At 36.1% G+C, this 72089-nt stretch overlaps 2 protein-coding genes and 2 long non-coding RNA genes across 5 annotated transcripts; all 4 read left to right on the forward strand.

The window, feature by feature from the left end:
• Positions 1-677: 677 nt before the first annotated feature.
• Positions 678-3634, forward strand: LOC123887196 (p21-activated protein kinase-interacting protein 1-like). Its single transcript, XM_045936478.1, has 3 exons — positions 678-1372; positions 2445-2739; positions 3288-3634. Exons 1-3 carry the CDS (start codon positions 719-721, stop codon positions 3359-3361), a joined length of 1023 nt encoding a protein of 340 aa, XP_045792434.1. The 5' UTR covers positions 678-718; the 3' UTR covers positions 3362-3634.
• A 13438-nt stretch (positions 3635-17072) lies between these two features.
• On the forward strand, positions 17073-31472 carry LOC123886473. The gene is made up of 3 exons (XM_045935789.1): positions 17073-17260; positions 25824-26925; positions 31119-31472. The coding sequence occupies exons 1-3, from the start codon at positions 17130-17132 to the stop codon at positions 31470-31472; spliced, it is 1587 nt and encodes a 528-aa protein (XP_045791745.1). The 5' UTR covers positions 17073-17129.
• Positions 31473-32688: 1216 nt separating this feature from the next.
• LOC123884924 lies at positions 32689-36271 on the forward strand. 2 transcript variants are annotated; one of them, XR_006801026.1, is made up of 3 exons: positions 32689-34828; positions 34997-35067; positions 36037-36271. It is a non-coding gene; the product is annotated as an uncharacterized LOC123884924 (long non-coding RNA). The 2 variants fall into 2 exon arrangements; XR_006801025.1 differs by having other exon boundaries at positions 32761-35067.
• Positions 36272-40095: 3824 nt separating this feature from the next.
• On the forward strand, positions 40096-41809 carry LOC123884926. The gene is made up of 3 exons (XR_006801027.1): positions 40096-40406; positions 40537-40606; positions 41575-41809. It is a non-coding gene; the product is annotated as an uncharacterized LOC123884926 (long non-coding RNA).
• The last annotated feature ends 30280 nt before the right edge of the window (positions 41810-72089 follow it).

A 72089-nucleotide genomic window follows, 5' to 3' on the forward strand; every position in this document is an offset into this window, starting at 1 on the left:
ATTGCAAGTTTCATAATTATTTGGGTCATAAAACATCTCCATGTGTACTTTTAAGGGATCTGGTGCAGAAAGCTCTTAATGAAGGTCGTTTGAAGTTTGATGATAAGAGAAAACCTCAAATGAAAGTTGATTCTGATCCTTTGCAAGTGGCTGGGACATCATTTGTTGAGCTATGGAAGCAACTACTATGCAGGCTGTGAGCGAGGAACAGGTGTAGGTTAAGTAACAAAGAGGTCATGCTATGCCCCAGGTGCAGTGTTGTGTGCGATAAAGAGGCTACTGCAGGCCTTACTAATTATGTTCCTTATGCCAAGGACAAGGGAAACTGGCCTAGGCAGAGTTTGAACAAAAGAAAAGAAATTGTTCAGGCTCCTACAATCCAACAAAGATTGGGGCCAAAGACCTTCGTTCCTGCCAATCGTATCCCTGTGAATCAATGGGAAAATGGTAGATATGCTGCTTTTAACAAAAAAATCCTTGAAAAAGGTGCTTCGAGTCAAGGGACTCAGCAAAATGCTGCGGAAGCTAATAAATGCATATAAGTTTTGTCAAAAAAAAAAAAATGCATATTTTCTTTCCTATAATTTCTTTCCACTCATTTGTTTCTTTCCTTCCGATTTCTTTCTCAAAACAAACACAACATTAGACTTTACAAAGGGTTTAGGGTTTTATGATACAAAAGGTAACACGACAGAACAGAAAAACACAAGTGAAAACAATGAGCGAAAAGAGGCGAATAAATCTTGTTGCAGGTTCATACGAAAGATTCATATGGGGTTTCAATCTCAATCCCAATAAACAAACCCTAACCCCTTTTTTCTCTTACCCTTCTCATCTCTCTCTAATCAAATCCGTCGCCGTTTCCGGCTCCGTCGTTGCTTCCGGCGGCTCCGACGACACAATCCATCTCTACAACCTCTCTGCCGCTTCTTCCCTTGGTTCCCTCAACCACCACTCCTCAACCGTCACCTCTCTCTCTTTCTACTCACCACCTCACCTCTCTTTCCCTCGTAATCTCGTCTCCGCTGACTCCGATGGCTCCGTCGCCATTTTCGATGCTGACGGATTTGTTCATCTCCAGACACTTTCTGTTCACCGGAAAGCTATTAATGACCTTGCTCTTCATCCTTCTGGTAAACTTGCGCTTACTGTTTCGCGTGATAATTGCTTTGCTATGATTAATCTTGTTCGTGGCCGCCGAAGCTTCTGTTGTAGACTCGATAAGGAAGCTTCCTTAGTTCGATTTGATGCTTCCGGTGACTCGTTCTTTATGGCTGTTGATGAGACTGTTTGCGTTCATCAGGCTGAGGATGCTCGTTTGTTGTTTGAATTACAATGCCCCAAACGTGTTCTTTGCGCCGCACCTGCTAGGGTTTGTGCTTTTAACTAATATGCTTGATTATTTTTATGTTATTCAAAGCAAAATTATGTTAATATTGTCATTGTTTAATTCCATTTTAGGGGTTTTCGAGTGATTTATAATTTAGGTTATAGTATGTAAAAAAATGTAATATTAAAATAAAACAGTAGATTTTTCATTTGCCAATCAAAGGACTGATTGCCCGACTATTGGCAAGAGTTGACTGACTAGTGAAACAAGCATGTTTTAGATTTGAAAAATGAAAATAAATTAGGATGTCAATTTGATGAGGTTGTTATAACTATGGTTTAAAATCAAAGCTGCATCACCTCACGACTTTGTAGGAATGTGGTCAAATTTAATCGACCGATGACACTCAATTGGGGTTGCATAACTATCAATAACCTTGGTGTCATGATCCATATTTTAGTGCAAAGCATTTCTATAAAACCCTGATTCTAATAGAAAAAGATGCCTTAGCAAGTTATACTGCTGCATACATGTGATGCAATTATTAAGCATATCTAAACCAGAAGTGGGAGATGGTGTTCTTGCTTTTTATAGGATCCGGGATCAGATAACTAGGCTGTTTTTCTTATTAGTATTAGTATCAGAACAGAATTCAAATATGTAACTTTCGTTAATGTGAAAAAAGTTTCTCCCCTGCTCATCATGTCTGTTTAATATTTTGTTTGATTGATTGCCACTGAACATGTTGTGTTGTTGTTTTATTTGCCCTTACACGACTATACACATGAAGGTAATTGATTGAAATCTGAATCTTGTTTTTCTAAATTATTTGTGGTGAAATATCTGATGTTCGATAATGGGGCTGATATGAGCATGTTTATCTACAGCTATATATACGACTATATGCATAGCACAATTTTACTAGTCTTTAGCCAGTGTAATTGTTGAAATAAACCTTGTGTTGCATCGATTGTTATCATGTGCAATCTTGTATAATTACAATGTTTAGTTGTTTACTGCAATTTGTATATTTAATAATAACAATGGGGTTTTGAGTTGAGGATGTAAACTTATCTGAATTATGTTTTTGACACCTATTTATTCTATGCTGCAGAATGGACTTCTCTATACAGGCGGTGAGGACCGAAATATCACAGCATGGGACATAAAGAGTGGAAAAGCTGCATATTGTATAGAAGAGGCCCATGCTGCCCGTGTAAAAGGTATTGTTGTGCTCAGTGATGAGGCTACAGGGGATGATGAACCATACCTGGTGGCATCTGCATCATCTGATGGGACAATACGTGCATGGGATGTTCGAATGGCTGCCACAGAGAAGCCAAATCCACTAGCTGAGTGTAAGACACAGTCAAGGCTGACATGCCTTGCTGGATCATGTCTGAAATATTGTAAGTTGAAAATTTTGAATCCATGAATGAATATAATGTTTATAACCTTAGCTCATATTGCTTGAACTGTCTTTTCTGCCTGCATGTTAGTTTTAAAATTCAGAACTTGAGTAGCTATGTTCATTAGTTTTTCGCTGTTCTATATAACCTTAATGAGTGCCTTAGAATGTTGTTGGGAGACTTAAGGGAAGTGAGTCTTAAGTTTTTGAAGAGTATCACCAGTACATAATTGTAAGGGGAAATCTTATTAAAGGAAATGTAAGCAAGGAGACACTCTTGAGAATGGTTCAAACCCTTGAAATATTTCAGAAACCTTCTATCTGCGAACTAGAATTAGAAGTTAAATATAAACAGGCATTCAGGCAAAAAATGTTTGATTTCACAAGAAACAAAGCTTTGGTCTGTGTTGGAGTTTAGGTCTTAGGAACTTTACTTTTTGATTAGTTTTTAGTTTCTATAACATTCTTCATAAGTAGTTCTGTGCTTGTATGCATGTTGGTTGGTTCTTTACTGTGATATTAATTTTGCTTTAATTTTCCTTTGTACAGCAGCCAAACAACCCCAAGGTGGAAAGAATAATGCAAAAGTTGAAGATGAAAATCAAATGGTGACTGATCAATAGGTTTTCTTGCTGGCATGCTTGAGAAAATTGTTTTGCTGTTCGACTAACGCGGCTTTGACCTTCGAAGGGTTCAATTAGCATCATGTTGATTATATTTATCAGTTGCGGCGCGTGCATACACAAAAGCACACAGCTGCTATATGTTGGCTTGTGTTATGTTTAATATCTAATTCTGTATAACTCTCCTAGAAAGTTGAAACAGATGAAGGTTCACATACTATTATTTTTCATCTTAGAATATTTTAGTTTTCATTTAATATATATTATTATATATGAAAATTTCCCATTCAATGTGGAAATCAGATGGATTTTTGGGGTTCTTTCAGTGTGCATTTTATTAAGAATCATATACCAAGTCAGTGTGCATCTTACTCTTTTCAACAATAGTGATTCATCATGACCTTTTCTCTGCCCTTGGTTTAATTAAATGATTGGAGGTGAAAATAAGTTGATATGTGTATTTTGTTTCATACGGTAAAGGGATGCAATATATGATATTGGGTTTTATTTATTCAACTTTGATCCGATTGATCGTGGTTGGATACTGCTTGGTTTTCTTGCAGTGAAAGAATGGCATTAATGGTGGTGCAGTTATTTCATTCTAATAGTGACTTTATAGTTACATTTTAATTTTATATATATATATATATATATATATATATATATATATATATATATATATATATATATATATATATATGGGATTTGCTAATGCACACCCACTGTTTTTTATGAAGGTGTGCATTAGCAACATACACCTTAAGGTGTATTTAACTACTTTTTAGTTATCATTTGCTAACACACACCTTCTAAAAATTAAGTAGGTGTATTATAGCAAATGCCTATAGGAGTTGCTAACGTATACCCACTTATTTTTTAGGTGTGCATTAGCAACATGCACCTTAAGGTGTACTCCCTCCGTCCCAAATTATAAGAGAAAATAAAAAAATCACACTTATTAAGAAAAAGTAAAACATGAGAATTTGAAGTATGTTTTTGTGGGTTTTCCTTGGAATAAGTTGTATAGGAAGATGTAAAAACAATTTTTATTGGTTGTTGTTTATTGAGAAAATGAGAGAGAAGAAATTAAATGCAATTTGCATTTAATTTTATGAAAATAAGGAAAAAAACATTCTTGAAAATGATTTTTCTCTTATAATTTGGGACAAAAAAAATGGGCTTTTTTTCCTTATAATTTGGGACGGAGGGAGTATTTAACTACTTTTTAGTTATAACTTGCTAACACACACCTTAAAAATAAGCGGGTGTACGTTAGCAAAACCCTGTATATATATATATATATATATATATATATAGGGTTTGCTAATTTAAACCCACCTAAAAACATGAAGGTCTAAATTAGCAAGGTGCCTTCTCACTTTGGACAAAAAAACTCTTGACATTTAGTTATTTTACACTAGAAAATTCAGGGTTAGTTAGGTAAATTTTATTAAATATTGTGCACATTTTTGCTAATTTACACTCACTTAATCTATCTATTATTTATATGTTTAAGAGTTTCTCTCTCTTGATCACTTTCATATGTGGCATTCTCTCATTTATCATAATCCATGTGGCAACTTTTGAGAGCATGTTTTCTTATGTGGCAACCTTTGAGAACTTCAATAGAAATTATGTAATGTATGTACTCATATAAGAAATTTTTTTTTGGTGTCCTTCTCAATCAAAATTTAATGCTAATTCAAAAATAATCATTCAAAAGGAAACAATCGAATACATTTCAATTTTTTTAATAACAATGTCAGTTTTTACTTTTTTTTGGTGTCATTCTCAATCAAAATTTAATGCTAATTCAAAAATAATTATTCAAAAGGAAACAATTGAATACATTTCAATTTTTTTAATGCAATGTCAATTTTTACTTCTAATTTGATTATTTGATATTTTATTCATTATTATTATTATTACATTATTATTATATTATATTTTATAAACAAAGTCATTTTGTCCCATAATTTGTCAATTAGATAATTGCTATTAAATGACATTTATAATTTCGATCTTCATTCTATTAATATAAATAGCTGTGATTTGCAACCGATTTCACACACTATTGCAATTCAAAATTATACTTTTTGCAATCTTTTATCTCTATTCTTTTTTTGGGTGATTTCACTCTCATTTCCTTCAACTTTTTCGTTGTTCTATTTTCTTCTTTCAATGTTTTTTTCTTTCAAGTTTAATATTATATAGTATATTTTTGTATTTTGATGCTATCATTTTTTGTGCCTACAAGGAGATAATCTTCTTTTCTTATTTTACAGCAGGTGCCCGTCTTTTTTGTGCTTACAAGGAGATAATCTTCAACTTTTTCGTTGTTCTATTTTCTTATTTTCGAAGATGTTATATGCATTTTTTTTATATATATAAGCTTTGTATTTAAATGATGTTTATGATTAATCATAATTATACTAATTTTGAGCTATAATTTTTTATTAGCAGGTCCATACGGAAGAACATATTGTTCGTTATTCAAATTAGGATTAAGTATTATCAACTGATGTTAGAGTTTTAAGTATTTATTTATATTTTTTTTATATTTTATTGTCATTTTTTTTAATCATGTTTAGTTATTAAAAAACACTTTTTGTTCATATTATTTTTTATTGGTGTAAATCATGCTTATAAATGTTTTTTTTTACTATTATTAATAAATGTTGTACTCTTTTTTTTACTCATTATTTTTTTGTTTGTCTAATTTTTCATGTGATATTTAACAAATATACTGATAAACTAATAGAAACTCCTCGAAGGACTATACTATAGAACAAATTGCTTATCAAAAAAAATTATATAGAATTAATTGGCCAAATGTGGAACTGAGAAATTGAAGGCTTAATATGTTTCAAAACAAAATTGAAGGCTTAAGAATCTCTGAACAAAAATACTCACCTTAAAAGGAATATAAAAAAAAATAAAAATAGTAATTTAATTGTTCACAAAAAAATTTATTCTTAAACTTCATACTTATCGAACAGAGAAAATGGTGTGATTGTCTGAAATATAAAAGGAATGAAGTAATTGACTTCATAGATTATTTTTCTATTTTATTTTATTATTTTATTAATTTTATTAATAAAAAAAAAGTTACATAGTGATTTATACCAAACATAATATTACAAAAGGGGGTATTGATAAAAAAATAATCTACATCGAGGTATTAAGCAAAAAATAACTTACACGGGGTGGGACATACATTTGTAGATTTTATTATATAAAAAATACGATAAATATCAATTGAAAGTAAGGAAAGTAACAATGATTTTATATATAAAAAAAGAAAGAATTAAAAGTAATAATATCATGTATTACTTTGTTTTTATTTTCCAAACATCACTGTAAGATAAACAAATAGATAAATTTTTTAAAATTTGCAGCATTAACAAATGAGATATGCATAAAAAAAATTATATAATTTTTTTTGTGTCAAGCAAATGACAAATAATTCTACTGTTCATTACACAAATGTGAAATTTTTTCACACGGGGACATGAGCTAAAATACTCCAGAAGAAAACAAATGTCTAAAGGAGAGAGATGACGATTAAGAACTAATATATATTAACCGTTAGATTAGTTTTTGCTTAATGACCTTTTTTATGAAAATAAAAGAACAAATATACGAACATGTGGGTTGGGAACGGGGAGTGGAGTATCACTCTCCGTTCTACCATTTCTCCTTAAAATCTCCAAAATTTGGATCATTTATCATATTTAAATAAATTATTACATTAAATATAAAATTAATTTTACAAATAATTAAAAAAACCACAAAATATTAAAAATTTAATAATCCATATTTTTCATGTGTCAAAAAAATATCTATATTTTTCATTGAACATTAACCCGTGCATTTGCACGGGTAAGTTATACTAGTTATTTATATGTTTGAGAGTTTCTCTCTCATAGTACTTTTCTTATGTGTCATTCTCTATTTGATCACTTGATTAGGTGTCACTCTACTATTTACTAATCTCCTATGTGGCGACTTATTAGAACATTTCTCTAATTTTATTTATTTGACCTTTGGTTAATTTAAAAAGGCAACCATTACTATATTAATCAGGTTTAAATCACAAAAATCAAAATCAGAAAGACAATTATTGATATATTAATTGGGTTTAATCACAAAAATCAAATTTAAAAATTATAACTATATATAGAAATTTCTTATTCTTATAAATTAATTTGAACAACATTAGATGAGTTTTTTTTTTCGTTTGAAAAATATCAACAATATTTTCAATTCTTATTTTTTAAGTGTATTATTATTTTATTTATAAAAAAAAAACTGTATTATTATTTGAGTGCATTTGTCAATTACCTTTAACATAAATAAGTAGTTTTACAACAAATTATTTTTATATTATATACATGCACAAAAATTATGAAAATAAATGAGTAGTCAATTTATATTCTATATTTGGAAACAATTCAAAACATTATTTATTTTGGTAAGAATTCAATACATTATTATTAGGAGATTAGGAGGCAATCAAACAACTTATAGTACTAATATTCTAAAATGGTAAGACCCCAATTTTTTTAACATACGAAAACAAATTCTTATTATGTGATAAAAAGAATTATGCTAAAAAACTAATATATTTTTATTAAAATATAAGCATTAGTTTGATAAAAAAAATTATTCACATTCAATTTATTAATAAAAATTAAAATTCGAAATTTATTTTAAAATATAATTCTTCATTTTTGTTTAACAAGCCAATTCTTCATATTTTATTATCTTAAAAAAAAATGGAATATTTGAGTTATATTCATGTGCATCAATTTATAATATAATGGAATGGAATATGCCTTATTTACAAATATATTTACTAATACGTTTTTTAAATTGAAAATGGAATCAATATATTTGACTTTAATGAATTTAATTTCACATTAAAGACAAAATTACTCATATGTAGTGAAGGGCAAAATAGACCAAAGAAAAAGTCAACCCAAACTCCCCTATCCCCTTTATATATTGTTATAGATTTCATCTCTCTCAATACTCACAATTTTTTTTGTCTATTGTCACTTTTTAAAAATTTCTTTATTATTTTTTTTTTGTTCGGTTTTTCTTATACTGTTTTTTTTTTTACAATTTAGATTATTTTCTTTTGGTCTTTATATTTTTATTTTTATTTATTAATCCAATTTATTATTTGTGACACAGAAATAATTGAAAGACAATAAGAAATATTCTGATAAAATGGATTGAATTGAGATCAAACTTGGAGTCTTTTTTTTTCTTATCTTGCTTTATCAATAATTATGAGTTGGATACAACTTTAAATATCAATGATGTATTCTCTTAATGAATGAATCAACAGAGTGATCAAATGATGTATTTTTTCAATAGTGTTATGTTCATCATTATTTATATATGAAATTTTTGTTGGAACAAAATTGATTTAAAAATGTTAGCCCCTAAATCTATAAAGGTTTTGATGATAACAAAGTATTAATAAACAATTGGAAGGACTAAAAATTTATTTTAAGTGCGCAGATATAAGCATCAGACAAGCTCTGAGTGAAGCTCAGAGGATGTGAATTCAGAAGTTCATAAGCGCTCAGAAGATGTTGGACTTCAGAAGTTACAACCTTCAGATGATGAAGTCTTCAGAACTTCTTAAGTGACTAAAGCTTCGTCAACCTCTGAAGATCTTTTTGAAATCTGTGAAGATTCTCTTTACTAGTCAACTCTTCTACCAATGAAGAAAAGGACCTTTCAAGCCTGATCAGTTCAGCTACTCTCGTTTTGTCTGTCCTAACTTGAGAACGTGGGTCTTCAGTTTTGTTAGCTGAATAAGGAAAGTCCACTCTGCAGTAGTCAAAGTAACTGAAACTCTTTCTTAGTTTTGGATACAACCAAACTGCATCAAGACAGACTGCTTGAAGACAAAAGATTATCAACTCCAACGGTTCTTTTTGCAACGACTCTTTTCTGGTGGTATATATACTAGAAGAATCAGCTACAACAAAAATATATTATTAAGGATTGAACGTGCGCTGAACAAACTCTGAATTCTGTGTATACAAGCTCTGAACCTCTTATCAAGTGTTTTTTGCACTTTAGTCAAATACTCTGTACTATTTGTATTTGCTCTCTTTAGGTTCATCTAAGAGCATTTGTATATTTTCATATACTTTTCTATTACTTGAGGAAACTTAAGCTTGTGTGCTTAAGTGTGAAGTCTTAAGCGTGTGTGCTTGAGCATTGTTGAGAAGTCTCTTGCTTGTGTGCTTGAGCAGGTGTAATCTTGTGTGATTATAGTGAAATCCCTTGGAAGTGCAAGGGGACTGGACTACTCTCGTTTTGTGAGAGGAACCAGTATAAATTGCTTGTGTGATCTCTCTCTCTCTTGTTATTATTTAGGTTATTTATCCGCTGCTAACGTAGTTGAGTTAAGAACTTGAAAAAGTTTTAACTTAGCTAAAACACAATTCAACCCCCCCCCTTCTTGTGTTTTCACACCTTCAATTGGTATCAGAGCTCTGGTCTGTTACTTTCACTTAACAGTGAGACAGTAAAGATCTTGTGAGAACACTATGTCTGGAGGAGACGATAGTAGCACTAGAACAACCGGTGAACCCGGTGAGGTCAGTGGAGCTGGTGGTGGTCCTAGAAATGCTTTTGGTTATGACTACTTGAGTAATGAATCACATGAACATAGTGGCAATAGAAAAGCCCCTATATTCAATGGTGATGCATCATTATTTGAGTGGTGGAAGGAAAGACTGTATAGCAATATTACTGCTATTGATCATGAGTTGTGGGATTTGGTTGAGCTGGGAGTAACTTTTGAAAACTTAAATGAACATGGAAGATTGTCCATTGAGCATAGAAAGTTACTCACACCAGCTAACTTAAAGACCTACACTAAGCATCATAGAGTAAAGGACATTGTTGTTGGTGCTATTAGACATGAGGATTATGTCAGAATAGAGAACAAGTCTACTGCTAAATCTATCTTTGATTCTATGTGTGCTACCTATGATGGTAATGAAAAGGTTCAAGAGGCTAAAGCTAGTCTTTTGATAAGGCAATATGAACTATTCACTATGCAACAAGATGAAAACATTGAGACTATGTTTACAAGGTTTCAAATCCTTGTATCTGGTCTTAAAGCTCTTAAGAGAAGTTATTCCACCTATGACCATGTTCAGAAGATTCTGAGAAGTCTTCCTATAGCTTGGAGACCCAAGGTCACTGCAACAGAGGAAGCTCAAAATCTCAAGACTCTGAGTCTTGAAGCTCTGATAAGCAATCTCAGAAGCCATGAGATGGTTCTGGATGCTGACTCAGAAATTAAGAAGAAGTCCAAGTCAGTGGCTTTACAGTCAACTAGGACTACTTCTAAGGCTCTTAAGACTCAGCTTCTTGATATTGAAGAAGAATCTTCTGCTGATGGTCAAGAGGATGAGATGAATGAGGATGAGTTTGCTTTATTTACCAAGTTTCAGCAATGGAACAGATTTAACAAAAGAAATTTCAGAGGTAACAGCTCCAGAAATTTTGTCAGCAAAAAGGATGATCAGAAGAACTGCTTCAACTGTAAGAAGCCAGGACACTTTATTGCTGATTGTCCAGAAATGTCTGCTAAAGACAAAAGCAAAAGATACAGCTCAAAGAAGCAACAATTCAAGAGTAAATTGAGAAAGAGTCTGATGGCTACCTTTGAAGAGCTATCATCTGAGGAAGAAGTTGAGGAAGAAGAAGAGGCAAATCTAGCCCTGATGGCTTCAACTGACTCAGATGCAGACTCAGACGATGAATCAGAATCAGAATCAGATTCTGAAGTAACTGATGAGGTATTCTCTGACTGCTCTAAATCTCAACTTATAACTGCACTTAACAGGGTCATTGAGAAACATCTCAGAGTGTTAAGTAAACAAAAAGTTTTACAAGAAAAGCTTAACACTCTGACTGAACAAGCAGAACACTTTCAAGGTCTGTATCAAGAAACTCTGAATAGAGTAAATGACTTTGAAAAGGGCTGTGCTGTTTGTCACAAACCTATTGATGAGCAGGAAATAGCTCTTCAACAGTTTGTGCATCTCAACCTTGGTAAGAGCAAAGCTGCTAATCTTGTTTATAATGTCATGAGACATAGAGGAGAGGGACTTGGCTATGAATATGGTAGAACATATTCAAAGCTGAAGACCTCTGCCAAAAAGGTTGGAAAATCTTGGGTTTATTATGTTGTTCCACAAAGTGAAGAGGGAAAGAATCTTGGTAATGTTGAAAATGACAAAGATGATCTGAGTATTTTAGAAGCTGACAGCTCAGAGGAACCTAGTTTCTCAGGATCTGAAAAGAAAAGTTCAGAAGATAGAAGTTGTTCAGAACCTGAGAACATCAGTTCAGAAGTTCTGAAAGCTTCAACATCTGAAACTTCAAATTCTGAATCCAAAGGAACTTCAGTACCTGAAGCTAGTCAATCTAAAAGATCAGAAGTTTTTAAAAGAAAAAATTCAAATTCCAAATCTCAGATGAAGTACAAGACTCAGATTATTTATGATTCTAGAGTAAGTAGATATAATCAATCAGAACATGGGTTTGGTGATAAATACAAACCCTGGAATCATAAACAATCCAAATCCTGGAATAATAACAGATTTCAAAAGAAAAGGTTTCAAAAAGGTCATTATTCCAAACCAAGATCTTTCTCTAACACTAGACAACATAGTAAGCATGTGTGGACTAACAAGCGTGGACCCAGAAGATGGGTACCAAAAGCTGAAATAATGTATCATTCAGATTTACCAACTAGGAAAGGATATGTCCTACCTAGAGTGTGGAAACAAGTCTTATGCAAAGGAAGAAGGGCTTATGTCCTAGACCAATGGCTGACAAGTTCTCAAGTTAACAATCAGAACTTGATAAATGAAGAGGAAGAATACTGGGATGACTTTATCATTAACCTTGATGAAGAGTTCCATCGCAATGATTAAAGTTGTTTCTCATACAGCCTGCCACTCAAAGAAGTATCATGAAACACTCATGGTATCTGGATAGTGGATGTTCAAGGCATATGACTGGTGACAAACAACTATTTTCTAAGCTGACTATGAAAGAAGGAGGATCTGTTGGCTTTGGAGGCAATCAAAAAGGAAAGATAATAGGTACAGGTACAGTAGGTAATTCTTCCCTATCTATTAATGATGTTTGGTTAGTAGATGGACTCAAACATAACTTATTGAGCATAAGTCAATTTTGCGACAATGATTATGTAGTTGTCTTTAATAAGGAATCATGTACTGTATCTAAACAATCTGATAACTCCATTATATTCAAAGGTCTAAGAAAGAACAATGTTTATAAAATTAATCTTTCTGATTTGAATGAACAAAAAGTGATGTGTCTTTTGACCTTGAGTGAAGAAAAATGGATCTGGCATAAGAGGTTAGGCCATGCTAACTGGAGATTAATCTCTAAGCTCAGCAAGCTTGACCTTGTCAGAGGTTTACCTAAAATCAAATATCACTCAAACACACTTTGTGGTTCATGTCAAAAAGGAAAGATTACAAAATCTTCTTTTAAACCTAAGAACATTGTCTCTACCTCAAGACCATTGGAACTTCTTCACATTGATCTTTTTGGGCCAGTTCACACTGCCTCTATCAATGGAAAGAAGTATGGATTAGTGATTGTTGATGACTACAGTAGATGGACTTGGGTAAAATTCCTAAGAACAAAAGATGAAGCTTATGATGAGTTTAGCATCTTCTGCAAACAAATTCAAAATGAAAAAGGCTACACTATTTTAAAAGTTAGAAGTGATCATGGTGGAGAATTTGAAAATGAACCTTTTGAAAACTTTTGTGAAAAATACGGCATTCTGCATGAATTCTCTTTTCCTAGAACTCCTCAACAAAATGGAGTTGTAGAAAGGAAGAATAGAACTCTGCAAGAAATGGCCAGAACCATGATGCATGAAACAAATGTAGCAAAGTTTTTATGGGCAGAAGCTGTAAACACAGCATGTTATGTTCAAAATAGAATCTATATCAGATCTAAGTTGAACAAAACTGCTTATGAATTGTTCAAAGGAAGAAAACCTGATATTTCTTATTTTCATCAGTTTGGATGTACGTGTTACATCTTAAATAACAAAGTCCATCTAAAGAAATTTGATGCTAGAGGTTATAAGGGTATCTTTATAGGATATTCTGAACGCTCAAAAGCATACAGACTGTATATTTCTGAAACACACACTGTGGAAGAAACTATGCATGTCAAATTTGATGACAAAGAGCCTGACCAAGTGTCAGAGCTTGTGGAAGGTTTGTCTAGATTTCAGGTATCAGAGGATCAATATTCAGATATTCCAAACTACTCAGAACATCCATTTTCTGAAGAACCTCTGAACATAACAGTTCCTACAGACTCTGAACAACAAAGAACTGAAGCAACTGCTGAACCTGATGTTGATGAGTCTGAAGATGATGAGCCCCCAAGAAATACCTTCAAATACAAATCATCACATCCAGAGGAACTGATATTAGGCAACAAGGATAGTCCAAGGAAGACAAGATCTCAACTGAGAAATGAGGAATCATTAGTTGGTCTTATCTCAATGATGGAACCTTCAAAGATTGATGAAGCTCTGAAAGATGATGCTTGGATTGTAGCAATGCAAGAAGAGCTGAATCAATTTCAAAGGAATGATGTATGGACTCTTGTGCCTAAACCTTCTCACAAGAACATTATTGGAACAAAATGGGTATTCAGAAACAAGCTGAATGAACAAGGTGAAGTGGTAAGAAACAAGGCTAGATTGGTTGCACAAGGTTATAGTCAACAAGAGGGGATTGACTATACTGAAACCTTTGCACCAGTTGCTAGGCTTGAAGCAATCAGGTTACTTCTATCCTATGCTGTTAATCATGGAATAACATTGTATCAGATGGATGTTAAAAGTGCCTTCTTAAATGGTTTCATTTCTGAAGAAGTGTATGTTAAGCAACCTCCTGGTTTTGAAGATGTCTCAAACCCAGAACATGTTTTTAAACTGAAGAAATCACTGTATGGTCTGAAACAAGCTCCAAGAGCTTGGTATGATAGACTCAGTAATTTCCTTCTTGAAAAAGGTTTTGAGAAAGGAAAGGTTGACTGCACACTCTTTAGAAAAACAACCAAAGAAGACATTTTAATCATTCAAATTTATGTTGATGATATTATTTTTGGTTCAACTAATGCTGCTTTGTGCAAGAATTTTTCTAAGATAATGCAGGATGAATTTGAAATGAGTATGATGGGAGAGTTGAAGTTCTTTCTTGGAATTCAAATTAATCAGAAGAAGGAAGGAACTTATGTTCATCAATCAAAATACACTAAAGAACTTCTGAAGAAATTCAACCTAGATGATTGCAAGATAATGAATACTCCTATGCACTCAACTACCAACATGAGCAAGTCAGAAGATGAAGGAAAAGTAGATCAAAAGGTCTACAGAGGTATGATTGGTTCTTTACTCTATCTGACAGCCTCTAGACCAGATATTTTATTCAGTGTATGCTTATGTGCAAGATTCCAGTCAGATCCTAGAGAATCTCATCTTACAGCTGTAAAGAGAATCTTTAGGTATCTGAAAGGAACAACTAATCTTGGACTTCTCTATAAGAAATCCAATGATTATGTGCTAAATGGATTCTGTGATGCTGACTATGCTGGAGATAAAATTGAAAGAAAATCCACAAGTGGCAATTGTCAATTTGTTGGTGAAAACCTTATCTCCTGGGCTAGTAAGAGACAAACTACTATAGCTTTGTCTACAGCAGAAGCAGAATACATTTCAGCAGCTAAGTGTTGTACACAACTACTCTGGTTAAAATATCAGTTAGAAGATTATCAGGTAAGCAGTAACAATATTCCTTTATATTGTGACAATACTGCAGCCATTCATTTATCTAAAAATCCTATCCTACACTCTAGAGCCAAACATATTGAAATCAAACACCATTTTATCAGAGATTATGTTCAGAGAGGCATTATAGATATTAAGTTTGTTGATACTGAAAATCAATGGGCTGACATATTTACTAAAGCCTTACCTGTTGAAAGATTTGATTTTATTAAGAAACATCTGAACATGTTTTCAATCTCTGAATGAAAATTTTTTTTGGCAATTAAAGTGTAAGAGGTTAAGTATATCAGAACTTATGATTCAGAACATCTGAAACACAAGCTCTGAAGTACTTAACTCTGATAGAGAATTTTAAATATCTCAGAGGCTCTGAACTATTTAAGTGGGAAACGTTTAGTATTCACTGCTGAACAGTTGTCCATTAAAATAGCAGTTACCGAGTAAATTTCTGCACGTGGTCTACGTGTGTCAGGTAGTGGGTGGTTAATGATGATTTTTGGTATTCAACTTTCTGTCAATTAGCGTAACTTCCCATATTTGCTATTTTCATGTTAACTGTGTGCATTTAAATAAAACTTACACAATACACTTGCACACTTCTCACTCTCACAACCCACACTTTCTTTTCTCTCTAAACCTTCAACAAAAATTTCTTTCTCTCTCATTAGTTCCTACCCTTTCTTAAACTTCATCATGGCCGGTTCATCTTCGTCTTCATCAAAGATCCCTCCGTTCATGTTTAGACATCTTCAGATTGTTGGGAATGAGATGGAATTCCCAGAATCACAACTAACGTTACTACCTGAGAAGATGGTCGACTTTGATAGCTTGAAAGAAAATGGGTATGATGTGAAGCCGTACTTCTCTACTCAAGGATGGAATAAATATTTCGATATGTTGAATGGTCCTATATATCCAGATTTGCTGAAGAAATTCTGGATGAAAGCAAGAGTTTTCTCTAAGTTTGAAGCTAAGCAAGAAGAACTTGCCGCAATTGAAAGAAATCCTAGTCTGAAAGGAAAAACTAGGAAGGAGATGGGTCTTTTGGAGTTCACTGGTACACAGATTAGGTCTAACATCTGTGGTATCAATCTTACTTTTTCTCCAATTCACTTCAATGCGTTGTTGGGTTTGGATAACTCTGGTTTGGTGCTGGATGATTTCGAAAAGGATACAAGATTCAGAGAAGAACTTCTGCACAGGATGTGCATTGATATGAAGTTGAAGGGTAAGGTTAAAGGTCTGACAGATGAGTGCAGGGTCTTATTCAAGATTATCTTGTCAACTATCAGTCCAAGAGTTGGTGGTACTGATACTATTTCATGGCCTCATCGTCATCTGATTTACTTTCTTCTGACTGAAAGAAAAGTAAATCTGGGTAAATACTTCTTTGAGAGGATCTGTGAAGCCATCTTCCAAAGCAAGTCTCAGAGGAAAACAACCATTGTTTATCCTAGATTACTCTCAGATCTTCTGTTCCAAGGTCACATCGTTCAGAATCTGAAGAAGTTCTATCCAGAACTTATGGCTCAGAAGCTCTCGCCAGAAGTTCTGAATGCAAGCTTCTTAACAAAGATGCACTTAATCAACACCAAGCTGGTTCAACCTAAACAAGAGTTTAGAGTCAGTCTGGAAGATCGCCTGTATGTGGATGGATATCCAGTAATCTCTGAAATGGATGCTGAACACATCATTCAAGATTATCTGAAAATTCTTAAGGATGAAGGTTATAATGTTGATAGGAGTATGGTTCCAAAGGCTCCAGTTAACATGTATAAGCCTAAGAGGAAACCAAAGAGGAAAGCTGATTCTCAGGATGAACAAGTTAAGCCAGATCTTCTTGTTTAGAAGAAGGTTAAGGTTGAGCAATCTATGGCTGAACAGAGAACCAAGAAGAAACATGAGGATGTTGCTAACAAAGCTGCTGAAGCATCATCTAAAATGCCAATAATTATTGAGGAGGACAGCTCATCTTCTCAAACTCAGTCTGATTCAGAAACTGAGTCTTGTTGGGTTTTTGTATGTTGGCTACATTTTGCAAAAACATCTTTTAGCCAAGTGTTGAGACATATGTGCTTACGCCAAGTGTTGCGACAGATGTAACAACACTTGTATGTCTGATTGTTCGCGCCAGCTAGCGTTATTATTTTCTACTCAATCTTTCGAAGATTTGATTGAAGAATTATTTCGTGGTTTCTTATACAACAAGGCGCACGTGATCAATGTGTTTCAGAAGGCAGCTGAACCCTAGTTCTATTTTCCAAAGGAATTATATTTTTGGAAAATATATTTTTGTGTTTCAAAAATAGAACTATTATTTTCAAAAATATATCTTGTGAAGATTGCTGCAGAAAATATAAAAGATTTATTTCAAATAAATCTTTGTGCTTCAAGAAGATTAGAAGATTTAATTTTAAAATATATTTACAACAAATATATTTATGGGAGGAATATTTGATGCAAAGAAAGATTTGGTAAAAATATATATTTTGCATCTTGAAGATTTCTTGGAGCTGAATCATTGTGAAAAGCCCACGAGGCTGTGCTATATAAAGGGTGCTGCTAACCCTATTTTATTGACCGAAACTTGAAGCTAAAATAGAATATCAAAGATGTAGTCTTTTAAGGGTTTCGTATCTTTAAGCCACTCTCTAGGAGAGTTGGTGTAAAGTGAACCACTCGGGTTGTGAGATGGTCACTATGTCCTCACTCAGAAACCTATAGGTAATGAGTTGAGTATTGTCTTGGAGGAAGCTTTTAAGCAACTCCTAATTGTGAACTTAGTCGTTGGCTAGGTGGTGATGTTATTGAAGTGTGTCGACTTCATCTTTGTCAAGGAGAGTGTCTCCATTATGTTGTTATTGAAATCCTTACTGGTTGTAAGGTTGAGGGGAGTGAGACGGGGTCTCATATCTAGGAGTTCCTAGGTAGAAGTTGCATTGGGTAGGGATTAAGTGAGGAGTTGTAAACGGGGGAGTTTAGCTCCGAATTAATACTGCTGATAGTGAATTTCCTCCTGGATTGGTATCCCCCAGATTAGGCTGTTAGGCTGAACTGGGTTAACAATTATGTGTGTCGTTTATGCTTTTCAGTATATGTTTTTAATGCTCTGTTTTATTGTTCTTACTGCTAAGACAAGTGTTGCGACAAGTGTCGGCACATTGTGGACAACACTTGTCTACTGTGTACCAGAATTTCAATTGGTATCAGAGCAGGCATCCTGTTCTGTATCTGGGTGAGATCCTAGGGAAGATACTTTCTGGTTATGAACAAGTAAGGAATACTGAAAAGTTGTTTGGACTTGAAGAAGTTCATATTTGTTTGAATGGTCCCTAGAAGTGGAGGATGGACTATTCATGGCACGATGTATAGCTTTGATGTTTGAGCTTCTGTATGGTTTGATTTATTTTCAAACCTATGTTAACCTGTTGCACCTGAAGTGTGGAGTTTGTGCAAAGGTCATTATGGTGTGCCTGAAGTTTGTTGAGGAGTTTTCTGGTTTGAATTCCGCTGCATACATATATGATGGGAAAACTCCTGGTGGTTTTGAGTGTGCTACACTCTGTTCTCCTCTGGTGAGGTTCAACTAACTTGTTGGAGATGCCAACGATACTTGAGGGTGATCTCAAGTCCACTCATAAAGGCACTCATATATGAGTTTGTTGAAGAGAGATCTGAACGAAGTTGTGAGCAATTTATTTTTGCTTCTAACCCTAAAAGCCAACTTCCAGTGGCTTTGATAAAGGATCTCTTGGTGTGTTCCTTGAGAAGGGGACTGATGTCGTCCCAGATGTTGCTACATCTGACCAGCAGTATGCAGAATCTTGTTGGATTTATTTTGACACTAGAAACTTATGGTTGACTTCTTGGGTGAGTTTATTTCTGATCCAAGTAAGTGGTAGTGCAGATGTGTGTTTTGCTTTTCCTGTGTAAGCTTGATAAAGGATCTATTATTATGGTACCTGAGAAGGGGACTGATGTGCTCCCAGATGTTGGTACATCTGACCTGCAGATTATGCAGAATCGTGTTGGATGACAGTTGGGCTTGTAAGGTGCTTGGAATTATGCATAGGAGTGCTCAAGTTGTATGGTCAGAAGAAGCTTATCTGCCTATGTGAATCAGAATGTGGAGGTTCTGATCTTTCTTTAATAGTATGCTCTAGCAATGCATGACTATTGATTCCACTAGTAGTGGATGTAAGGGCAGCAAAATATTGTCAGATACTGAGGTATGATAATTGTCTTTGGTTATCTACTGCAAGTCACTCGAGAAAAGGGCTGATAATCAGAATCTTAGTCAAGCTTTTAAGCAAACTAAGAAGTTTTGGAGTTTGTGAGTGACTTCACACTTATTAAGCATGACATCTTGCCTATTCAAAAGGTCATGATACAGAGTGTGGTTCTGCAAGGACAGTGATCAAGATGTGTCCTTGTTAAGTAAAAGGGTTAGAGTGTTGTTCAAACATGTGTGGATGATCTGGTATTGAAGGTTAATCAACTACTGATGGTTGATCCTCTTGTGTCCCCCTGCTGTTGTTAATTGTGACTTTGGTGCTTCCACTAAGGCCACAAGTGATTGTGTTGGTGAAACCCTCAAGGAAACTATCCCTGAGACAAATGTTGTACCAAGTGTAGGTACATTTGTGGCACCTGCAACTGCCACATATTTTGATACATCTGCAGCACCTGAAACTATAATAGATCATAATGTTTCAGATATTTCTTACCAGATGAATACTACTGAGAAAGAGAATACTACAAAAGTAATTATGACTGGTAATAATTCTGGTGATCACTGTGTTGTGAACTATAAATCTGATGAGAGTATTAGGTCTTTGTTTGCTGATAAAGAACCTTCTGTTGACAAAAGTGTGGGTGATGATCCTGATGTTGTCATTGTGAATGATATAGTGGCTGGTAACAAGTCACTAGATAAGACACCTAGTGCTAATGTTGTAGGAAGAATCAGAAGTAGGGCTGGTAAAAATGTGACAACTGTCAATACACTTGTCCAGAAATCTAAATCATGAAAGGTGACAAGATTTGTTGGGAAGCAACCTTTTTACGGTCCACCAAGGACAAAGAGTAATAATGTATCTGTTACTGGGAGAAGAAAAAGAGTCTGAAAAGAAAGAACCCCCTTCTAGTAAATCAGACTTTGAAAGGGAGACAAGTGTAGCTACATTTGGTGACACATTCAGAAGAAGTGTGAAAGGAATGAAGGTCTGATGAGAACAGTGTCTGATCTAGGTGACTGTTTTGATAAGCTGGTAAGGGGATTTGTAGTGAATGTTGGTGACAATTGTGATGATCCTAAAAACCCTGAGTATAGGCAGGTTTTTGTGAGAGGAAGGTGTGTTCACTTCTCACCCTCCATAATCAACAAATTTTTGGGAAGAAGTAATGAGGAAGTAGCTGAGCTGGAAGTCACAGATAATATTTGTAGAACAATCACTGGGAATAGGCTGAAGCAATGGCCTTGTCAAATGAAACTTTCTGCATCTCAACTATCTCCTTTATATGCAGTTCTGAATAAGATTGTTGTTGTTAATCGGGTTCCTACCACTCATTCCAGTAATGTAGCCAAAGAATTGGCTAGGTTCATTTATGTTGTTGGAACTAAGGCCAGGTTTGATTATGGTGCTTATGTCTTTTATGCCACTTTGGAACATGCTAAATCTTTTGCTCTACAACTACCCATAGCATTTCCTACTTTACTGTGTGGCTGCTTGCAGGGACAAATGTTGCAGCAGGTGTTGGTACATCTGTCCAGCAAAAGCTGGTGCTCTCACTAGGCAACAAATGATAACTGACTTAAATGAGTCTAGTAGAGCTCTCAAGAAACTGAAGACTGTGATGATCCTTTGAGTAAAGAATTCATGAAGTTTTTTTTTACATGGGCCGATGTGTTGAATTTTCACCTGCTGTGATTAATAAGTTTTTAGGCAGGAGTGGAGAACCTGAAGCTGAGCATGCTAAGTCTTTGGCTGTGAAGATGCCAACAACATTTCCCACTGTGCTTTGTAGTATTATTCTTGATCAGCATCCAAGTATTTTGATCAGCTCTGATGTTGTCTGTAAGAGGGAATCTCCTCTCACATTGCACTATAGACTAGTTGAAGGGACAAATGTCCCACATAATGTTGCAACATCTGGCAAGAAAATTCTGGCTTCATGACAAGAAAAGAAATGATTGCTGATTTGATGAACCTATGCAAGTTGACAACCTTGGTCGAAAGAAGTATGTCTTTGTAGTTGTTGATGATTCCTCCAGATTTACTTGGGTAAATTTTATTAATATCGAATCAAATGTTGTTACTCATGTTAAAGGTTCTGTCAGTTCAAATGTTGTGGGTAGTGTTGGAACATCTGTCAGATGTACCTCTGAAACTTTCAATCTGGTATGAATGTTGCTGTTGTTGATGACACTATTGTTGAAATCGTGCATGTGTCATCTTCCAAGGTTGTTGGTTCTGACACTTTGTCATCCCTCACTAAAGTTGTGGTTGAGTCCCCCAAAGGAACCTAACATAAGTCTAATGTCATATCGGATGTTGAAACATCCTGGACGAACCAGTTAGTGTTGTTGAAACCTGTTCTGCAATCCCCCAAACTTATGCTGATATGGTTCTGAGAGTCCTCAATCTAATGACGTTGAAGATCAACTAATGGTGGTTTGGAGTATTGATGTTTTGAATGTGGTAGAAGAAACTGATCTTGATGATCTTCCACTTGACCAAAGTTGTTGCTCAAAGTGTGACTAAAAAGAGAACTAGCATGATACGATTGTTTGGATGTGCATTCTGCTGAGAAGTATTATATGTGTTCAGATGTGTTATGATCATATGCGATAATGTGATGATCAGAGGTGATTACTACTATGGTAAGTGACTATTTCAGACCTGTTTTTGAAACCTCTAGTTTGATGTTCTTATGTGATGACAATATATATATTGTTGAAGATGCTTTTGGTATATGTCTCTTGAGATTGGAACTGAATAATACTCATCTGTGTTGAATAACTTGTCTGTTCTGGTACGAGATGTTGTAACATCTGTCTCAACATCGTGTTATCTCAAGTGTTCCAACATTGTGTACAACATCTGTCACCAAAATGCCAAAATGCGGTTGACTCTGAGCCAAATATTGAGGATGATGCTCTGGGCATCATGTCACTTGACAGGAAGAAAGTTGACATCTCTTCTGTCCTCTTAGAGAATGTTTCATTCATTTTGAAAAAAAATGTCTAGAAATAGAAATTTGTGTTTTAAAGGAGATAATATTATGAGAAGCTGGATTTTTTGTGAGTATGTTTTTAACTATGAAGCAAGCTACAGCGTTTATGGTGAAGTTACCAATAACCTTTATGGGTGTAATCTCTAAGAGTATTATGAGACAACTCTTTGAGATTGAAAGATCAGAAGCACTCCAAAGGCAAAAAAAAAAAAAAAAGGAGTGTCTTTGACTTCTGACTATAGATTTCTTTTGTCGGACCACATGTTCCTAACATTGTTTTCTCTGCCGGTTGGTACATGTTGTTTCCAAGAACAATGTTTTCTCATGCTCTTGTCATGTTGTGGAAACAAGGGGAAAATGTCTATTTTATGAGTGTTAACTATGGAGTTTGATGTGGTAGATATGATATGGTTCCTCCACTTCTGATATATATTTGATGAACTATGTATCCCATGGTGTTATATTTGGTTGTAGTAGCTCTGTGCACTATGTGGTTGATGTGATGAAGATAGTATAGGTTTATGCCTTGTTACTTATGATCTTCATGCTATACTGTTGGAGTTTGGTCATGGTATTGTGGATGAAAGCGCGCATGTTCTCTTTCCACTACTTTTGTTCTCCGTATCATTTGTGGGCTAGGCCATGGATTTCTAGCACCTGTATGTGCCTATGGTCTGGAATATTTGCACTCTGGATATTTCTGTTTTTGCTACTCTGTGTTCTGATATGTATGATGTTTGTCAAAATTATGACTAAAAAGGAGTAGTGTGTGTGTGGACAAATGTGTGGACCGATGTTCTTACATTTGGTGAAGTTGCTGTTCTTATGCTTCTATGCTCGTATTGATGTTCTTATGCTTCTATGCATGTGTTGAGGGGGAGAAATGCTATTCAGGAGTAGTAGTAGTGTGTAGCTAGCTTGATAATGTGTTCTGCTAGCTTATGCTCTGATAGTGTGCTTGATGGTTGTGGGAGTGTTATGTTCCTGATGTGTGATGTCATGTCTGATGTCTAGACATCCTGATCTGATGTGTGAGAATTTATTTTTCTCAGTATGTGGGAGTTTATTTCTCCCTATGTGGTTCTTTTGTGAGAGTTTAGTTCTCTCTGTTATGTAACTTGCACTTACTTTATTTGTCAGAATTTGTGGCTAAAAAGGGGGAGTAGTGATCTGTGATATGTAAGATCTATCTGCGTGATGTGTGGACAGATGTGCTGACATCTGGTATCTGCGTGATGTGTGGACAGATGTGCTGACATCTGGTGTGTATGTTGTTGCGGTTCTTTCTGCGATGTGTTAATCTTCTAGGCCTATGTCTGAGTGGAGTAAATGTTACCTTCAGCTCTGTGTGATGTGTTGCAAGAATTCCAAAAAGCATTTAAATTTGTAGCATAGGGCATGATCATAATCATAGTCATAGAAATATGGATGATTCATCGTGCTTAGTCATAATCATAGAAATATGGATGACTTTTATGCTTAGGATCACAGTCATAGAAATATGGGTGATTTAGGTCACATTCATAGCAATATGGGTGACTTAGTTAGTTACATTCATAGAAATATGGGTAACTTGTACATGCTTATTTATGAATGCACACATGTGTGTCTACAACAACTATTAAGCGTTAATCACTCTGATTGAATGCTTCTGCTATTACAAGGATGTTGTAGTTCCTATGATTGATTACATTGTATGCTTGTGCTCTGTCATGCATAAATTCAGGGGGAGTGGTAGTATGAATAAGTGACAAGTGTGATGCCAGATGCTGAGACATCTTGGCTTTATTCTCTGGTGGCTGGGAATTTATTTTTCCTAGTTCTATGTTTGTGGGAATTTATTTTTCCCTGGTGATCTTTTGTTGAATGGATGTACTCTGATTATAGGAGTTTATTTCTCATATCTTTGAATCCACTATGAGAGTTTATTTCTCTCTATCTGCTCTGTGAGGCTATATGTGTTTATTCCTGCTATTGCATGCCTCTGATGGTACTCACCTCTCTTGGAAGTAGTCTTACTATGTGTTACTTTCTTTCCTAGTTGTGTGATCATGTTGACTTGAAGGAAAGGTAATACTGTATCTCTCTATATACTGGTCTAATATTGTTTTAGCCAAAATTTGCCAAAGGGGGAGATTGTTGGGTTTTTGTATGTTGGCTACATTTTGCAAAAACATCTTTTAGCCAAGTGTTGAGACATATGTGCTTACGCCAAGTGTTGCGACAGATGTAACAACACTTGTATGTCTGATTGTTCGCGCCAGCTAGCGTTATTATTTTCTACTCAATCTTTCGAGGATTTGATTGAAGAATTATTTCGTGGTTTCTTATACAACAAGGCGCACGTGATCAATGTGTTTCAGAAGGCAGCTGAACCCTAGTTCTATTTTCCAAAGGAATTATATTTTTGGAAAATATATTTTTGTGTTTCAAAAATAGAACTATTATTTTCAAAAATATATCTTGTGAAGATTGCTGCAGAAAATATAAAAGATTTATTTCAAATAAATCTTTGTGCTTCAAGAAGATTAGAAGATTTAATTTTAAAATATATTTACAACAAATATATTTATGGGAGGAATATTTGATGCAAAGAAAGATTTGGTAAAAATATATATTTTGCATCTTGAAGATTTCTTGGAGCTGAATCATTGTGAAAAGCCCACGAGGCTGTGCTATATAAAGGGTGCTGCTAACCCTATTTTATTGACCGAAACTTGAAGCTAAAATAGAATATCAAAGATGTAGTCTTTTAAGGGTTTCGTATCTTTAAGCCACTCTCTAGGAGAGTTGGTGTAAAGTGAACCACTCGGGTTGTGAGATGGTCACTATGTCCTCACTCAGAAACCTATAGGTAATGAGTTGAGTATTGTCTTGGAGGAAGCTTTTAAGCAACTCCTAATTGTGAACTTAGTCGTTGGCTAGGTGGTGATGTTATTGAAGTGTGTCGACTTCATCTTTGTCAAGGAGAGTGTCTCCATTATGTTGTTATTGAAATCCTTACTGGTTGTAAGGTTGAGGGGAGTGAGACGGGGTCTCATATCTAGGAGTTCCTAGGTAGAAGTTGCATTGGGTAGGGATTAAGTGAGGAGTTGTAAACGGGGGAGTTTAGCTCCGAATTAATACTGCTGATAGTGAATTTCCTCCTGGATTGGTATCCCCCAGATTAGGCTGTTAGGCTGAACTGGGTTAACAATTATGTGTGTCGTTTATGCTTTTCAGTATATGTTTTTAATGCTCTGTTTTATTGTTCTTACTGCTAAGACAAGTGTTGCGACAAGTGTCGGCACATTGTGGACAACACTTGTCTACTGTGTACCAGAATTTCAAGTCTGATGAAGAAACTCTGAATACTAGGATGCGTCAGAAACGAGTTCCTGATCCCAAAGGTAAGTCTCCTAAGTATGTTTTTAATGAAGCTGAAATTGGAATAGGGTTTACCAAACCACTTAGGACCATACTTCCTGAACCCACAATTATTCCAACCTCTGATAACCCTCTTTCTGAACTAGAAAAACATCTGAGCCCTGACCCTCTAAATAATCAGCCTCTTACTCATGAAACCCACAAATCTAGCTCACCTCCTAAACCAAAATCACCTCTACCTCAACCTCAATCACAACAACTATCACCTGACATTCCATCTTCTAAACCTCAACTAGATATTCCAACTGCTGAACAAATCTCTCCACATAAATCTCCTGAACCAACCCCTGAACAAATTGCTCCTGAACCATCTCCTGAACACATCTCTCCTGAATCAACCTCTGATATCTCATCATCTAAATCAACTCCTGAACCTAATCCTAAACCAAGCATTCATACTTGTGCCCCTAAACCTTCAGACGCAGATGTTGTTATCATTGACAACCCTGCTAATGAACCAAAACTTTCTACCATTCCCAATATCTCACCCTCATCCTCTGACCCTTTTGGTAACCTTTCCAATCAGCTTTATGATGATTTACTTAGGTTATCCCATATTAAGGACAAGTTTCTGGTGTGTCCCTCTGATGTGGATATGGAGGTGTCACTAATCAAGGCTAGAATCTGCGAAGCTCTGGATGCAGTGGGTGATGAGCTCAAGACTGTGATTGGACAAAGGGATTTGGATTTGGTGTATCTTCTGAAGGATAGCTTAGCAAGAGCTAGTTTGAAGCGTCTAACTGGATTTAATCATGAAGAGCACGAGCGTGCTAAGCTTGCTGCTATTGCTGCTACTGCAAGGCCTATGTCTGCTTTCAAGGAATGCTGGATTGATTCCAAGCTCTTTCAGAGTCTTGAAGCTCACAGGGTTGAGAAGGAACGTCTGGAAGAAGCTGCTGCTAGAGTTGCCCAGTTGGCTAATGAGCTGCATCAAGAGGATGCCCCAGAAGAGGATGTACTGGATGTACTGAATCAGGATGATGTTTTGATGATCGATTATCCAGAGGCAGGTGAACCCTCTGATAATGGCAAGGCACCTTTGGTTGAAGAACAGGCACCTTTGATTGAAGATCAAGCTCCTATGGTTGTTGATCAGTTGCAGATCTTTCAAGAAGCTCTGAGGGAGCAACAAGAAGGTTTGGAAAGGCAAAGGACAGCTCACCTCAACCTGGAATCCAAAGTGGATGGTCTTGTTTCCAATGTGGGATCGCTGAATGACAAATTTGACCAACTCTTAGCCTTTCTTAAGAAACCCTAGGATTCTATGCACTTTTTCTTTATGTTTTTGTTTATGCTTTGCTTGTTTATATTTCTGTTTTATCTTCTGAACTTGTTATTCATATTTTGTCTAAACAATTTCTTTTGGTTTTTCACTTAGTTATGTGATTTGTTATTATTTTTTGTTTGTGCAAACTTTCTTTGCTAAATCAGACCATAAGAACACAAGATGCTTTTAAAACGAAAATTCTTTATTAATGCTCTAACCATGTTGAGTACATTGGTAAAAAGAACAAGAAAAAGACAACCTAATCCTAATCAGAAGGATAATACTCAGAAGAAATCTCAGATTTCTCCTCAGCATCCTCTGATGAAATTTCTATGGGATCTGGGTTTTGTTCTTCTTCTTCTTCTTCTTGTTCTTCTTCTGGAACATAGCTAGCCAAGAACTCAACATAGTCAGCATCATCTTCATTCTCTTCAGCTTCAGAATCTGATGAGATGATTATTATCTCAGCATCTTGTGGTTTCTTGTTGTCTTCTTTATTTTTCTCATTTTCTTCGCGTTTTTCGTCTTCTTTCCTTCTACGAAACTCTGCAATGCGTGTACTGAACCTTCTCATTCTGCCTAATCTTTCTTGATTCACTCGTTTATTCTTGTTTTTACTTGAAGAAGGCATGTTAACTCGATTACCTTTTTATAAACTCTTTAGCGCGTTGTTTTTTGTTTTGAAATAAATTCACCTTTGTAACACCCACTCTTCTTCTTTGACTGTCTTGGTTTTATCGTTTTTTTTTTTTAACTTTTTGATAATGACAAAAGGGGGAGTAGTTACGCATTAATTGATAAGTGATAAGTTCAAAAACTGAAACCACGCTTTTATGCTTTTATCTCGCTTTTATCCGTTAAGTTAAAAGTTGTTACTTTTAAGTTGTTTTACGTATTTCAAGGTGGAGACTAAGTTAGTTGAAACTGAAATAAATTTCATAAGTAAGGATAAGTTAAGAGTGCAATTTTAACTTAGCCTTATGAGACTTAGGGGGAGAGCTTGCAAACCTCTCACTCTAAAGAAAGATATGAAATTTGTTTTATTTCAAATTATCTTAATCTTATACTAAATTAAATATCATGGATAAAACTTAAAGTTTTGGCTTTAAGGAGTATCAATCTTAGGGGGAGCTTGCAAACCTCATAAACCTAAGAGAAACATGATAAATTAATTTAACAACAATTGTCAATTAATACTTATGTTTGTCATCATCAAAAAGGGGGAGATTGTTGGAACAAAATTGATTTAAAAATGTTAGCCCCTAAATCTATAAAGGTTTTGATGATAACAAAGTATTAATAAACAATTGGAAGGACTAAAAATTTATTTTAAGTGCGCAGATATAAGCATCAGACAAGCTCTGAGTGAAGCTCAGAGGATGTGAATTCAGAAGTTCATAAGCGCTCAGAAGATGTTGGACTTCAGAAGTTACAACCTTCAGATGATGAAGTCTTCAGAACTTCTTAAGTGACTAAAGCTTCGTCAACCTCTGAAGATCTTTTTGAAATCTGTGAAGATTCTCTTTACTAGTCAACTCTTCTACCAATGAAGAAAAGGACCTTTCAAGCCTGATCAGTTCAGCTACTCTCGTTTTGTCTGTCCTAACTTGAGAACGTGGGTCTTCAGTTTTGTTAGCTGAATAAGGAAAGTCCACTCTGCAGTAGTCAAAGTAACTGAAACTCTTTCTTAGTTTTGGATACAACCAAACTGCATCAAGACAGACTGCTTGAAGACAAAAGATTATCAACTCCAACGGTTCTTTTTGCAACGACTCTTTTCTGGTGGTATATATACTAGAAGAATCAGCTACAACAAAAATATATTATTAAGGATTGAACGTGCGCTGAACAAACTCTGAATTCTGTGTATACAAGCTCTGAACCTCTTATCAAGTGTTTTTTGCACTTTAGTCAAATACTCTGTACTATTTGTATTTGCTCTCTTTAGGTTCATCTAAGAGCATTTGTATATTTTCATATACTTTTCTATTACTTGAGGAAACTTAAGCTTGTGTGCTTAAGTGTGAAGTCTTAAGCGTGTGTGCTTGAGCATTGTTGAGAAGTCTCTTGCTTGTGTGCTTGAGCAGGTGTAATCTTGTGTGATTATAGTGAAATCCCTTGGAAGTGCAAGGGGACTGGACTACTCTCGTTTTGTGAGAGGAACCAGTATAAATTGCTTGTGTGATCTCTCTCTCTCTTGTTATTATTTGTGTTATTTATCCGCTGCTAACGTAGTTGAGTTAAGAACTTGAAAAAGTTTTAACTTAGCTAAAACACAATTCAACCCCCCCCCCTTCTTGTGTTTTCACACCTTCAATTTTATATGTACCTCACTATGTAGTTTTCTTACGTATTATTTTAGTTTTTTAATTCATATTAGTTATTTGTATAGTTTTTTTTTTTTACAATCAGTGGACTTTGAATTAGTTATTTGTATAGTTAAAAATATTAAAATAAAATCCAAATAATTATGTTTAATGATGCATAGTTTTAGGTATTAAAATTAGGTTAATTAAAAAAAATTCATTGGACTTTGAATTAGTTTACTTTTTTTTTTACAATTTGGTAATAAACAAAAATGAAACTTTCTCTTCATCAATTTGTTTATTTTTATTTAAATACATTAATTTATTTTTGGTCTTGCAATACTATCATTAATTTATTGAAATTTTCATATTTTAAGAGATTTGACTTTCTCAAGAAGTTTGTATATTAATTTCTAGCTTTCTATAGAAGTCTTTATATTAATCGTGTGTTAATTACGAATTAATTATTGCACCAAAAATATTATGTCAAACTTTGGTATATAAGATAGCTACACTCAAAAGGAATATGATTTGATGATAAAACAAAATTTTAGAAACATTGCCAAAATTGACTAAAAATATTTTTGCTCTCAGCTTTCTTTCATCTCTTTTTTCTCATCACCCTCATCTAGGATTGTTTTTCAACCAATTTGTGAATTATTTTTTTTACATATTCTTTTCTCTTATTTAGTTTTTTATCATTTCTCATCTCTATGGCCTATATGTTTTTTCTATTGGATCTAAAGAGCATATTTAAAGACGAAGAATAAATTTATTTATTCAATTTTTTTAATATGTTGATGAGATCCTTACAGAAACTGATGCAGATGTCTATGAGAGAAAAAATAACATGTGAGTTGGGAACGGGGAGTGGAAGATTAATATACACCCTCCCCTTTAAAATATGTAAAATTTGTATTATTTTTCATATCTAAATAAATTACATTAAATAAAAAAAATTATAGATAATTAAAAAATCACAAAATATTAAAATTTTAATAATTTATATTTTTCATTGAACATTAACCCGTGCAATTGTACGGGTAAGTTATACTAGTTATAAATATATGCAACCTAAATATACAACCTAGGACTATTATTAATATATATGCACCCATTTCATTAAATGATTTAGTATCAAATGTTTGTTTGATGCTATGTACCAGTTGGTGGCTTATCTTCATCTTCCTCATGGTTAACTCTAGATTTTAATTTTACGCAAATTAGTAATTAGGAATTTCCATTTGTTTTAATGATAATATCTTTAGTTAATTACCAGCTCTCATCGTTGTTATTCACCATCATTTTTGCTTGATAATACAGAAATTGTGGAAGCTAGCAGGTTTAATTTTTATAACTTCATATAAAAAACAAAAACCTGTTTAAGGTACATGAATTAACGGCGGCATGAAGGTGGAAATTATTGTATGTGGGGTTGCTAACTTACAATCACCTAAATACATGAAGGTTAAAATTAGCAATGCATACATTTTTTAATTGGACCAAAATTACCCTTAATCCTTATTATATACTAAAACCAATAAATTGAGGGTTAGTTTAGTAAGTTTCATTAAGTAACGCAACAAAACTAAAAAAATGCTCTGCTAGGGTCTTTCATCCTATTAGAGTAAGGCAAAACAATCAAGCGGTTTTGTCAGGGAATTGGGGAGACACGGTGAGATGAGGGATGAGGAGTATGGTTGGCAGGAGGTCAGGAGGAGAAGAAATGATAGGAGGTCAAATCATGCAATTCTACCCGATGTTGCAATGGCTTTCAAAAGTCGCAGGGAGGATAATGCAAAGTACAAGACGTATTTTTTCTCTAATTTTCCAGAGAATCATGGAGCGCAAGCAATGCTCAATATTTTCCGAAAATATGGGAAAGTTGTTAAAGTGGTGATTCCGGCAAAACGTGATAAAGGAGGTAGAAGATTTGGATTTGCACGGTTTGATCAAGTGCGAGATGTTAGGAAATGTTAGGAGGTTTGGTATCGAACTTGATAATATCATTATCGGTAGGGACAAGATTTTCGTGAATGTGTCAAGGTTTAATAGGGCGGAAGGCAACAAGAGGAATGATTTCCATGGCGGAGATTCATATAGGGAATGGCGGAGATTTACATAGTGGGGATAGGTCGTATGCACACGTGGTACAAGGAGGGAAGCTATCTACACAACGAAAACACAATATGATACCCTGTTGCTCTTACGATACAGGTAAGGAGATTCTACAAACATTGAATAAAATGTATGTGGGAGAGGTGATTCAGGAAGGAACGACCTATAATATTCAGGAAGCTTTTCACAGACAAGGCTATTTTGGAGTCAAGGTAACACCTTTGGGTGCTAATCTGACGTTGCTAGAAGAACAAGATGAAGGGGAGTTACACGTTCTGATGGTGGAGGCAAAATGTTGGTTAGATGGTTCAGAGATATTCGTCTGTGGAGCCCTAAGGAAATTGATAATGACAGGTTAGTGTGGTTAAGGGTATATGGAATTACGGTTCATGATTTCTTCTCTTTAATCACTAAACCTATTGGAAAGTTTGTCAACGCCAATGATGTTACATCGAAGAAGTTGACTATGGATGTTGCTCGCATTATGATTCGTACAAGGGAACAAAAGGTAGTGGATGAATTCTTGGAAGTAGAGATCAATAATGAATTCTTTCATTTGAGAATGATTGAGGATTCTTACGGACCTATGCGGATTATGGTGGCGCCAATTAGCAACAGTGATGGCAGGGACGATGAGAGTAACAGTTCGGAGGAGGATGTGGCTATTCCGGTGGAGGAGGAAGACGACGGTGAAGTAAATGCAGCAGACAACAATTTATTAGCATTAACAAATTTTGATAATGTTAATGAGGTGAGAGAGGAATTTTGTAACAGTGGTGAGAGGAGTAATGCGGAGGAGATAATTATGGAAACTGCTAATATCTTGAACCTTGATGAAAATTCAAATATTAGGCCAGTTATATTTAATGAGGATTATAGGGAGGATTTTCAGGAACGTGTAGGCCTAGACAGGCAATCTGATGCGGATCCAACAGGGCTTGATACAACAGCTGATAGGGGTAAGGGAGGTTTGGATAACAATAATCAAGTTAGGAAGGGTTTGGGCCGTAACTTTAAGTCCAATGGAGCTTTTAAGGATAACAATGAAGGGAATGTGAATACAAAAGGGGATGTTATTAGTTTTATTAATAGACCAAAACATGGAGGACCCACTCGTGATCAAAGCACTAATAGATCCATGAGTGGAAATTTTCTAGATAACACTAATAGCAGTGAAGGTAATTCAGATTCATCCAGAACCATAAGCAATCCTTTGACTCAAAAGATGGAGACTGGTAGACCCATTCAACGGTCTTTTCAGCCACCATTAGCTAAGAAGCAATTGAAGGATGTTGTCACCAAGGAAGCTTGCAACAGAAACCTTTTAGGGCGACACAAAGCGGTGAACAACAAATCCGATTCAACCTCGTCGGCAGGGTCGATAATAGGTTGCAGCTCACTGAAGTCAATTGAAATTAAGAATTGTAATAAGCAGCACCAGAATAGGAATGAAGAGGAGGTGACAAATAAAGTGTGGAAAGGTGTGGTGAGTTTGGGGGTGGAAGGAGATGATATTGATTCAATTTACAAGAGGCGTATTACTGTTAATGAGAGAAAAGACATTGAAGCTAAAAACATGAGGGAGCACAAAAAGCAGGTGAAATCATGAAAATCATTTCTTTGAACATGAGGGGGTGGGGAAACAGTGCAAAACGCAGGAGGTTGAATCATTCACTTCAATCAGGTAAGTTTGAATTGTGTATGTTACAAGAAACAAAAAAACATGATTTTGATGATTATATGATTTATAATCTATGGGGACACAAGGATGTGAGGTGGGTAGCTAAACAGTCGATTGGGGCCTCAGGAGGATTGTTAACTATTTGGAATTATGATCTTTTTGATTTCAATTATAGTTTCACCGGTGATGGGTATTTGGGCATTTGTGTGCAGTGCAAGACTTGTTGAATTTTAAAACTCACAATCAAGAGGGGGAGTGTGTTTGGGAGGTGATTTCAATGCAATTATGAAGATAGGAGAGAGGAAGGGAAGTAGTTCAACGAGTAGACAGTCAGATCGATGGGAGTTCACACAGTTCGTGGAGGGGATGGATGTTGTGGATGTGCCGGTAACAGGCAAAAAATTTACCTGGTTCAGTTTTGATGGGAAAGCAATGAGCCGTCTTGATAGCTTTTTGTTATCATAAGGTTTTATAGTTAAAGGGAGAATATCAGGACAATGGGTGGGCGAGCGTGATGTGTCGGATCATTGTCCGATTTGATTGATTTGTGCTGAATTAAATTGGGGTCCAAAACCATTCAAGTTTAATAATTGTTGGATGGATCATGACGAGTTCAAACCCTTTGTTGAAAAAGTGTGGAACAACTTGTCTATTAATGGCAAAAAGGCTTTTGTCATTAAAGAAAAGTTGAAGCGGTTGAAAGAGGAGTTGAAAATTTGGAATAAGGAGGTTTTTGGTATTTTAGATTTGAACATAGAGAAAACAGTTAAGGAGCTCAATGATGTGGAAGGGTTACTTGCATCCGTTATGACTGTGGCAAATTGGATTGATAAGGGAGGGCTTCAAAAAGGATTTTGGGACCAACTACATCACAAAGAGAGTTTACTGAAGCAAAAATCAAGAATGAAATGGGCGCTTGATGGGGATGCCAATTCTCGGTATTTCCATGCTAGTCTTAAAGGTAGAAGGAGAAGGAATCAGTTGGTCTCTATTAAGAAGGATGAGGTCTGGATATAGGGAGTTGATAATATTAAAAAAAAGTGAAACAACATTTCTCTTTGAATTTTTTAGAGGAGTGGACAGATAGGCCTTTTCTATCGGGTATTGACTTTAATGTTTTGTCTCAAGAAGATAATTGGTATCTGATGGAACCTTTTACAGAGGAAGAAGTTAGGGAGGTTATTTGGAGTTGTGAAGTGAAACGCACCGTTTCATTTTTTCTATAAAAAAAAAAAGGGACAAAAACCAAATATAACCACCGACCCCACCCACCAATTCTCTCACATTCTAGTTTCTTCTTTCACTTTCTCTACTTCCTCCCCTGTTTCACGGTTCTTCCATTTCCCCAATTTCTATTCATCTTCATCTTTCAAACACAAATGTCAGCCATGCACTCAAAAGAAAACTAACAAACCTCTATTATAAGTTCCTCATACTTCTACAAATAGTATTGAGTATAATTTTGGGATTAGGGTTAGTGCTCTAAGAGAGGAGATGAGTACCCACTCTTTGAAAGTTACTTATCGGGACTTTTGAGGTAAATATATCACTTATAACTCAACAATTTATCTTTGGGTATATGCAGTTTGGTTTAGAAATTAATGTTAGAGATTAGAGTAGATATTGGAGGATTTTATGGTTACATATGTTTAGTAAAACTCTAGAATGACCTTTGAAATCTTGATAAACATTTTCTTATGTTCAGATTCGACAGTTGATGCTTTATCTGCTACTCCGGGAGTCGTTAGAGAGAAAAACTAGCCGGTCTTCATAGTTGTGAGTTGATGATGATCATTACTACTTATTTTAACTACTATTATTAATTTTATGTTACTTATTTTCTATTTTAAAGTATTTATAAAAATTGGGGAACACACCATTTGAACATTTTTCTCGTCATTATTATATAATTTCGATGTCATCAAATTTAACTATACTCTTTGGATTTATCCATGATTCATTGAGCAAATGATTTGAAATTGAGGGTTGGGTGCATATACTATGACATGAGTTTTGAGATACAGAGGAATACAGTTTTGTGATATTTGTTTTCGGAAAATGTTAATATTCTTCTATTGGAATTGACTTTACTTATGGTTGGAATATTTTCAATTTCATTTGGATTTTTATGTATTTCCAAAAGTTTTAGAAATGTGTGAAACATGGTTTTAAGAGATGTATTTTAAGAATTGCGGTTATAATGACGACGGCCTAGGTGCACCTAGTTATATAATATCGAGTAGAAAAGGGCTATCCGTTAGATGGAGCCACCCCTAAGTGAAAGGCCACTCTTAGGAGGAAAGGGCTATCAACGAGATGGAGCCGTCTCTCGATTCTCTCGTAACGAATTGGCTATCAACGAGCTGTAGACTCCCTAATTAAAGATGAGGATGTGTTTTCGTAATCGAGGTGAAAAGGGCTATCCGTTAGATGGAGCCGCCCCTAAGTGAAAGGCCGCTCTTAGGAGGAAAGGGCTATCAACGAGATGGAGCCGTCTCTCGATTCTCTCGTAATGATTTTTTTTATTTGATTGGATTTCTATATTTTTCTTATTTCAAATTTCAAACTCTATAATGATTTGAATCGAGTATTATTTATATTACATAATTACTACTTTACAAGAATTGTTACAAGCTTTCTGAAAATCAAATGCTCGTGCCTTGTGTGTTTCCCATCTAGTTGGTAGTGGTTGTTATCTCTCACTAAGTCCTTGTGACTTACCCCTTCATCTTCTATTTTTTTCAGATTCAAAGTCAGCTGAGTAGGGGTTTCTAGCAGATATTGAGAGTCGTCGGTATCATTCTTTTGGTAGGCTTCCTTGATGAAATGTTACTTTGTATATGTATATTTTGAGTTGATCGAATATCTGCAGCTATTTTGAGTCTAGGAATCTTTTGTGTTGAAATGTATAAATTTAAACATGTATATTTTGAAACTTCTGACTTAATGATGTATATGCTGCAAACAGGATTTATTTTGATTTGGAAATATTATATTTATTGTTGTTAAATTTGGTCATTAGGCTTGCCGGACTAGTATTAGTTCGTGCGCCGGTCACGATTGAAATTGGGTCGTGACAAAGTTGGTATCAGAGCCTGGTTATAGGTCCTAATAGCTGCAGACATAGAATGAAAATAGGTTCTTGTTAGTAAATTGTGAACCGCGGCACCATTTACTTGCAAGAAGCTATTAGCATTCTATGGTAGTCTCACTTGTTGTTCAAATCCAATGATCTCTTTTGGTCTTTGATTTGTCTACATCTGTTTGTCGTCTTGTTCAATATTCGGTCAATTTTCTTTCATTTGGTGAGGACGCCACCCAACACTAGGATCTCCACTAGAAGCAAAGTTTTTCCTTATGGTTTACTTCCCAACCTAGTTAAAGAGGTTATGATTCGTACATACTCGTCGTCGATTTAAAGTAGATGATCGAGGATGCGGCGTTCATGTCGACGGACGTGATTGGTTGTAGTAGTAGTAGTAGTTAGTGTTGAGGTGCCTAGAGTAAGACAAATATTGCTAAAGGTATTGCAACAACTTATTGTGATTGTTGTTGAGAAGTAGCATGATAATGATAATCTAAGACAAACAAATTTTGATAGGTCACAAGTAGTTAGCCAGGGTGAGTACTAGACGATAACCCCATCTAGAGAGATTAATGTTGATATAGAGAAATTCATGATACTTAAACCCTTACCTTTTCTACGTCGAGTGTGCGTGAGGATCCACTTAAATTCATTGACTATCTAAAGAGGTTATAAAAAGCGTTAGGATGCTCAGATATATGGGCGGTGAAGTTGACATCATTTAAGTTGGAGGATTTGGTATATGACTTGTTTGATACACTTACCTGTACAAATAGGATCACCGACGTTGGCATGGAGTGAGATCTCTTGATTGTTTATGACTCGTTTTCTTCAAGAAAGTGTTGGAGATGGTTTAAATTATGACTATGAGGGATTTAAACAAACTGAGGTTATGTCGATTTCAAAGAACAAAACTCGTTTTGCAGAACTTTCAAGACACAACAAATATTAGTATCACAAGAGAGATAGTTCTATTAGACAAATTTTTTTACACAGTGTAGAGTCGTAGATTAGATTATGGGGCATATAGATAATTCACTTTTCCTTAGAATAATTTTGACTCTAAAGGTTGATTTCAATCTGAATTTTTTTTTTCAAAGAGGATAAAATATACTTTCAATGTGGTCGAGTATGCAATAACACGAGGGGTCGTCCTTGGCAGCTACGACACAATTATTATCTAGTCATGAATTAATACTAGTAGCTTTAGTATAGATTATGACAGGATGTTGTGTATGAATTGGATGTTCTTCCATCATATCACCTTAGTCTATTATAACAAGGGAGTGAGAATTGAGATATTGGGTAATCACTTTTATCCTTTGCGAGTAGAACGTGATTTTGTACCATATAATTTAACCTCTTGTTTAGGATCTAACAATGTATTTAAAAAGGGAGTTATTATGGATAATTATTCTTGATTATGGAAATACAAGTGAGTGAAGAAAAAACATTAAATAGTTCCAAAAACGTGAGTTTCCTAATGTTTTTCCAGAAGAATTTCTTAGATTGCCTCATGATAAGAATATTAAGATCTCTATAAACTTGGTTCCTAACACTCAATGACATCCATACCTCTTAATCAAATAGTTAGCATAACTTTAAGTGTAAGGGAGAAGCTATATAATTTTCTCAATAAGATATTTATTAGTCCAACTTCTTTTCCTTGGGAAGCCGTGATATTGTTTATAGGGAAGAAAGATGAACCGTACCCATGTGATATTGTGTGGTAGAGAATCGAATAGTAGGGTAGTAACGAGTGAATATTGTTCACTTTGAATTGACGAGTTGTTTGATAACTTCAAGAAGCTAAGTGTTTTGTCTAGGAATGATTTGCGGTCTAGGCATCACCAATTAAAGGTTGAGAGGGGTCTTATTTCAATGAAAACTCTTTGCACATACTATGAGCATTATATAATTCTGGTTATGTCTTTTGAGTTTACTAATGCTCTAACATCTTTATGGATATTTGATAGAGTTAGGATAACGGTCATAAACCTGAGAGTTTTCAAATCAAGATTGTACTGAAGACCTACTAGGATTGAAAAACTTCTTTTCAAGTCTCAAAATTCTACCTTTTCTTATGAGTCACCAAAATAAAATAAAATAAAAATTACTTATATGTGAAATTCCTAAGCAATAGAAACAGACGGAAAACCACCTATTAACTCTACATTGGTTAGTAGCTTCTAGGCTATTGACATATTTATCAGTAAAAATTTAGGCCTTGATAAGGATATTATTAAACTTGAAATTTAATATTCCTTGATTTAGGAATACATTTGGATTGAGTATATCCAGACTTGGTTGGTAGACTATTAAGATGTAAATTAAATATGAAGTAGGTGGTTTATATAACATAAATACTAGTATCTCGTTCATACACTTTCATTTGTTTCTCAATTCAATGAGTTACAGAAAGAGTTCGAACAGGTCAAATCTTTCATGATTCCTTCCTACATTGTTCATAGTCTATGAAATAGCCATATGGCTATTTCATAGACGTAGTTAGGTAAAATTTCATCTTATTTTGTTAAAGTAATAAAGAACAGAAATTCCATTCTTGCTAAATCTCTTCATGTGATTCGATGAAGAATGAGAGCAAATCATGAGATATTTTCTAGAAAATAGATAGATATAGAATGAACAACGAAAAACTTTTACTTTTAGTAATCCGTTTCCTTTTACTCGTTATTTGGTACCTAATTCGTTTCTTTTTCGATTTGATGATTTTAGAAAAATCATCCAATAGTTGATAAGATAGGTGAAAATAATGAATAGATGGATCTACCTATTCATTATTTCCACCTATTTTTTATACTCTATTTTCTTTTTGAATAATTCAAATGGGTTGCCCGGGATTCGAACCCGGAACTAGTCGGATGGAGTAGAAAATGCCCTGTGATAGTCATTCAAGGTGATTAACTTCTGGAATAAATGAAACAAGTATTTTTTATTTTTTTTTATTTATAAGCTCTTGAAGACTAATTTTTTAAACCTCCCAATATTTCTTACTATATGTTTCTTGGGTTATTAGATCACGAGTTGATAAATTGAAATAGTAGAGAGTAAATTAGGTGAGTAAATTAGGTCATAAACTACTTACCAAACAAATCAGAGTTGCGCAGCGGAAGTATGATGAGTGGAAAAGAAATAAAAAATAAAAAAATAAAAAATAAAAGAAAGAAAAAGAAATAAACAATTTTGTTATTTTGGTTTGCGAGAGTAGAGAAGCTGCTTTTGAACTTGATTTTGAAAAGCAGGTTAGGGTCTGTGTGGGTCATGTAACAAATGTATCTTTTCGGTAGAATGGTTTGAAGTTGGCAAGTCTAAACTAGTGCGCCTAGAGTTGATTCAAGATATCATTGAAAAGGTTAAGATCATCTAAGAGTGTTTAATGACAACTTGAAGTAGGAATTTTTTTTACTCTAATCAGAGGTGTCGCCCTTAGGGTTCGATGTGGGCTAACATGTATTCCTACATGTTTCGCTAATGTAGAGTGTATTGTGGTTTGACAAAAGTTGGAAAATTAGTTCAAAGTTCATTGGAATGTTAGAGTTTTGGTAGAGATTGTTTAACGAGGTAATAACTTGAGAACCCAGATAAGTCATGTGTGACAAGTATCCACATTTATTTAAAAATCAAGATTAGTAGTATAAATTCGAGGACGAATTTCCTTAAGGGGGGAAGATTGAAACGCACCGTTTCATTTTTTCTATAAAAAAAAAGGGACAAAAACCAAATATAACCACCGACCCCACCCACCAATTCTCTCACATTCTAGTTTCTTCTTTCACTTTCTCTACTTCCTCCCCTGTTTCACGGTTCTTCCATTTCCCCAATTTCTATTCATCTTCATCTTTCAAACACAAATGTCAGCCATGCACTCAAAAGAAAACTAACAAACCTCTATTATAAGTTCCTCATACTTCTACAAATAGTATTGGGTATAATTTTGGGATTAGGGTTAGTGCTCTAAGAGAGGAGATGAGTACCCACTCTTTGAAAGTTACTTATTGGGACTTTTGAGGTATATGCAGTTTGGTTTAGAAATTAATGTTAGAGATTAGAGTAGATATTGGAGGATTTTATGGTTACATATGTTTAGTAAAACTCTAGAATGACCTTTGAAATCTTGATAAACATTTTCTTATGTTCAGATTCGACAGTTGATGCTTTATCTGCTACTCCGGGAGTCGTTAGAGAAAAAACTAGCCGGTCTTCATAGTTGTGAGTTGATGATGATCATTACTACTTATTTTAACTACTATTATTAATTTTATGTTACTTATTTTCTATGTTAAAGTATTTATAAAAATTGGGGAACACACCATTTGAACATTTTTCTCGTCATTATTATATAATTTCGATGTCATCAAATTTAACTATACTCTTTGGATTTATCCATGATTCATTTAGCAAATGATTTGAAATTGAGGGTTGGGTGCATATACTTGACATGAGTTTTGAGATACAGAGGAATACAGTTTTGTGATATTTGTTTTCGGAAAATGTTAATATTCTTCTATTGGAATTGACTTTACTTATGGTTGGAATATTTTCAATTTCATTTGGATTTTTATGTATTTCCAAAAGTTTTAGAAATGTGTGAAACATGGTTTTAAGAGATGTATTTTAAGAATTGCGGTTATAATGACGACGGCCTAGGTGCACCTAGTTATATAATATCGAGTAGAAAAGGGCTATCCGTTAGATGGAGCCACCCCTAAGTGAAAGGCCACTCTTAGGAGGAAAGGGCTATCAACGAGATGGAGCCGTCTCTCGATTCTCTCGTAACGAATTGGCTATCAACGAGCTGTAGACTCCCTAATTAAAGATGAGGATGTGTTTTCGTAATCGAGGTGAAAAGGGCTATCCGTTAGATGGAGCCGCCCCTAAGTGAAAGGCCGCTCTTAGGAGGAAAGGGCTATCAACGAGATGGAGCCGTCTCTCGATTCTCTCGTAATGATTTTTTTTATTTGATTGGATTTCTATATTTTTCTTATTTCAAATTTCAAACTCTATAATGATTTGAATCGAGTATTATTTATATTACTTAATTACTACTTTACAAGAATTGTTACAAGCTTTCTGAAAATCAAATGCTCGTGCCTTGTGTGTTTCCCATCTAGTTGGTAGTGGTTGTTATCTCTCACTAAGTCCTTGTGACTTACCCCTTCATCTTCTATTTTTTTCAGATTCAAAGTCAGCTGAGTAGGGGTTTCTAGCAGATATTGAGAGTCGTCGGTATCATTCTTTTGGTAGGCTTCCTTGATGAAATGTTACTTTGTATATGTATATTTTGAGTTGATCGAATATCTGCAGCTATTTTGAGTCTAGGAATCTTTTGTGTTGAAATGTATAAATTTAAACATGTATATTTTGAAACTTCTGACTTAATGATGTATATGCTGCAAACAGGATTTATTTTGATTTGGAAATATTATATTTATTGTTGTTAAATTTGGTCATTAGGCTTGCCGGACTAGTATTAGTTCGTGCGCCGGTCACGATTGAAATTGGGTCGTGACATGAAGGAAACAAAAGTCCGGGTCCGGATGGATTTAATCTCAATTTTGTGAAGGGGTCTTGGTCTATTATTAAGCAAGATGTTATGGATTTTTTATTGGAACTCCATCACAGTGTTGTTCTTCCTAAAGCGGTAACATCGTCGTTTTTGACACTTATTCCTAAAAAGATCATCCTCAGGAATTGGGAGACTTTAGACCGATTTATTTGATTGGCTGTTTATACAAAATTCTCTCAAAAATTTTAGCAACAAGGCTGAAGCATGTGTTGGAGAAATTGATATCGGGTTGTCAATCAGCTTTTTTACCAAAGAGACAGATTTTGGATGGAGTTGTTGTTATTAATGAAATTATTGATTTAGCAAAAAGAAGGAAAGACGAGTGTTTGTTGTTCAAAGTGGATTTCGAAAGAGCTTACGACACGGTTAGTTGGAAATATTTGGAGAAAATGATGGTTAAGATGTGGTTTACAGAGGGGTGGATTAGGTGGATGAGAGCTTGTGTTTTCAAAAGTTCTATGTCTGTTTTGGTGAATGGAAGCCCAACTGATGATTTTAAGGTGAGCAAAGGATTGAGACAAGGAGACCCCCTTTCTCCTTTTCTTTTTCTAATTGCAGCAGAAGGCCTCACAGGGATGGTTAAAAAAGCGGTGAATATTGGTAAATTTCGCGGTTTTAAGGTACACAATGATCTATCTTTTCATATTCTTCAGTTTGCCGACGACACAATAATGATGGGTGAAGGAACATGGGAGAATGTGTGGACTATCTAAACTATTTTAAGGGGATTTGAGTTGGTGTCGGGGATGAAGATTAACTTTGTGAAGAGTAAACTTTACGGTATTAATGTGGAAGAAAGTTTCTTGGAGGCAACGTCTAATTTTTTATTATGCAGGGCTGAATCAATTCCGTTTAAATTCTTGGGTTTGCCGGTAGGGGCCAATCCGCGTAGATTAGAAACGTGGAAACCGGTGGTGGAGTCGATGATGCGAAGACTTAGTGGGTGGAATGGACGTCACTTGTCTATTGGAGGTAGAGTTATGTTGATAAATTCAGTGCTTTCGAGTCTACCCCTTTATTTTTATTCCTTCTTCAGGGCACCAAAAGGTATTATCAGAAAGTTAGTTAAATTACAACGTAATTTTCTTTGGGGTGGTGGATTAGAAGATAAAAAATTATGTTGGGTCAAATGGGAGCATGTTTGTCTTCCAAAGGAGAAAGGTGGTTTAGGTGTAAAAACTTTAGACCTGTTCAATCAAGCTCTTTTGAGTAAATGGAAATGGCGATGTGTTAACGAACCTGATGCCTTATGGACTGATCTTTTGAAGTTTCGGTATGAGGTTAGTTTTGATAATCTGTTGAGTTGGGAAACAATCAAGACAGGAACTTTTGATTCTATTTGGTGGCGTGATGTGGCGAGGGTGGGTGACACAGCTGACGATTGTTGGTTTCCTAAGAATGTTAGCTGTGGGTTGGGAGATGGTAAATCGATCAGTTTTTGGAAAGAGAAGTGGATTGGAGAGGTGCCGCTTATGGAGCTTTATCCGAATCTATTTGCAATAGAATGCTTTAAAAATGTTGTTGTAGCAGACAGATTTCCGGATAATGGTCATAATCAAGAGTGGAATTTGTTTTGGAGTATGGATTTGAGCGAATTTGAGATGAAAGAAGTGGAAGAGCTGCAGATTTTGTTGAATGGTATTATGTTAACGGGAGACGTTGGCGATAAATGGCGTTGGATTCCGGGTGAGGAAGGTAACTTTTCTGTTAAATCTACTTATATGCTTCTGCAAAATGAGAGAGCAGCAATGAATATTCAAACTCAGTTATTGGAAGCTTTGCACAAATTATGGAAAAATGATATCCCCTCAAAAGTAGGTGTTTTTGGTTGGCGACTACTTCTCATGAAACTTCCAACAAGAGTCAGTCTTGCTTCCAAAGGTATCCTCACCAATTCACATCATTTACCATGTGTGTTCTGCTTCATAGAGGATAAGGACTGCACACATTTTTTTTTCCTGTACTTTCGTGAAACAAGTTTGGAATAGTATCTCCAATTGGCTAGACATTCAGTTAGATTATGAGGATGACGGTTGGAAACATTTTCTTTCATTCGGTAACTTAATTCATTCGAATAAGGGTCCTAAGGTAAGGCATTTGATTTGGTTAGCTACAACTTGGTGTATTTGGAGGCTAAGGAATAATATTGTTTTTAGGGGGGAAGTAGTACCTAATGTTGATCAGTTAATTGACCAAATCAAATTCATTTCTTGGCTTTGGTTTATAGGTCGCTCGGGTAGATATAGTGACTTTGTGTTTACAGATTGGCTCACACAACCTTTAGAGTGTCTTAAAAAACTCTAAGGGCCCTTTTGTTGTATTGTAAGATTTTGAGTACTCCTTGTACTACTTATTAATACAACTTTTGCTTATCAAGAAAAAAAAAAAAAGTACACCCATCTTGCTAATTTACACTCACGTATTAACATTTATGTATTAACATTTATGTTTGAAACACACAAATATATAAACACGGTACAAGCCAAAACAAAACATGAAATAAATAAAACATGAAACCGTAAACATAATCACTGGTTTTACAAGGTAAAAATAAAATTGAAAAGCTTCATTGGATAAATTTTAATTAAGATACAAGGATCAATGTTTTTCTTTTGGTAGAACAAGGATCAGCGACTCTTTTTTTATGTGCAAGGATTAGTGACTTCATTGGTAAGAACAATTAATTTAAGTGGCTTTATAAAAAAAAAAATGGGAAAACTACAGTGACAAAATTATAAACACGAACACCATGTTGTTGGAGTAAGCCCTAAAAGCCAATATGTTTTGATAGAATCTTCTTTTGTATCATGACTTTGATTTATATATTTAATATATATAAAAAGGCATTTCTTTATTATGTTTGTTTCAAACTAATAAAGTCCCTAGAATAGCTAGTCTAATTAATGGAACATTAAGTGTGACTTAATAGTGAGACTCCATTAAACATAAGGACACTATTCTTAAAGTATCCGTAGTCAAGTTTTACTGTGATGTGGGATAACAGTAAAACATAGAGACTATTATGTGAGTAGACTGATGACCTCATCTCACGTGTCATGGATATGAGATATCAAGTCTTCACATAGATATAAATATTAGGAGTAATATTTATATTGGATTGACCCACCATGAGAATTGTAACGACCCAAAATTTAATATTCGTTATTTAATTATTTTATTACGCGAGGGCGTGATTTATAATTAAATTATTAAGCGGCGAATAATCATTTAGCGAGAACGTAAGTTAATGAGCGAGAAGTTATGTTGTTTGGGCCTTGGGGCGTGTAAGTGGTTATTGGGCTTAGCCAATTGGGCTTTGATCCATGAGAATGGAGAGAGCTATAAGTAGCAAGTCAACCATGAATAGTCTCATAATGTGTGTTTCATGAGAAAGGAAGATTGAGAGCTAGGGCAAGAGCCAAAGAGAAAGAGAGGAGCTCGTGGGAGAGAAAGAGAAGAGCAAGCTTGTGGATTCGTCGAACTAAGGTACGAGAGTTAGATTACATATTCGTGAGTGATTCGAAAGAGGGGAGGATGTCGATTCCTCCATTCCCAAACTCTTTCCACTCTATTTTCTTGTGGGTTTTGTGGGTGATTTTCTTAATGGAAAATGGATTCTTTTGATCCTAACATGTGTAGTGAACTCATAGTAGATGAGGTAAACAACTTTAGAGAGTTGAAAGTGGGTATATGTAGATGTTTGATCAATGATTTACATGTTTTGTTAAACTTGCTTAAAATGCAAGAAATTGGTATGAATTTGTAAGTGTGATGTATGTGGGTGTTTGTGAGTGTTAATTAATGTTCATAGATACCATATATGCTTGAATTAGCTGTTTATAAGGATTTATAACATGTCTAGATGGATTTTTGAGTGGATTCAATGTTAAACCGCCTTAGATAAATCAAGAACAAATATTTTCTTTCTGGTGTAGTTCGCTAAGCGAACAGGAGTTCGCTATAGCGAACATGTTCGCCACAAGTTCGCTACCTGTTCGCCATGCACCTGTAATCCTCTGACGTAGTTCGCTACAGCGAACTGAGCTTCGCTTAGCGAATAGTTCGCTACCTGTTCGCTTTTGCTTCGCTTAGTGATGACAAATCGTCACACTCTCTAATCCATGCCTATTTTAGCAACATTAGATACATTTTAGTAGGTTTTTAGCAATAAATATAAGAGAAATCTAACCATTAGCTTGATTACTTGTTTTGCAAGAAAACAGGAAAAACTGCAGGAAATGAATGATTTTCACTACGCTGGGGGCGTAGCCCATCACGCGCCGCGTGATACCTGACCACGCGCGGCGTGAAGCTTTGTTCAGGAATTAGATTGCTCTCTGACTTGATCACGCGCGGCGTAGCACTGACCACGCGCGGCGTGAAGATGGCAGAGCTGAAGATCAGAGACCTCAGATTGGATCACGCGCCGCGTGATACCGTTACACGCGCGGCGTAGTTGAAGAAAGTGCAACCACGCGCGGCGTGATAGATCTCACGCGCAGCGTGGTGGCAGTCAGTATATATGGAAAAGTCAGTTTTCTGGATCTGGGTTGGAAAATTTCTGCACTTTTCACTACATTCTGGTTTTGATACTTGAAGATCGTGATTCAACACTCTAGTGGGAGCTCCAAGCGCATCAGATCATGGATTCACAAGCCGTGGCGATGAAGCGAGGAAGCAATCGAAGAACGATGAGGAGCTAAACTCCTTTGGAGGTAGGATCTAGGGTAGTTTAGAATGTAGTTCAGCTAAATGTAACCTGCAATTGTGTAAGATCATACTCTCTTTATAGTGTTCATTCAATTCAAGTCTGTTTCTAATGCTTTACAATCCTTCATTAGTGTTGTAATGATTTTGAGTTAAGTCACGTGCGAGAGTATTGATTTAATGTCTGAACTGAATTGTATTGAGCACTCGAGTGTCTCCGGTCGAGAGATTGAGGCATAGAGTGTAGCGAACGATTGACGCGCGTTAATATCATTCGTTGTAGGTAGCTTCCGCCCGAGAGATCGGGGGAGTATCGACAACGAATAGAGTGGATTTTGACAAGAGATTGCGATTCACTAATTTGTCGATCTAGTTGTGAACACTTGAGTAGTTCTTATGACATTGTAGGTTGTATGCGGTTAGCTATAGTCTAGATGATTCCAATGATTCTACCTCGCTTTTCCTTATTATCAAAGCACGTTTTCTAGCCATTCATTACTCAACATACCCCCAATTTATGTGTAATTTTCTGTATAATGTCTATGAACACAATTCGACTAGTTTGATCACACAATCCCTGTGGATCGATATTTTTATTACTACGTGACTTTCGTGCACTTGCGAAATTAATCATCAAGTTTTTGGCGCCGTTGCCGGGGATTGTGATTGATTAAACTAGGCAATAGTGTTTATATTTTCTGTGTTTTCTTTGATTTCTCTGTTTTTACATTTTTCTGTCAAGAGCGTTCTACTTGTTTGCTTCATTGTGCATGCGGAGAACAGGTCCAATTGAGCTGGATTTCGATCCTGAAATTGAGAAAGCAGCACGAGCAAATCGTAAAGCGGAAGGAAGACATGTTTGAATCATACAATCAAGAGGCACTCTTAACTAGTTGCAAGTTCAATAATGTATTTCTACAAATCATTATCAAACAACTAGAAGCTCAATGTATGGTGCAAGCAACCTCTCAAAATAATCCTCATTTCAACACCTACAATCTTGGAGTGAAGAATCATATGAATTGTTCTTATGGAGCTAATCCAAATCAAGCATTTCCTCAAGATCAACATCTTGAAGATCACCTTGACTCTTTTGAAGATACTCTTATCTTAGCCATGAAGATGACTGATGACAAATCGTCACACTATCTAATCCATGCCTATTTTAGCAACATTAGGTACATTTTAGTAGGTTTTTAGCAATAAATATGAGAGAAATCTAACCAATAGCTTGATTACTTGATTTGCAAGAAAACAGGAAAAATTGCAGGATTTGAATGATTTTCACTACGCTGGGGGCGTAGGCCATCACGCGCCGCGTGATGGAGCTAACAGAGAGCCAAGATTCTGACTTTGATCACGCGCCGCGTGATGCCTTACCACGCGCGGCGTGAAGCTTTGCTGAAGATGAAGATTGCTCTCTGACTTGATCACGCGCCGCGTGATTCTGTTACCACGCGCGGCGTAGTTGATGAAATTGCAACCACGCGCGGCGTGATAGATCTGGCGCGCGGCGTGGTTGCCTCCTGTATATATATTTTCTGCAGAATTCTGTTTCAGGGTTGGAAAATTTCTGCACTTTTCACTACATTCTGGTTTTGATACTTGAAGATCGTGATTCAACACTCCAGTGGGAGCTCCAAGCGCATCAGATCATGGATTCACAAGCCGTGGCGATGAAGCGAGGAAGCAATCGAAGAACGATGAGGAGCTAAACTCCTTTGGAGGTAGGATCTAGGGTAGTTTAGAATGTAGTTCAGCTAAATGTAACCTGCAATTGTGTAAGATCATACTCTCTTTATAGTGTTCATTCAATTCAAGTCTGTTTCTAATGCTTTACAATCCTTCATTAGTGTTGTAATGATTTTGAGTTAAGTCACGTGCGAGAGTATTGATTTAATGTCTGAACTGAATTGTATTGAGCACTCGAGTGTCTCCGGTCGAGAGATTGAGGCATAGAGTGTAGCGAACGATTGACGCGCGTTAATATCATTCGTTGTAGGTAGCTTCCGCCCGAGAGATCGGGGGAGTATCGACAACGAATAGAGTGGATTTTGACAAGAGATTGCGATTCACTAATTTGTCGATCTAGTTGTGAACACTTGAGTAGTTCTTATGACATTGTAGGTTGTATGCGGTTAGCTATAGTCTAGATGATTCCGATGATTCTACCTCGCTTTTCCTTATTATCAAAGCACGTTTTCTAGCCATTCATTACTCAACATACCCCCAATTTATGTGTAATTTTCTGTATAATGTCTATGAACACAATTCGACTAGTTTGATCACACAATCCCTGTGGATCGATATTTTTATTACTACGTGACTTTCGTGCACTTGCGAAATTAGTCATCAAGTTTTTGGCGCCGTTGCCGGGGATTGTGATTGATTCGACAAGGCGATAGTGTTCATATTTTCTGTGTTTTCTTTATTTTTCTGTTTTATATTTTCTACCGGAACGTTCTACTTGTGTGCTTCCTTGTGCATGTGGAGAACAGGTCCAATTGAGCTGGAATTCGATTCTGAGATTGAGAAAGCAGCACGAGCAAATCGTAAAGTGGAAGGAAGACATGTTTGAATCATACAATCAAGAGGCACTTTTAACTAGTTGCAAGTTCAATAATGTGTTTCTACAAATCATTACCAAACAATTAGAAGCTCAATGTATGGTGCAAGCAACCTTTCAAAATAATCCTCATGTCAACACCTTCAATCTTGGAGTGAAGAATCACATGGATTGTTCTTATGGAGCTAATCTGAATCAAGCATTTCCTCAAGATCAACATTTTGAAGATCACCTTGAATCTTTTGAAGATACTCTTATCTTGGCCATGAAGATGACTCAAAGCAATTTTGAGGTGATGAAGGCAAACCAAGAGGTGTCAAGCGAACGTCATGAAGCCTCCATCAAACATCTCGAAAACCAAATGGGTCAACTAGTAAGGCAAGTCTCTTCTCTACAAACTCAAAGTGGTTTTTGTGGAAACACCACGGATCCTCGTAATGAAAGTTGTGATTCCATTAATTTGAGAAGTAGAGAAGTTTCATCACAAAAAGTAGTGGAGAATCCTAAGAATGATGAGAGTAAAAATGGTGTAGTTGAAAAGATGAAGGATGGTGTAGTTGAAAATAGAAGAGAAAATAAGAAAGAAGAAAAAAATAAGGAAGAAAAAGCTTATGAGGGTGAAGTTGAAAAGAGAGTGGAGAATGAGTCTAGTGCCAAGAAAGGCAAGAAACCTCTTGTGAAGGATCCCAAGTTTCAAGTTCCTTCACCATATGCTAGAATGCCTTATCCTAGGATGAAGAGGGTCAAGAACCAAGACCTTGAAGTTTGTGGAGGGGTATCCGAATGTTTCAAAGTGGAAGTGCTAGAGGAAGTGGTAAAAGATGAGAAAGAAGAAGAGTGGGATCATGAGATTGAAATATTTCTTCAAAACTTGGATAACCCCCTAGAAGAGGAGAAAGAGCCAAAGGCAATAAAAAAGCCACCAGAATTGAAAGAACTTCCTCCTAAATGGAAGTATGTGTTTTTGGGTGGCGACTCAAGGAAACCCGTGATCATAAGTGATTTGCTCACTCCACTAGAAGAGAATGACTTGTTAAACGAAGCGGAGAAAGTGAATGACGACCTAGGATGGGTCTTGGATGGTGTGGTTCCTATCTATTGTTTGCACAAGGTGGCCAAAGAAGAAGAGCCTGATCCGGTTGTTAATCCTCAAAAGTCTTCCACTTCAACATGGAAAGCTTCGGTGAAGAAAAGTTCTAAGAAATCTCTATCACGGTCTAGTAAGAAGGAAAGAACTAATTTGAAGACCAAAGGGGAAGATCTCAAGAGTGATTCGGGAAGTGTGAAATCATTACTATTTGATATTAATATTGCTCCTTTGAATGAAGAAAACAAGAGGAGCCGGGTTGAATCAAAGTTGAAGTATCCTCCCTAACTTGTGATGATGAAGCGTCAAGCTAATGACGAGAAAGAAGCGCTTCATGGGAGGCAACCCATGAGTTTACGGTCCTTTCTTCCTTTTCACTCTTATGCTACTTTATGAATAATTGTTTGATGTTGCTTGGATATTGGCTGGATGTTTTATTTGTGTACTCTGAATTTGAATCTTCTTTTGTTTAATTGTGGAATGGTTTTTACCTTTAGAGTTTGTTTCAATACTTTGGCATGTTCTTTCTAGTTACTTGAGTATCAATTACTTGATTTTCTCCGTGTGTGATATGTGAAACTTGCAGTGCAATAGCTTGTTGCACTCATGTGATCAAGAGGCAAAGGAAGGGAACGCACACTTTTTGACCGGTTCTTTGATTCGACCCAACCGAGAGGTATTGAGCCAAACACTCCTTTTTCTTCTATGTGTGATATCCACTCATGTATTGTCTCTCGATTTTGCTTGTCATCTTTTTATTTGATTGGTACTTTTGTAGCACACACGAGGCATGTTCCTTGGTACCTTTGAGCCTTTCTATCCACCCTTACTTGTAATTATCCTTTGCTTAACCAATTTGAGCTGAAAAAAAAAATGTTATTTTGCAAAACCTTAAGAAATTTTTGATGAAAAAAAGGAATGACTTTCTTGGAGGTTAGGCACCTAATTAGTGGTTGATGCGCATTGCTCACTACTAAGTTTGGGGTTGCTCTTTGGAATTAGCAACAAATAAAGTTTGGGGTGCGGGTACTAGAGAACTTACAAAATGTTTTGATTGAAAAATTGAGAAAAATTTCAAAAATTGCAAGGCAAGGAAAAAAGAAAAATGAAACAAAAAAATGAATGTGAAAGAAAAAAATAGAAAAGAAGTACAAAAGAAGTGATAGCCTTGAATTCAAAGAATTGCAAAACTTTGTTTGATGTATTGAAAAAGTTCTCTAGTCCACTTTAGTTCAAAAGGGGTTTGGTTTATGAATTTTTTGACCTTAGGGGGATCTAACTCCAAGTTTTTCTACTACTTATCCAAAAATGTCACCATCCACCCTAGCCAAGCCACGTTATAACCCTAAAAGACCTCTAATGTGTGTGCACAAAGGGAACCGAATGAATTCTTAGACTACTTGCAAAATTATTGTTGACTTGCATTGATGTGTTGATTTGAGTGTATTACCAAAAGCTGAAGAGTGCATGTGAGTAGTGTGATGAAATCATAGAGCCTTGGTCGAAAAGTGTGAACTACTTGAAAATGTCTTGCGGGAACGGTTGTGCAATTGAGCATTGTTTGCAGGTGAAGCATTGATCATCAGGTGAGTCTCACGTATGTATGATTCGAGTGAATTTAAGGAAAATGCCAAGGTCTTGACACAAAAAGCTTGAGGTAAAAGTTGTTTCCTTGAGGACAAGGAAAGGTTTAAGTTTGGGGTTGTGATGACAAATCGTCACACTATCTAATCCATGCCTATTTTAGCAACATTAGGTACATTTTAGTAGGTTTTTAGCAATAAATATGAGAGAAATCTAACCAATAGCTTGATTACTTGATTTGCAAGAAAACAGGAAAAATTGCAGGATTTGAATGATTTTCACTACGCTGGGGGCGTAGGCCATCACGCGCCGCGTGATGGAGCTAACAGAGAGCCAAGATTCTGACTTTGATCACGCGCCGCGTGATGCCTTACCACGCGCGGCGTGAAGCTTTGCTGAAGATGAAGATTGCTCTCTGACTTGATCACGCGCCGCGTGATTCTGTTACCACGCGCGGCGTAGTTGATGAAATTGCAACCACGCGCGGCGTGATAGATCTGGCGCGCGGCGTGGTTGCCTCCTGTATATATATTTTCTGCAGAATTCTGTTTCAGGGTTGGAAAATTTCTGCACTTTTCACTACATTCTTGTTTTGATACTTGAAGATCGTGATTCAACACTCCAGTGGGAGCTCCAAGCGCATCAGATCATGGATTCACAAGCCGTGGCGATGAAGCGAGGAAGCAATCGAAGAACGATGAGGAGCTAAACTCCTTTGGAGGTAGGATCTAGGGTAGTTTAGAATGTAGTTCAGCTAAATGTAACCTGCAATTGTGTAAGATCATACTCTCTTTATAGTGTTCATTCAATTCAAGTCTGTTTCTAATGCTTTACAATCCTTCATTAGTGTTGTAATGATTTTGAGTTAAGTCACGTGCGAGAGTATTGATTTAATGTCTGAACTGAATTGTATTGAGCACTCGAGTGTCTCCGGTCGAGAGATTGAGGCATAGAGTGTAGCGAACGATTGACGCGCGTTAATATCATTCGTTGTAGGTAGCTTCCGCCCGAGAGATCGGGGGAGTATCGACAACGAATAGAGTGGATTTTGACAAGAGATTGCGATTCACTAATTTGTCGATCTAGTTGTGAACACTTGAGTAGTTCTTATGACATTGTAGGTTGTATGCGGTTAGCTATAGTCTAGATGATTCCGATGATTCTACCTCGCTTTTCCTTATTATCAAAGCACGTTTTCTAGCCATTCATTACTCAACATACCCCCAATTTATGTGTAATTTTCTGTATAATGTCTATGAACACAATTCGACTAGTTTGATCACACAATCCCTGTGGATCGATATTTTTATTACTACGTGACTTTCGTGCACTTGCGAAATTAGTCATCAATGACTCAAAGCAATTTTGAGGTGATGAAGGCAAACCAAGAAGTGTCAAGCGAACGTCATGAAGCCTCCATCAAACATCTCGAAAACCAAATGGGTCAACTAGCAAGGCAAGTCTCTTCTCTACAAACTCAAAGTGGTTTTTGTGAAAACACCACGGATCATCGTGATGAAAGTTGTAATTCCATTAATTTGAGGAGTAGAGAAATTTCATCACCGGAAGTAGTGGAGAATCCTAAGAGGGATGAGAGTAAAAATGGTGTAGTTGAAAAGATGAGGGATGATGTAGTTGAAAATAGAAAAGAAAATAAGAAAGAAGAAAAAAATAAGGAAGAAAAAGCCTATGAGGGTGAAGTTGAAAAGAGAGTGGAGAGTGAGTCTAGTGCCAAGAAAGGCAAGAAACCTATTGTGAAGGACCCCAAGTTTCAAGTTCCCTCACCATATGCTAGAATGCCTTATCCTAGGATGAAGAGGGTCAAGAACCAAGACCTTGAAGTTTGTGAAGTGGTATCCGAATGTTTCAAAGTGGAAGTGCTAGAGGAAGTGGTAAAAGATGGGAAAGAAGAAGAGTGGGATCATGAGATTGAAATTTTTCTTCAAAACTTGGATAACCCCCTAGAAGAGGAGAAAGAGCCAAAGGCGATAAAAAAGCCACCGGAATTGAAAGAGCTTCCTCCTAAATGGAAGTATGTGTTTTTGGGTGGCGACTCTAGGAAACCCGTGATCATAAGTGATTTGCTCACTCCACTAGAAGAGAATGACTTGTTAAAAGAAGCGGAGAAAGTGAATGACGACCTAGGATGGGTCTTGGATGGTGTGGTTCCTATCTATTGTTTGCACAAGGTGGCCAAAGAAGAAGAGCCCGATCCGGTTGTTAATCCTCAAAAGTCTTCCACTTCAACATTGAAAGCTTCGGTGAAGAAAGGTTCTAAGAAATCTCCATCACGGTCTAGTAAGAAGGAAAGAACTAATTTGAAGACCAAAGGGGAAGATCTCAAGAGTGATTCGGGAAGCATGAAATCATTACTATTTGATATTAATATTGCTCCTTTGAATGAAGAGAACAAGAGGAGCCGGGTTGAATCAAAGTTGAAGTATCCTCCCTAACTTGTGATGATGAAGCGTCAAGCTAATGACGAGAAAGAAGCGCTTCATGGGAGGCAACCCATGAGTTTACGGTCCTTTCTTCCTTTTCACTCTTATGCTACTTTATGAATAATTGCTTAATGTTGCTTGGATTTGGCTGGATTGTACTATTTTAACTTTGAACTTGAATCTTGTCTTGTTTGATGGTGAAATGATTTTTACTTTTAGAATTTGTTTCAATATTTTGGCATGTTCCTTCTAGTTACTTGAGTATCAATTGCATGATTTTCTCCGTGTGTGACATGTGAAACTTGCAGTGCAATAGCTTGTTGCACTCATGTGATCAAGAGGCAAAGGAAGGGAACGCACACTTTTTGACCGGTTCTTTGATTCGACCCAACCGAGAGGTATTGAGCCAAACACCCTTTTTCTTCTATGTGTGATATCCACTCATGTATTGTCTCTCGATTTTGCTTGTCGTCTTTTTATTTGATTGGTACTTTTGTAGCACACACGAGGCATGTTCCTTGGTACCTTTGAGCCTTTCTATCCACCCTTACTTATAATTATCCTTTGCTTAACCAATTTGAGCTGAAAAAGAAAATGTTATTTTTGCAAAACCTTAAGAAATTTTTGATGAAAAAAGGAATGACTTTCTTGGAGGTTAGGCACCTAATTAGTGGTTGATGCGCATTGCTCACTACTAAGTTTGGGGTTGCTCTTTGGAATTAGCAACAAATAAAGTTTGGGGTGAGGGTACTAGAGAACTTACAAAAAGTTTTGATTTGAAAAATTGAGAAAAATTTCAAAAGTTGCAAGGCAAAAAAATGAAAAAGAAAAGAAGATGAATGAATGTGAAAAATAAAAAAAAAATTTATAGAAAAGAAGTGATAGCCTTGAATTCAAAGAATTGCAAAACTTTGTCCTATGTTGTGAAAAAGTTCTCTAGTCCACTATAGTTCAAAAGAAAAGGGTTGGTTTATGAATTTTTGACCATAGGGGGATCTAACTCCAAGTTTTTCTACTACTTATCCAAAATGTCACCATCCACCCTAGCCAAGCCACGTTATAACCCTAAAAGACCTCTAATGTGTGTGCACAAAGTGAACCAAATGAATTCTTAGACTACTTGCAAAATTATTGTTGACTTGCATTGATGTGTTGATTTGAGTGAATTACCAAAAGCTGAAGAGTGCATGTGAGTAGTGTGATGAAATCATAGAGCTTTGGTCGAAAAGTGTGAACTACCTGAAAATGTCTTGCGGGAACGGTTGTGCAATTGAGCATTGTTTGCAGGTGGATCATTGATCATCAGGTGAGTCTCACGTATGTATGATTCGAGTGAATTTAAGGAAAATGCCAAGGTCTTGACACAAAAGCTTGAGGTAAAAGTTGTTTCCTTGAGGACAAGGAAAGGTTTAAGTTTGGGGTTGTGATGACAAATCGTCACACTCTCTAATCCATGCCTATTTTAGCAACATTAGATACATTTTAGTAGGTTTTTAGCAATAAATATAAGAGAAATCTAACCATTAGCTTGATTACTTGTTTTGCAAGAAAACAGGAAAAACTGCAGGAAATGAATGATTTTCACTACGCTGGGGGCGTAGCCCATCACGCGCCGCGTGATACCTGACCACGCGCGGCGTGAAGCTTTGTTCAGGAATTAGATTGCTCTCTGACTTGATCACGCGCGGCGTAGCACTGACCACGCGCGGCGTGAAGATGGCAGAGCTGAAGATCAGAGACCTCAGATTGGATCACGCGCCGCGTGATACCGTTACACGCGCGGCGTAGTTGAAGAAAGTGCAACCACGCGCGGCGTGATAGATCTCACGCGCAGCGTGGTGGCAGTCAGTATATATGGAAAAGTCAGTTTTCTGGATCTGGGTTGGAAAATTTCTGCACTTTTCACTACATTCTGGTTTTGATACTTGAAGATCGTGATTCAACACTCCAGTGGGAGCTCCAAGCGCATCAGATCATGGATTCACAAGCCGTGGCGATGAAGCGAGGAAGCAATCGAAGAACGATGAGGAGCTAAACTCCTTTGGAGGTAGGATCTAGGGTAGTTTAGAATGTAGTTCAGCTAAATGTAACCTGCAATTGTGTAAGATCATACTCTCTTTATAGTGTTCATTCAATTCAAGTCTGTTTCTAATGCTTTACAATCCTTCATTAGTGTTGTAATGATTTTGAGTTAAGTCACGTGCGAGAGTATTGATTTAATGTCTGAACTGAATTGTATTGAGCACTCGAGTGTCTCCGGTCGAGAGATTGAGGCATAGAGTGTAGCGAACGATTGACGCGCGTTAATATCATTCGTTGTAGGTAGCTTCCGCCCGAGAGATCGGGGGAGTATCGACAACGAATAGAGTGGATTTTGACAAGAGATTGCGATTCACTAATTTGTCGATCTAGTTGTGAACACTTGAGTAGTTCTTATGACATTGTAGGTTGTATGCGGTTAGCTATAGTCTAGATGATTCCGATGATTCTACCTCGCTTTTCCTTATTATCAAAGCACGTTTTCTAGCCATTCATTACTCAACATACCCCCAATTTATGTGTAATTTTCTGTATAATGTCTATGAACACAATTCGACTAGTTTGATCACACAATCCCTGTGGATCGATATTTTTATTACTACGTGACTTTCGTGCACTTGCGAAATTAGTCATCACTTAGCGAACAGTACTGAACCTGCAACTTTTGTTAAAGGTTGTAAGTGTAATTAGGCACTTGTAACATGGTTTAAGGGTATCCTTACATGATTATTGATACATGTTGATACTGTTAATGCTTATTGTTAATCGTTATATGATTGATAAACGTGTATGCAATAAGTTGTAGCTTAAAGTGAGCAATGTGATGTTTTAGCATTAATTTGCAATGTTAAGGAAATGATGTGTGTTTTATGACATAAGTGTAAATGAAACTTTATGTGTATAAAAATGGTTATGCAGATAATTATCATGTGAATAATTATGATTGGAGTGATAGGATATTGTGTTATCCTAATGTGTAGATGTTGGAATTGTGTTTCCGCATCAGTGAATGAATAGCTTCGAGCTGGATAGCGTCATGTATTTGATGTGTTTAAAAGTAATCATGCATTCATGAATAATTGTGTTATGGGAATCATGTGAATTCCAATAATTGATGAAAATAGATTATGTTTATGAAAAGTGGCCGAAGATGGGATTATGTTATCCGAGATCTGGAGCCCATATCCAAACATGATATAAAACTGTGTGACTCCTCTTTATGGGAGAGATGGTTGATGATAACCATATCCTACATGATATAAAACTGTTATTGAGCTTATCCAAGAGAGATAAGGTGGTTCGGTAAGTTCCGACGCATCCAACAAGATGTAAAACTGGGTTCATCTTAAATGGGGTGAATAGCAGCATCCTGCATGATGTAAAACTGATGTAGAGTCCGTGCATGACTATAATCTGAACAGTCCGTGCATGACTATAATCTGAACAGTCCGTGCATGACTATAATCTGAACAGTCCGTACATGACTATAATCTGAACAGTCCGTCATGACTGAAATCTGAACAACGTGGAAATAGTACCACATGCATTAGTCGTGTCTAGGGATGACATGACATTGGATGATTGGCATTAGATGCATTAGGGTAAATGCACATGTATTTGATAATTGTTAAGTGACATTATCTGATTGGATTGTAATGTGTTTTCCGTATGTGTTAAGCTTTGGTATTTACTAATTGTTTAATACTATGATTGTTGCCATGCCTTGGTATGTGAGCAGAGTCCGTCATGACTATAAAATGAACAAGTGTAGAGTCCGTCATGACTATAAATGAACACTTTGGTAGTGTCCGAGAAGACGTGAAACTATATGATTGGTGTGTTTGTAAGTGAATGATTAATTGGTAGTCGTATTTGACGATGTATGTGCGTGAGTTAGAAATGTATGATAGCGTGTAAAGTGTGTAGTATACTACTCACACTTATATTTATGTTTATGTTTTCTAACTCTCTGCTATGTGTAATTGCTGGACCTTTGGGGGTCCAGGTTGACAGGTTATGTGTTAGCCTCGTCCGAGTGCAATGGTGAAGCTCTGCTCTGATTGAGACACGGGAAAAAGGGGTTTTTATATGTATATGCATGTAGTCCTCTTAGTATACTCTGTTGGTCTTAAGCTTTCATTTGAAAAGTATCCGTTTTGTATAACTAATAACGCATCGTTCGATGCGAGGTTTTGTTTTTAGTTCATTCGAATATTTTACTAGATAAATGTATTAGTATTATCTTTGAATGAAGTTTGTGATATTCAAACCAGCGCTTTATAAATCAGATTTTCAATTTTTCCGCTGCGTATTTTCGAAAAAGATTTTATAAAGGCAGAGTTAATTAAATAACGGGTTTGGGTGTTACAAAGTGGTATCAGAGCTAGTCGTCTTCGGACTGTGAGGTTATGTGTCAATCAGAGCCGTTCTGTGCAGTCAGATCGAGTGAGCGTGTGTGCCAGTTGTGTCTGTCTTTTCTTGTTATGTGTACTTGATGCGATTGATACTTATTGTTGTTATAAGTTATCAAGTCAAGTAGTGGTTGTGTATTTTATGCTTAAAGTTTTTAAAAAAAATTGTGTGGTTTGAGCTTTTGGTTTGTAGATGCTTATTGCTAATTGTTGATGATCCGACATGATGTAAAACTGTATTGTTGATGATCCGGCATGATGTAAAACTGCATGTGATGAAGATTTTGTTGAAAATATAAGATTATTATCTTTTGAGTAAGTGAAAATGAATTTTTCACTAGAGTAAGAAAGGAGTAGGATGTAAGTAGATCCTAATGTGTGTTGTTATATGTTTGTTTATAACATGTGGTAGATTGATTACTAGTACTTAGTGTGGTTCTTTAATTGAACTATGTGAATGTATTCTCATGATGAGAACTTGTTTGAGAACATGCTATGTTTTATACATGTTTGAGTAGATGTTGTAAGTATGCGAGCAAATGAAATGTAATGCATGTACTTGACTCGATGCCTTGTGTACATGGATGTTTTGTTGTCTTACATATATTTTAGTTATAAATATATGTATTGACATGTTGTTGTGTTTGCGTATGCTAGTTGGTATGAAAGTTGTTACACTAGTATATGTGGGGAATAGAATACTTATGTATTTGCGTAGTGGCGTATATGTCAAGAGGACTGTACAGGATATTTGTGTAGATGTCTAGGTTTAATGCCTTACGTTTACCCTTGTATGCGACACACATGTGAATGTTGTCGGTACTAGATTCTTTTTAGGAGAATATATTTAGAATCGATAGAATGACTAGGTGTTTACACCGGATGTTCTAGTGGAAGTGTAAAGGTGGGTTTGAGATAAGTGGGGGAGAAGATTTTGTCTCTCCAAGATGTTTCGAACACGAGAAGTAAGGACGAATAGAGATGTTCTTGAAGTGGATTGTTTAAGATTGAGTAGCATTGTTCGAAGTGGAGTTCTTATTTGGAGAATATTTTGGAGGAAGTATCAGATGATCATTTCGGAGTGAGTCGGAATGAAGTTGTTTAACCGTAGGGAGAATGTGGCCATTGGGGAACGATGGAGCAAATTGAATGTTAAGTGAAAACCGTTGCTGGGAAATGGAGAAGACGTGTGCGTCGAGGGTAAGAAAACCTAGTGATGATCATACGACGAGTATGCGAATGGTGGATACCTTGAGAGTTAAGTTAAGTGGGAGATTGATGTCAAGAATGGAAGGTATGGTTAGGGAACTGAAAACCCGATTACAATAAGTGGGACTGGTGGTGTTTCTAGCGGAACTCGTAGCAAGAATGTTCCATTGTTTGGTTGTCTTTCACTTGATGGTTCATCCTCAAAGAGGAGGAATAGTGATAAAGATGGAAGCTTTGTTGATGAAAAGTTTTCAGAGGAATCTAATGAGAGTTGTGTTGGAATCAACAAGACGGAGATCATGGTTGTTTGGAAATCAACTTTTGATAGTAGCTGAGATTTAAATACAGAATTACTAGGTGATCAAGAAGAGCCTAGGAAGGATTTATAAAGGTTGAGTATGTTTGAACCGAGTAGTCATTTCTTGGAAGGATTTGAGAAGCTAAGTGCGAAGTGTTACCTTTGGATGTTTGGGGATAAGAAAGTTAGCCTTTGGAAACGTGTCGAGCACGAGTATTAGAGAGACGTAAGAAAGTGACTTATGTCGAGTAAGAATTTGCGGAAAGGACTATCTCACACATATGTGATTGTTGTGTTTGGAAAATGTGTGTTGAGAATTTGGAAGTGATGCTTGAAGTAAGTATCAGAGATGTGTTGTAGCAATTGGAAAATTATTTCTTGGAATGGGAAAAGTCGGTGGAGACTAAGTGATGTTGGGAACATCGTATATGTAGGAGTAGTATAGTAATACTATGCGGTAAGGAAATAAAATATTTTGGATATTTTCATCATGGACGATGAAATGATAGTTAGTCGACGAGTGACTTAAGGTAATATTTTGGATAAGAGTACCTCGACGGAAAAGTGACATTGGAAATGTCGTGTTAAGGAACCTAGAAATTTGGATAAGAGATTGTTTGGAAAATAAAACAGTTATGATGGGGTTCGACGCAACGATTTGGAAATTGCGAAGGAAAAGAATTTGACGGTTGGAGATAATATATTTTTGGAATGTGTTAAGAACTTTGAGAATGAAATTCTGGTATCACTAGAATGATGTTGCCTAAGATGTCCCAACAACTACTTTATGATAAACGTTGTTTCTATTGTTGGCACATCTTACATAACATATAAAACTGACAGAAAGAAAATAAATAACACAAGTAATTGTTAACCCAGTTCAGCCAACTGCATACTCTGGGGGATACCAATCCAGGAAGGAAATCCACTAATAGCTCTAGTTACTAAGACCTCCAGCAAACCCTAGGATTTACGCCTTAAACTAAGACCTCCAGCAAACCCTAGGTTTACGCCTTATAACCTCGACACTACTCATGCAACTTCTGCCTAGGAACTCCTAGACATGAGATCCCATCTCACTTCCACTCACACAACACAACCTGTGTTGATTATACAATGTTAGGAATGATGTGGCGACAACTTGCCAAGACAACACTTCACTTTTGCTTAAAAGCTTCAAGTGAATCACACACGGTAAACTCCGTACTTCAAAGATTAGGAGTCACCTTAAAATAATAAACTTACTTCTTAACTCGTGTTATAGAATCCACAAGTAAGAATTACAATCAAACAATAAAAGACTCAACAAAGACTCAATATGTGAACTAATATTTTTCAATGAGATACATAGTCTTGAGCTTGGTCTTCGTATATATAATGATCTAGCACGCTCCTCTTTCTTCATTACTGATAGGACGCTCCTTGTAGTTCATAAAAGATGATCTGATTCTCTTTTGATCTTCATCAAGAATGTATAGAAACTTTCCAAAAGTGTTTAAGGACTTTATAGGATAATTGTGATCATACCTGAAATCTGGCACGCAGTGAACACAATGTTGCACAAGATGCTATAGCATACGTTGCAGCAAGACAGTCGCAGAACACAGGAAATAAATAAATAAATTGCAGAATAATAAATAAGACAGATAGTTGTTAACCCAGTTCAGTGCAACGTCACCTACTCTGGGGGATACCAATCCAGGAATGAATCCACTATAATAGCTCTAGTTCAAAGCCCTCGACCAACACCTGGTACTTGACTTATCACCTAGACACTACCCGTGCAATCCTATCTAAGAACCTCTTAGATAATGAGACCCCGTCCCAAATTCCCTCTAACAACACGTACCATGTTGCTGTCAATAATAATAATCAAGATGGAGACACTCTCCTAGAAACTAGACCACACTCTTGCTTAAAAGCTTATGAGTGAATCACACACACTAACTCTGTGCTTAAAAGCTTAGGAGCAGCTTACAATAAACAACACAAAACACAGTCCTAAACTTGCATCAAATTGACACAAGAAAGGCTGACAAAAGACACAAACTCTAAATCTTAAAAACTCACACTTTGTAAAAAACACGGTTTAGAATACATGAGTTGTAAAGGCTTGAGGCTTCACATATTTATAGTCTTCAATTGTCTTGATGTCCAAGTTAGGTCTTCAGACATGTACAGCTGTAGGAATTTCGGCCCAACCCTAAATTAATTTCAAAAATATAATTTGTTTGTTTCATGTTGTACCAAACAAAAAAAAACGCCAAAAATATAATATAATTATATTTTTGTTTTAAATAATGTTCCTTCAGTCGACTTCAATAAAACTTGCTGAGCAAGGCTCGTTTTGCCCAGGCGCACGTGCTTGAATATATAATTGAAGCAAATCTTGACTCAGATTTGAAATAAAACTTCTGCACGAAAACAGAGCAACAGTATGCTGTACTATAATGCTACAGCATCTCAGTCCAGCATCTGGCTGGTTGGCTTTTGCAAAATGTAGCCAATCAAAACACCAACAATCTCCCCCTTTGGCAAATTTTGGCTAAAACAACCTTAGGCCAGTGCATAGAGAGATACAGTCTAAACTTTCCTTCGAGTCAACATAAGCACACAACTAGGAAAGAAAGTAGAACGATGCTAAGCTATTTGAACTTTCCTTCGAGTCAACATACGCACACAACTAGGAAAGAAAGTAAAGGAATTCATCAGATGAAAAGATAGCTAGCACGTAAGCATCAGAGGCATGCAACAGCGGAACATAACACATCTTAGCCTCAAAGTACAGATAGAGAGAAATAAACTCTCACATAGTGGATTCAAGATCGGAGAAATAAACTCCTTAATAATTAAGCAACGCCACAGAGAATAGGAAAAATAAATTCCTATGTAAACATGCATATCATAAGTAGTAGAAAAGTAAATTCTACCTACTCCCCCTCAATATATGCATAAACTTCACTCCCCCTCAAAACTTGCATATCACATAGAACAGACATGCTATACTAGATGCTATAGCATTATGCATCACATCATGCACAACATATTACTCCCCCTTTTTAGCCATAAATTCTGACAAATAAAGTCAGTATCACATAGTAGGAGCAAAATACATATTTCCACAGAGTTATCAGATCATAGAGAACATAGAGTGCAGAGATAATCAGAGCATAGGAACTCATAAAGTGCATATACAAACCATCAGGGCATAGAAAACCTGGAGTATCGGACCCAAAGACATGGATTATGCATGTTACAATCCAGAGAGCATCAGGGCGTAGCCCAACAAATTAAAATCCAAAAGGACACGCAAATAAAGCATAAGCAGGTCACATAGAAGGACTTGCGTCAGAGTCCTCCTCCTCTACCTCAGTATCACCACCAGCAATATCATTAAGAACACCAGGATTGACATTGAAAAAAACACCTTGAGGTCAACAATCATTTGCTTCCTAGGCAAAACATCAGTTGACTGATTGACAGATGATGCAGCACAGTCTGCAGCATGTGTACCCTCAAACAATCATGCAGAACAGTTTCATCAAGAATATAAGAACCAAAGGCAAAAGGTGATCTGGTCCCTACAACATATATAAACCTAGTTGGAGCCCAGTTGCAGTTTTCATCAATCCAGCTGCATTAATCAAATCAACAAGCTTCACTTAAATTCCTTTCCACAGCAATCTCCTCAAAAGCTTCTTCTTTGGCTCAGAGGGCCCAGTAATCTTACTCCACTGTCTTTTAAGACCATAGATTTTCTTTTCCTTGGCAGTCTTGACAGGAACATTAGAAACAACTACACCTTTACCAGCTTTGCTCCTTAACTTCCTAGTACTAGAAGCAGGAGTCCTCTCAGTAAGGTTGAGACTGTCCACATAAATAACATTTGAATCTTTCTCAGCAGATTCATCAACATTCAAAGGAACAGACATAGTTTTACCACTATCATCAACATAAGGGATCACATAGATATGATGAACAAAAACATTATCAGTAGTAGTTGCTTCAGAACCCTTTTCTTTGTTAGAAACAATAACATTATCTGGAGACTCGGGTATAACAATGTTATCCAAATTTTCCCGTGCTGCAGATGTTGTAGCATCATGTGCAACATCTTTCTCAGGAACACTCTTCTTGACATGTTCCAACACAGAGTCATCTTTGACCTCAGTTGGAGCGCTAATATCATTACCAACAAATGTTAAACACAGCAGAGGAGAACACCACATAACTTTCTCTGACAAATACTTTCTCACCACAAGAAACATCCTTATCATCAACAAACACACAATTCTTACCAAATCTTCAGATGTTTCAACATTACCCATAACAGCGTGCATTACTAAATAAATTGAAGAGAAAACTGCACGCCACACTTGCAATAATTGCTATAACTCTTCAGATAGGCAAACACCAAGTTTGCCTCGCAATTTTTCAAATTGATCTGCTTCTAGAGCCTTAGTAAAAATATCAGCCAATTGTTCTTCAGTTGAAATATGCTCAAGAGTCACAATACCTTCTTCAACTAGGTCTCTAATAAAGTGGTGCCTAATATCAATATGCTTCGTCCTGCTATGTTGGATAGGATTCTTTGAAATATTGATTGCACTAAGGTTATCACAGTACAATGCCATAGCATCTTGTACCACATTGTACTCCAACAACATTTGTTTCATCCATAATAGCTGGGAGCAGCTACTACCAGCAGCTATGTACTCTGATTCGGCTGTAGATAAAGATACACAATTTTGTTTCTTGCTGAACCAAGATATAAGATTGTTGCCTAAAAAGAAACAAGCTCCCGAGGTGCCTTTTCTATCATCTGCACAACCTGCCCAATCAGCATCACAATACCCCTCTAGCATAGACTTGTTCTTGTAGACCCACTTGGTACCAATCACATTAGTATTTTCTGGTCTAGGAACTAAGTCCCAAACTTCATTCTTCTTGAACTGATTTAGCTCTTCTTGCATAGCATTTATCCAAAACTCATCAGTGAGGGCTTCCATAACTTTTTTGGGTTCAAACATAGAAACAAAACAAGCATTAGGAACTAAGTCAAGTGTCCTTCTAGTAGTAATTCCATGATTAGGATTACCAATAATCAGATCTGTAGGATGATTCTTTTGAGTACGAATGGATGACCCTTTCTTTGAAGTAGCAAATATTGGTTCAAGTGTAGTAATCTCTGTATCATTCTTGAATTCCTCAATAGTTTCAGAATCTATACTACCTGGGATAGATGCTGTAGCATCTTCTGTATCATCTTTCACAACTTCACTTGAAATATCATCTATTACTACATTTATAGATTCCATCATGGTTTTGGTTCTGTAGTTATATACTCTGTAGGCTCTGCTATTTGTTGAGTATCCCAAGAATATGCCTTCATCACTTTTAGGATCCATTTTAGTTCTTGGTTCTCTATCAGACAAGATATAACATTTACTTCCAAACACATGAAAGTACTTAACAGTAGGTTTTCTACCTTTCCACAATTCATACAGAGTAGATGTAGTTCCAGATCTCAAGGTGACACGATTATGAATATGACAAGCAGTGTTCATAGCTTCTGCCCAAAAACCATGAGAGAGTTTCTTTGCATGTAACATTACTCTTGCAGACTCTTGTATAATTCTATTCTTTCTTTCTACTACACCATTTTGTTGTGGTGTAATGAGAGATGAAAATTCATGGATGATGCCTCCAGAGGCACAAAAGTCAGAGAATCTAGAGTTTTCAAACTCCTTTCCATGATCACTTCTGATCCTTAACACAACATTGTTTTTCTCTCTTTGAAGTAGAATACATAGATCTTTGAATACATCAAAGGTCTCTGATTTCTTTCCAATAAAATTTATCCAGGTATATCTAGAGAAATCATTTACAACAACATAGGCATACCTTTTTCCTCCTAAGCTTTCAGTTTGCATAGGTTCCATCAAATCCATGTGTATAAGCTCAAGAACTCTGGTAGTGGTAAGATGCTGCAGCTTTGGATGTGGCTTCTTGGTTTGTTTTCCAATTTGACATTCACCACAAATGCTTCCTTCTTCGATCTTGAGATTTGGCAAGCCCTTGATGGCTTCTTCAGGTATAGCTTTCTTCATGCTTCTTAGGTTGAGATGACCAAGTTTTTGGTGCCACAATTTTATTTCATCTTCTTTCGTGATTAAGCATGTCGACACATTTGCCTCTTCTTGGGGAACCCATAAGTAGCAGTTGTCTTTTGATCTGACGCCCCTCATCAAAATTTCACCCTCATCATTTGTAACCAAACATTCAGACTTGGTGAAATTTACCTTCATCCCTTGGTCGCATAATTGACTGATACTTATTAAATTTGCAGTCAATCCTTTTACTAATAACACATTGCTTAGTTTAGGCAAGCTATTACTGTTGAGCTCCCCTATACCAACAATTTCTCCTTTAGTACCATTACCACAAGTTACAAAACTAGTTGAGTAAGACTTTAAATCAACAAGAAATTTTCCAATTCCGGTCATGTGTCTTGAACAACCACTATCGAAATACCAGTCTTCCCTTGATGAAGCTCTAAGTGATGTGTGAGCAACCAGAGCAGTAATCTTCTTCTCAAGTTGAGTACCATCACTGGTCTTCACATTCTTACCTTTAGGTTTCCATTCTTGTTGAGTGGAGACAGTTGTGGAAACTGGTTTAAGCTGATGATGCCTGTTAGGGTATCCAAACAATTTGTAACAAAAAGGTCTTATATGCCCTTTTCTACCACAGTAGTGACATATCCAAGAGTGATGTTTTCTTTTGTTCTTTGACAAGGGATGCTGGTTATGATGCTGTAGCATCTGTTGAGGCATCTTTCGCTTATGAGTTTCTTTTGGATGCATGTACATGAGATCTGAGCTGTAACCTTTGTGTTTGTTGACATTCTCATAACTAAGCCCAATATTTTTAGGCTTTAGAACATTTTTCTCTAAGATTTCTTCTAGTTGACCATCAGCTTTATGAAGTTTATCAAGATGATCATCATCTTTATACAGCATGTCAGAGAATTTTCTCAAACGCCAAATGTCAGCATTTAATTTTTCAATGACTTCCTTAGCTTCATCAAGATCAGAGGATAGATAATTTACCTTCTTCTGGAGCTCATCCATCTTTGAAATATTGTCAAATTTTTCTGCCTTCAATTGATTGATGGTTACCTTTTGTTTCTCAATGACTCTGCATATTTCTCCACTCTTGAGGCAGAGTTCTCTGTAAGAATCAGCAAGTTCTTCGTAGGTTACCTCTCCATCACAAGATTCTGTATCAGATGTAATAGTACCTATTAAGACTGAGATATGTTTGGCAGTCACAGATGCTGTATCATCTTCTGAGTCATCATCATCAGACCAACTGACAGTTAGTCCTTTCTTCGTTCTTTTCTGATATGTTGGACATTCAGGTCTGATGTGACCATATCCCTCGCATTCATGACATTGAATATTCTTGTTTAAGCTTGACTTTACATCACTCTTAGGTTTTCCTTGATTCACAATGCTGCGCATAGTGCCTGGAGCATCATTCTTAGAATTTGGTCTGGGTCTTTTGTCCATTTGTTTTAGAACTTTGTTGAACTGTTTTCCCAGCAACTCCATAGCTTCATAGATACTTTCATTAGATTCTTCATCCTCCTCCAGATCTTCTTCATCATTTTTGGATGAAAAAGCAATGCTCTTATTTTTCTTTTCACTTCTTCCATTTGCAGCACTTTCATAAGTTTGGAGTGATCCAACCAGTTCATCCAGCTTCATCTGAGATATGTTTTTGGCTTCTTCCATAGCTGTGACTTTCATATCAAATTTCTTTGGAAGAGATCTGAGCATTTTTCTTACTAACTTTTCTTCGGGAATTTTCTCCCCCAAAGAATCAAATTGATTATCATAATCTAGAATAGTCATATGAAAATCTTGGATTGTTTCCTCAGCCTTCATACGTAAATTTTCAAACTGAGTAGTAAGGATCTGTAATTTAGACATCTTTACCTGAGGAGTACCTTCATGAACAGTTTCAAGAATCTTCCAAGCTTCCTTTGCTGAGACACATTTTTTGATCAGCTTGAAGATGTGTTTGTCTACCCCATTGTATAATGCATATAATGCTTTTGAGTTTCCCAAAGCAAACTCATCTTCTTCTTTAGACCAGTCCTCCTCAGCTTTTAGTTCAAGTGTTGGCTTTCCATCTTTGTCCATGACCACAGGGGGGTCCCATCCTTTCAGAACAGCTTTCCAAGTTTTGCTATCCATAGATTTTAGGAAAGCAATCATGCGTGATTTCCAATAATCATAGTTGGAGACACCAACGAGAAGCGGTGGTCTGCTTACAAGCCCTCCTTCTTTGTCCATGTTGCCAGACATTCTCCCTGGAGCTCACCCTATAACCAGAAAGGGTGCCTGCTCTGATGCCAATTGAAATCTGGCACGCAGTGAACACAATGTTGCACAAGATGCTATAGCATACGTTGCAGCAAGACAGTCGCAGAACACAGGAAATAAATAAATAAATTGCAGAATAATAAATAAGACAGATAGTTGTTAACCCAGTTCAGTGCAACGTCACCTACTCTGGGGGATACCAATCCAGGAATGAATCCACTATAATAGCTCTAGTTCAAAGCCCTCGACCAACACCTGGTACTTGACTTATCACCTAGACACTACCCGTGCAATCCTATCTAAGAACCTCTTAGATAATGAGACCCCGTCCCAAATTCCCTCTAACAACACGTACCATGTTGCTGTCAATAATAATAATCAAGATGGAGACACTCTCCTAGAAACTAGACCACACTCTTGCTTAAAAGCTTATGAGTGAATCACACACACTAACTCTGTGCTTAAAAGCTTAGGAGCAGCTTACAATAAACAACACAAAACACAGTCCTAAACTTGCATCAAATTGACACAAGAAAGGCTGACAAAAGACACAAACTCTAAATCTTAAAAACTCACACTTTGTAAAAAACACGGTTTAGAATACATGAGTTGTAAAGGCTTGAGGCTTCACATATTTATAGTCTTCAATTGTCTTGATGTCCAAGTTAGGTCTTCAGACATGTACAGCTGTAGGAATTTCGGCCCAACCCTAAATTAATTTCAAAAATATAATTTGTTTGTTTCATGTTGTACCAAACAAAAAAAAACGCCAAAAATATAATATAATTATATTTTTGTTTTAAATAATGTTCCTTCAGTCGACTTCAATAAAACTTGCTGAGCAAGGCTCGTTTTGCCCAGGCGCACGTGCTTGAATATATAATTGAAGCAAATCTTGACTCAGATTTGAAATAAAACTTCTGCACGAAAACAGAGCAACAGTATGCTGTACTATAATGCTACAGCATCTCAGTCCAGCATCTGGCTGGTTGGCTTTTGCAAAATGTAGCCAATCAAAACACCAACAATACCGTTGTACCATTAAGTCTTATCTTATCCTTAAAATACCTGATCAGATCAAATCTCCATTGAGCGTGCTCTTTAAGTGGATTTCCATAAATAGCAGATGCTCTCATAAATGCGCGAGATTTCCTTGAATAAATATGATGTTGTAACATGTTTTCCAACATCTTGTTAGTATATTTGTTTTAGCAAAATTAAGCCAATTCAAATATCCAACAGAGAAGTTGGACAACAAATGAGTGTAGAAGTTGTGCTACCGAATGAATGGTTGGAGTGAGATTCGACGCAGTTAAGAACTTATGGAATTTGAAAGGTTGTGAAGTATGCAACGGAAGGGTCTTTCGGAGTATTTTGGGTTAAGTGGTTTTGTTTTGGAGTGGTGCTGCGAGTACCGTAAGATGTTAAGAGAAAGTTTTAAGTAGTTTGATGATAATGGTTTATGCCATCATCACGATTGTTGACTATCTATCGACAAATCGAGGGATTAGCTGTCCTTGATCTATTGTTGATGAGTAGACGAGATTGTGTCGATTGGGATTGACTGATTTTGTCAAACTTGGTTTGGTTTGGAGTTTGTATGTGTTGTTGGTACGAATTCGGAAGAAGTGTGATTTTGAATCGGAGTTTGTGTAAGAGACCGTATCGGTTAAGGTATTATGACTAGAAAACCCGTTGGTTAGAATGCAAGTTGGGAATTAGAAAGTCGGATGAGGGAGTTTATCCGGAGTTGTGTTTTAGTCGGGCAATTTTCGAGGGCGAAAATCTTTTAAGGGGGGTAGAGTTGTAACGACCCAAAATTTAATATTCGTTATTTAATTATTTTATTACGCGAGGGCGTGATTTATAATTAAATTATTAAGCGGCGAATAATCATTTAGCGAGAACGTAAGTTAATGAGCGAGAAGTTATGTTGTTTGGGCCTTGGGGCGTGTAAGTGGTTATTGGGCTTAGCCAATTGGGCTTTGATCCATGAGAATGGAGAGAGCTATAAGTAGCAAGTCAACCATGAATAGTCTCATAATGTGTGTTTCATGAGAAAGGAAGATTGAGAGCTAGGGCAAGAGCCAAAGAGAAAGAGAGGAGCTCGTGGGAGAGAAAGAGAAGAGCAAGCTTGTGGATTCGTCGAACTAAGGTACGAGAGTTAGATTACATATTCGTGAGTGATTCGAAAGAGGGGAGGATGTCGATTCCTCCATTCCCAAACTCTTTCCACTCTATTTTCTTGTGGGTTTTGTGGGTGATTTTCTTAATGGAAAATGGATTCTTTTGATCCTAACATGTGTAGTGAACTCATAGTAGATGAGGTAAACAACTTTAGAGAGTTGAAAGTGGGTATATGTAGATGTTTGATCAATGATTTACATGTTTTGTTAAACTTGCTTAAAATGCAAGAAATTGGTATGAATTTGTAAGTGTGATGTATGTGGGTGTTTGTGAGTGTTAATTAATGTTCATAGATACCATATATGCTTGAATTAGCTGTTTATAAGGATTTATAACATGTCTAGATGGATTTTTGAGTGGATTCAATGTTAAACCGCCTTAGATAAATCAAGAACAGATATTTTCTTTCTGGTGTAGTTCGCTAAGCGAACAGGAGTTCGCTATAGCGAACATGTTCGCCACAAGTTCGCTACCTGTTCGCCATGCACCTGTAATCCTCTGACGTAGTTCGCTACAGCGAACTGAGCTTCGCTTAGCGAATAGTTCGCTACCTGTTCGTTTTTGCTTCGCTTAGCGAACAGTACTGAACCTGCAACTTTTGTTAAAGGTTGTAAGTGTAATTAGGCACTTGTAACATGGTTTAAGGGTATCCTTACATGATTATTGATACATGTTGATACTGTTAATGCTTATTGTTAATCGTTATATGATTGATAAACGTGTATGCAATAAGTTGTAGCTTAAAGTGAGCAATGTGATGTTTTAGCATTAATTTGCAATGTTAAGGAAATGATGTGTGTTTTATGACATAAGTGTAAATGAAACTTTATGTGTATAAAAATGGTTATGCAGATAATTATCATGTGAATAATTATGATTGGAGTGATAGGATATTGTGTTATCCTAATGTGTAGATGTTGGAATTGTGTTTCCGCATCAGTGAATGAATAGCTTCGAGCTGGATAGCGTCATGTATTTGATGTGTTTAAAAGTAATCATGCATTCATGAATAATTGTGTTATGGGAATCATGTGAATTCCAATAATTGATGAAAATAGATTATGTTTATGAAAAGTGGCCGAAGATGGGATTATGTTATCCGAGATCTGGAGCCCATATCCAAACATGATATAAAACTGTGTGACTCCTCTTTATGGGAGAGATGGTTGATGATAACCATATCCTACATGATATAAAACTGTT

Source organism: Trifolium pratense, linkage group LG5 (genome assembly GCF_020283565.1).
Source record: "Trifolium pratense cultivar HEN17-A07 linkage group LG5, ARS_RC_1.1, whole genome shotgun sequence".
Classification (NCBI taxonomy): Eukaryota; Viridiplantae; Streptophyta; class Magnoliopsida; order Fabales; family Fabaceae; genus Trifolium; species Trifolium pratense.

Coding starts and splice junctions, on each gene's coding strand:
- LOC123887196 (XM_045936478.1), top strand. CDS start 719: ATGAGCGAAAAGAGGCGAATAAATCTTGTTGCAGGTTCATACGAAAGA. Junction 1,373..2,444: donor TTTGCGCCGCACCTGCTAGG/GTTTGTGCTTTT, acceptor TCTATGCTGCAG/AATGGACTTCTCTATACAGG. Junction 2,740..3,287: donor TGGATCATGTCTGAAATATT/GTAAGTTGAAAA, acceptor TCCTTTGTACAG/CAGCCAAACAACCCCAAGGT.
- LOC123886473 (XM_045935789.1), top strand. CDS start 17,130: ATGGCTGAACAGAGAACCAAGAAGAAACATGAGGATGTTGCTAACAAA. Junction 17,261..25,823: donor CAGTCTGATTCAGAAACTGA/GTCTTGTTGGGT, acceptor CCAGAATTTCAA/GTCTGATGAAGAAACTCTGA. Junction 26,926..31,118: donor TGATGATCGATTATCCAGAG/GCAGGTGAACCC, acceptor TCATCCTATTAG/AGTAAGGCAAAACAATCAAG.